Here is a 72,089-nt window from a genome sequence, read left to right as displayed (position 1 = left end):
AACTTAGTGAATGAGTAATGTCACCTGCAGAGATCCTTCGGGAAATCGTGATAAAGTGCAGTTTAAGTAAATATAAAGTTTTAAAGTGAATCACAGAAAGGACAAGTTATAACTAGAAACAAAAATATCCAATTACGTGAGTTTGAGAGGAGAACTGACCAAGGTAAACAGGTTTACCAGACTGAAATATGTGCCTGGAAATGAACAGTGGAAAACTTTTGAAGGGACAATGCAAAATACTCAACAAAAGGACATTCATTTGAAACAATAAAAACCTCAGCAAGAAATTCCCACTGATCCCTCACTGAGGACAAAACGGATCTTACTAGATTATGAGGCTGAGAATATTACCAAAAAGTACTTAAAATCCTGAAGTGAGAGAATGTTTTAGTAGTAAATGTTAATGGATTACAATGGGTCTGCTCGCAGGTGGAGGGCTGTGGGAAGGGGAGCCACGGTCAGGGTTCATTGACACAATAGGAACAGGGAGAGGTGAAGGTGCTGGAGGTGGTGAGAGTGCTTCAGAGAGTGGTCAGGGTGTTACAAAGCCAGTACGCATTGCTGCAGCTGGAGGGGTTTTCAGAGGTAGGAAGGGACATATGTACTTTTATATATTCATTCATGGGATGTGGGTGTCACTGCCTGGAACAACGTTCTTTGACCCCTCTGCTAATGACTGAGAGGGTAGCTCAGAGTCAGCCGTATTGCTGTGGATCTGGAGTCACATGTTTGCCAGACAAGGTTAGAATATTTGATGTCCTTCCCTAAAGGAGGTTAGTGAACTAGATGAGTTTTTCCTACAGATCAACAATGTTTTTATGGTGGCCCCACCAATGTCTTATACAGCCACAACATGACATCCAAAATTTTACTCCTAATGCTCTCCCGAATGCAGTTAACTATCCCAAACGCCTGCTTCACCAGCTGTCCACCTGTGACACCACAGTCAAAGAGCTGTGTACCTGGTTCACTGGATCTCTGACTAAAAACTCTACCCAGCGCCCGAACATTAACTGTACAAGTCCCACCCTGGTTTGTTTCACCAAAATGGAACTCCTCACCTTTATCTCATTAAACTCCATCTGCTATTCTTCAGCCCCCTATCCCAGCAGTACTGTTCATCCTGTTGTATCATCGATAACCTTCTGCACTGTCCACTTTACCACCAACTTCAGTGTCACCCAAAACAATTACTTACCAGGAAAACTATATTTCCATCCAAACCATTTATCCAAATGACAAACAACAGGGGACCCACTGCATCGCTGGTCACATGCCTTCAGTCAGAAAAACAACATGTCTCCCAACACCCTCTGTCTACAACCATCAATCAAATTTTGTATCCAATTCACTAGCTCCTCCTGAATGACATATCCTTTTACACTGACCTAAGCTTATTACCCAGTTTACCAGACAGAACACAGAACGCAGAACAGTTCAGCCCAACACTCTTCGGCCATGATTTCATGCCAACCTTTTATCCAACTGTAAGATCAAAGTATACAACATACCCTTCATTTTACTATTATCCATGTGTCTGTCCAAGAGTCTATTAAATGTCCCTGATGTGTCTAATTTTACTACCGCCATTGGCCGTCCATCCAACCACCTACTATGCTCTATCTTCTTATCCATCCTGCAATCACCTTATAATTATGCCACGTTGTAATAGCCATTTATGCCACAGGAGGAAAAGTCTCTGACTATTCACTCACTCTGTGCCTCTTATCATCGTGTTCACCTCCACAAAGTCGCCCCGCCCCTTCTCCAATGAAAAAAGCCTTAGCTCACTCAACCTTTCTTCGTAAGAACTGCCCTCCATTACAGGCAGCAACTTGGTAAATCTCCTGTGTACGCTCTCTAAAACGTGCACATCCTTCCTGTAAACAGAGGACCAGAACTGAACACAATATTCCAAGTGTGGTCTCACCAGGACGCTATAAAGATGCAGTAAAACATCACGGCTCTTACAGTCTATCCCCTTCTAAGGGGAGCCAACACAACATATGCTTTTTTAACAACCCTACCAACGTGCTTAGCGATTTTGTGGGATCTATGGACATGGACCCCATGATCTCTGTTCCTCCGCACTGCGAAGTATTCTGTCTTTCACCCTGTATTCTGTATTCAAATTCGACCTTCCAGAATTAATCACTTCACACTTTTCCAGATTGGACTCCATCTGCTACTTCCAGCCCAGCTCTGCATCCTGACAATGTCCCATTGCAACCTACAACAGCCCGACACATTCCCCACCACTGCACGAACCATCATGTTATTGGCAAACTTACTAAATCACTCTCGAACATCCACATTCAAGTCATTTACAAAAATCACAAAGAGAAGATTCCCAGAGCCGATTGTTACAGAACACCACTGGTCACTGAACTCCAGGCTCAATACTGTCCACCTTTTGCCAGTCTCTATCTTCTCTAGGCCATCCAATCCTGTATCCAGACAGACAGATTTCCCTGTATCCCAATTTTCCTTCTTTTCTGAATGAGCCATCGACATATTCTGCCATATCCTCAAAGAATTCAATTAGGTTTGTGGGGCATGACCTGACCCCTCAAAAACCCATACTGACTGTGGCTAATTTAACTATGGTTTTCCAAGTAGTCATAAATCCTGTCTTTAGAGTCCTCGCCAATAATCTGCACACCACAGACATTCGACCAAATCTGTAATTCCCAGAATTCTACCTCCGTAACATGGCTCGGACCTTACAAATCTTCCCTCCTCTGCCATGTTCCCCAGAAGGGCACTGGAGGGTGGTGGGGGTTACAAGGATAGAGAGGAATATCAGGACAGGAGGTTTTTGCAGACAGTAGGAGGTTTGCAGTGCTAAAAGGAGGCTTCAGTAATTGTGCGGTTTCATGGTGATGAAAGCATTTGAGGAGGGAGGGAGGATTGTTGGGAAATGAGAGTTTTCACAGTATATGTGTTTTGTTAGGGCTGCAAGTGGTTACTGAGTCGGGGAGGTTTAAGCACTAGTGTATATTACATAAACATGTGGTTTTGGTTGCAATGCAGGAAGAGGAATCAGGAAGCTGGAGAGTATGGGGTCTGAACGAGGTTACACAAATGGGAAGAATTGTCAGGAGTGCAGGTGTTTACAGAGACAGCAATGGCCTGATCTGGAGCAGAGGACCTAGATTGGGTGGGATATGGGAGGGAGGTGGTCTCACTGGGAGGGAGGACCATAGAGCCACAGGAGGTTACAGAAATGTGGAGCGCTGTAGGGCTGACAGGGGGTCATGAAGATGGGAATGTTGGGAGAGATGGAGAAGTTTACAGGGATAACTATGTTTTTTTGTCCAGGTCTGGATCACAGACAGGGACTGTTTGAGGGAGCTGAGCAGATTACAGAGATATAGGTGTTTGTATCGACTGGAAGAACAAACAGAGATATGCAGGGCAGTCTTGACTGAAGATGTTTATAGACATAGGAAGGCTTAGGTTCTGGGGGTTATGGAGGCTGTGGAATCTGGATTTCTTTTCAGAGACTGGGATAACAATTTTAGTCAGAAACAGTTTCACAGATAAGGGAGCAGAGCACAAACAGGAGGAAGTTGTAGGGGAGAGTGACGTTTAACAGATAGTGGTGTAAGAGCTGGACAAGGTTATGGGGATGGGTAGATGGTGGAGGCACAGGAGGAGCTTACATTGATATGGGGGTGATAGTGACAGGAGGGTGTTATATAGATAGTGGGATTTGTAAGGACTGAATTGCGAGAGGCACAGGCATGGAGTGAGTTCGACAGATCAGGATTACTGCAGACACCTGAGAGGATTACACTGATAAGGATGGGCGTCTGGTCTCCACAGACTGTTGGTGTTTAGGGAATGGAAGAGATTTGGTAGATAGGGAGGGATGTAAGAGCTGCAGGAGCTTATGGAGAGTTGAAGAGTTGGAGCAATTTGCAGAGGTAGGTTTCTCAGACCGGAGTAGGTTATAGATAGTGAGGGTTGTGTTGTCTGAGTCAGTCAAAAAGAGGAGAGTTTTCACGTCTGGAAGAGGTTACACTGACAGGGACAGTTGAAGAGACTGAAGCAAAAATGCATGGAGAAGGTTACACAGATAGGGAGGTGAGTAGGGACTGAAGGTGAATACACAGACATGGAGAGTTGTATTGTTAGACGGAGCTGAGAGGGATAGGGACTGGTGTAGGGATTTACACAGATAGGGAAGGTTGTGTTTTTGGAGAAGGTTATACTGATACAGACAGTGTTAGGGAGAGTTTAGTGGACTACAGAGGAGCTCAGAGAGAATGTATTATGGGGAGTGGAGGAGATTACAGACACAGAGATGGATGAAAAGAGGTTCTGTCGGGATGAAAAGAGCTTCTACAGATTCTGGGGGCCGGAAAGCTGATGGGAGATTATAACAGTGAGTGTTGCCAAGACTTAATTACTTCTCTGATATAGAGCATTTCTCAGCACGTAACTGTCAAAGGGAAGTTGAGACAGTCCAGATGAGTTTTCAGAGATACAAATGTTTATGGGAGTTTCAAGAGGGAACAATGATTGGGAGTGGGGTACCAAATGGTAATAGTTATAGGGAGGGTTCTAAAAGCAGCAAGAGGTGACAGACATATCGTTCTTTGTAAGGACTGGAGAAGCTTTCATAGGCATGGAGTTTTTTAGAGTCTGGAGGAAATTACAGTGATAAGGAGAATATTGGGGATAAGGCAAGGTGTAAGAGACGGGGATGGTTGACAGGGCTGGACAATAATCTGAATAGAATCACCATCGTGTGCAACCAGGCCATTGGGCCCAACCAGTCCATTCCAAACCTCTGAATAGCGTCCTACTCACAGCCACCCCTCTACCTATACATTAAACCCTGCATTTCTCGTGGTGAACTTACTTAAACAACACATTTATGATGGCCAATTCACTGATGGTGCAAATTCTGGCCACAAACACACACACACACAGCAATGTAGCGAACGCAAACACACACAGTGAGGGAGATACACGCAGGCACGCAGGGAGAGAAGGACATGCACACACACACAGTGAGGAGGATACACGCAGACACACAGCGAGGGAAGGACATGCACACAAACAGTGAGGGGGATACCCGCAGACTCACAGCGAGGGAAGGACATGGATGCACACACAGTTAGGGGGATACACGCATACACACAGTGAGGGAGAGACACACACTCAAATCGAGGGAGGGACACACACAGCAAGGGGGGGCACGCACTCACACAACGAGGGAGGGAGAAACACACGAAGCAAGGGAGGGACTCGCACAAATGAAGCGAGGGAGGAACACGCACACACACAGCGAGGGAGGGACACGCACACACAGCGAGGGAGGGACACACACACACGCAGCGAGGGAGGGACAAGCACCCTCGCCGTGAGAGAGGGACATGCACGCACGCAGTGAGGGATGGATCCACACACACACAGCGAAGGGGTGGCATGCATCCGCACACACACACACACACACACACAGACACAGCGAGGGAGGGACACGCGCACACACAGAGTGAGGAACACGCACACAAGGGAGAGAGACACACACACAGCAAGGGAGGAACTAGCACACACACAGCGAGGGGGACACGCACACACAGCAAGGAAGGGACACACTCACACAGCAAGGGGGAGGGCACGCAGAGACACGCAAAGGGGAGAGGACATGCACACACACAGCGAGGGGGACACGCACACACAGCCAGGAAGGGACAGCGAGGGAGGAACGCAGACACAGAGCAAGGGGGGAACAAGCACACACACAGCGAGGGGGACACGCACACACAGCAAGGAAGGGACATGCACTCACACAGCAAGGGGGAGGGCACGCAGAGACACGCAGTGAGGAGGGGACATGCACATACACAGCGCGGGAGGGACACGCACACACACAGCGAGGGGGACACGCACACACACAGCGAGTGGGAGGGCACGCTGAGACACGCAGTGAGGGAGGGGACATGCACATACACAGCGTGGGAGGGACACGCACACACACAGCGAGGGGGACACGCACACACACAGCGAGTGGGAGGGCACGCAGAGACACGCAGTGAAGGAGGGGACATGCACATACACAATGTGGGAGGGACTCGCACAAACACAGCGAGGGTGGGAAACGCACACACACAGCGAGGGTGTGACACGCACACACATAGCGAGGGAGGGACACACAGCGAAGGAGGGACAAGCACACACACCGCGAGGGGGAGGGCATGTGCACACAAATTGAGAAGGGGCACACATACGCAAGGCGAGGGAGAGACACGCAAACACACAAACAGTGAGGGGAATACAGAGAGACACACGGCGAGGGAGGGACACACACACTGCGAGGGACGGGGACATGCACATGTAAAGCGAAGGAGGGACACGCACACATACACACACACACACACAAAGACACAGAGCAAGAGAGGGACAAGCACATACTTGTCGGGGTGGAGGGCATGTGCACAGAAATTGAGAGGGGGCACGCACACAAAGCGAGAGGAGACACACAGGCATGGCAAGGGTGGGACACACACACTCAGCAAGCTGGTCACACACTCACACACAAGGGACGGACACACACACACACACGCAAAAGGGAGGGAGGGACTTGCACACATACACACACACAACCACAGAGCAAGGGAGGGACATGCACACATGCACACAATGTTCGAACGCACACACGCAAAGCGAGGGAGGGACACGCACAGATACACACACACAGAGAGCAAGGGAGGGACACGTGCACCCACAGCAAGGTAGGGACACGCACAGCGAGGGAGCGATACGCAAACACACGCAGTGAGCGGGTTACCCGCAGACACAGCGAGGGAGGGACACACACAAACACACACGCACACTGCGAGGGAGGCATACACACACACACACACACACACACACACCGAGGATGGACGTACAAACACATAGCGAGGGACGGACACACATATGCACAGCGAGGGAGGGATATGCGCACTACACACAGTGAGTGGGTTACCCACAGACACACAGCGAGGGAGGGACAAACACACACACACACACACACACACACACACACAGACACACACACACACACACACACAAATACGCACAGCGAGGGAGGGACACATACACATATGCAGCGATCGAGAGACACACACACACACGCACCAAGGGAGGGACACGTAAACGCGTGCGTGCGTGCACACACACACACACACATAGAGCGAGGGAGGGAAGAACATGCGCACACAGTGTGGGAGGGGCACGCAAACACAGCGAGGGAAGGACATGCACACACACAGCGAGGGAGGGACATACACAAAGACACACAGTGAGGGAGGGACACCTTCATGCACAGCAAGGGAGGGACACATACACACAGGGAAGGAGGGACATGCACACACATGGCGAGGGGAAGGGCATGTTTACATAAATTGAGAGGGGATATGCACACACAGCGAGAGAGGACACGCACAGACATGGCGAGGGAGGGACACACACACATAGTGAGGGGGGACATGCACTCACGCAGCGAGGGGAGAAGCGCAGACACCATGAGGGGATATACACAAAGAGCAATGGAGGGACACACACAAACACACACACTCAAGGAACAAACACACACAAAGAGCGAGGGTGGGACACGCACACATACACACAGTGAAGGGGATACAAACAGACACACTGCAAGGGAGGGACACGCACACACACAGCGAGGGAGGGACATCACATGCACTGCAAGAGGGACACACAAACTCACAGCAAGAGGGGGACACACTCACACTGAGGGAGGGACGTACACAAGCACACAAACACAGACACACGCAGCGAGAGAGGAACACTTACATACAGCGAAGGAGGGGCATGCGCACACAGCGAGGGAGGGACACAAATGCACAAACACGCACACACAGAGCAAGAGTGGAACACTCGCAAACACAGCGAGGGGGAGACACACGCACACACACAGCGAGGGTGAGACACATGCGCACACAGCGAGGGAGGGACACACAGTGAAGGGACACACACATACAGACACAGCGAGAGAGGACATTCACACACAGTGAGGGAAGGACATGTACGCGCACATACACAGAGAGTGAGGAACACACACACAGTGAGGGTGGGACACACACAGAGCGAGGGAGGGACACGCTGAGACAAGCAGTGAGGGAGGGAGCATTGACACACACAGCGTGAGAGGGACACGCACACACACAGCAAGCGAGCGACATGCACAAACATAGCGAGGGAGTGACACACAGCGAAGGAGGGACAAGCACACACACCGCGAGGGGGAGGACATGTGCACACAAATTGAGAGGGTGCACACACACGCAAAGCGAGGGAGGGACACGCTCAAACACACACACACACACACACACACACACACACACACACACACACAGCGATGGAGGGACACGCAAATACACACAGTGAGGGGGATACACGCAGACACACGGCGAGGGAGGGACATCGACACACTGCGAGGGACGGGGACACACACACGCAAAACGAAGGAGGGACACACAAACACACACACAGTGAGGGTGATGCACGCAGACACACAGCGAGGGAGGGACACACACAAACATACACAGAGCAAGAGAGGGACACTCGCAAACAGAGCGAGGGGGAGACACATGGACACACAAGAGGGAAGACCACAAACACGCGTGCACATCTAGAGGGACACGCATACACACACACGAATACAGAGCAAGAGAGGGACACACACACACACAGCCAGGGAGGGACATGCACACACAGCGAGGGAGGGTCACACACAAACACACACAGAGAGCAAGAGAGGGACAGACGCACACACAGCGATGGGGGATCTCACACATACAAAGCGAGGGAGGGACATGTACACACACAGCAAGGGAGGGACATGCACACACACACAACAGCAAGGGGGACATGCACACTCACAGCGTGGGAGGGAGACACACTTACACACACACACAGAGCGAGGGAGGGACACGCACACTCACAGCGTGGGAGGGAGACACACGTATACACACACAGAGAGCGAGGGAGGGACACGCACACACACGCACACAGCAAGGGGGTATCTCACACATACGCAGCGAGGGAGGGACATGAACATACACACAACAGCAAGGGGGACTCGCACACTCACAGCACGGGAGGGAGACACACACACACGCAGAGGGAGGGACACGCTAGTACAAACACATACACACACACACACACAGTGAGGGAGGGACACGCACACACACAGCGAGAGAGAGACACACATACAGACAACGCGATGGAGTGGCACACACACAAACAGCGAGTGAGGGACAAGCAGTAAAGGGGGGAAACACAAACACATACCGTGTTGAAGTGAGACGTCCACACACACAGCGAGGAAGGGACACACACAGCGAGGGAGGGACGTGCTGAGACAGACAGCGAGAGAGGGACAGGCACACGCACAGGGAAGGAGGGACAAGCAGACCCACGGTGAACGGGAGGGCATGTGCACAGAAATTGAGAGGGTGCACGCACACACAACGAGAGGGGACACGCACAGGCACAGCGAGGGAGGGACACACGCACACACAGCAAGGGGGGGACATGCACTCACACACCAAGGGGAGATGCGCACACACAGTGAGGGGGATATACACAAAGCAATGGAGGGACACACACACCAGGGACGGAGAGACACAGACAGCAAGGGAGTGACACGCGCACACACATCCAGGGAGGGACATGCACACACAACGAGGGAGGGGCACACACACACACACACACACACACACACACACACACACACACACACACACACACACACAGCGATGGTGGGACACACACAATCACAGCAAGTGAAGGGCGCGCGCGCACACACACACGCATACACACACAGCGAGGGATGGACACGCACACACAGTGAGGGAGGGACACACACACACACACATACACAGCGAGGGTGGAACACACACACACAGGGAAGGAGGGACAAGCACACACACGGCGAGGGGGAGGAAATGTGCACAGAAAGTGAGAGGGGACAAGCACACAGTGAGAGGGGACACGCATTGACACAGCGAGGGAGGGACACACGCACTCACAGCAAGGGGAACATGCACTCACACAGCGAGGGGGATATACACAAAGAGCAAGGGAGGGACACACACACACATACACACACACACACACAGCGAGGGAGTGACACTCACACACAGCAAGAGGGACACACACTCACACACACACACAAAGCGAGGGAAGGACACGCACACATACACACAGTTAAGGGGATAGACGCAGACACACAACGAGGGCGGGACACACACACACGCACACAGGGAGCGAGGGACACACAAACAGCGAGGGAGTGAAACGTACGCACACAGGGAGAGAGTGACACACACACATACACACACACACACGCACACAGTGAGGGAGGCACTCTCACATACACTGCAAGAGGGACACAGCGAGGGAGGGACACGCACATGCGCAAGCACACAAACACAGACACACACAGTGAGAGTGGGACACACACACACATAACCAGGGAGGGACATGGACACACAACGAGGGAGGGACACGCACACATACACGAACACACGCACCCACACAGGGAGTGAAGGACATGCACACACACAGCAAGGGAGGGACACGCACACACAGCGAGGGAAGGACATGCACACACACAGGAGGGAGGGATATACACAAACACAGAGCGAGTTTGGGACACGCACATAAACAACAAGGGAGGGACACGCACACACACAGACATCGAGGGAGAGAAACACGCACAGAGCGAGGGAGTGTCACACATGCACACACACAGAGCGAGGGAGGGATACACACACAGTGAGGGAGCAACATGCGCATGAGGAAGCACACAAACACAGACACTAACAGTGAGAGAGGAACACGCACACAGATAGCCGGGGGAGACATGCACACACACACACACACACACACACAGAGACAAGAGACGGACACGCGCAAACACAGCGAGCGAGCGACACATGCACACACAGCGATGGATGGCCACGCACACACACAAACAGCAAAAGGGACACACACACACAGAGCAAGTGGGGGAAACTCACACATACACAGTGAGGGAGGGACACACACTCACACACACGTACGCACACATACAGCGAGGGGGGTGACAGGTGCATGAGGAAGCACACAAACACAGACAAACACAGCGAGAGAGGGACATGTACACACAAAGCCAGGGAGGGACATGCATGCACAGCGAGGGAGGGACATAGACAAACACACACAGAGAGCAAGAGAAGGACATGTGCACAAACAGCGAGGGGGGAGACACATGCTCACACAACGAGGGAGGGCCAAGCACACACACACACGCCAAAAGGGACACACATACACAGAGCAAGGGGGGAAACACACATACACAGCGAGGGAGGGACACACACATACACAGCAAGGGAGGGACAAACACACACACACACACACACACATCCACACACAGCGATGGAGGGGGACACACATACACACAGTGGGTTGGATACACGCACACACAAGGCGAGGGAGGGACACACATAGTGAGGGACAGGGATACACACACGCAAAGCAAAGGAGGGACACGCACATACACATAGTGAGGGGGATACAGGCAGACACACAGCGAGGGGACACACAAACACACACACTGCGAGGGACGGGGACACACACACGCAAAGCAAAGGAGGGACACACACACACAAACACACATACACACAAACACAGAGGAAGGGAGAGACGCGCACACACAGCGAGGGAGGGACAAATACACGTCGAGGGGGAGGTCATGTGCACAGAAATTGAGAGGGGGCACACACATGCAAAGCGGGGGAGGGACATGCACATGCACACAGTAAGGGGGATACTCGCAGACAGACAGCGAGGGAGGGACACACACACACTGCGAGGGACGGGAACACACACACATAAAGCGAAGGAGGGACACACGCACACACACACACGCGCACACAAACACAGAGCAAGGGAGAGACACGCACACACAGTGAGCGAGGGACAAACACACTCACTTATGGTGAGGGGAATACACGCTGACACACAGCGAGGGAGGGACACGCAAATACACTGCAAGGGAGGGGCACGCACACACCACGAAGGAGGGACACGCACACACACAAACACACACAGAAACACAGAGCAAGGGAGGGACATGCACACACGCACACACACAAGGGATGAACACACCCACACAGAGCGGGGGAGGGACACGCTGAAACACGCAGTGAGGGGGGGAGTATGGACATACAAAGCGTGGGAGGGATACACACGAACACAGTAAGGGAGCAACAGGCACACACATAACGAGGGAAAGACACACAGAGAAGGAGGGACATGCACACACACCGGGAAGGGGGGGAGCACGTGCACAGAAATAGAGAGGGGGCACACACAAGCAAAGCGAGGGAGGGACACGCACAAATACACACACACACACACACTCACGCACACACACACACACACACACACACACACACACAGCGATGGAGGGACACACACAAAAAGACACAGGGATGGGAGGGACACACACACACCGAGGGAGGAACACGCACACAGCGAGGGAGGGACACACTAAAACACAACGTGGGAGGGACACACACACACAGCGAGGGAAGGACACGAACACACACAGCAAGGGAGGGGGACACGAACAGACACAGCGAGGGAGGGACACACACAAACACACAGGGAGGGAGCGACACAGACACACAGGGAGGGAGTGACACATACACACACACTGCGAGGGACGGGGACACATACATAAAGCAAAGCCGGAATACATGCACATACACAAGCACACACAAACAGAGCAAGGGAGAGACGTGCATACACAGCGAGCGAGGGACAAACACACACACTTATGGTGAGGGGAATGCACGCTGACACAGAGCGAGGGAGGAACACGCAAATACACTGCAAGGGAGGGACACGCACACACCACGAAGGAGGGACACGCACACACACAAACACACACAGAAACACGGAGCAATTGAGTGACATGCACACACGCACGCACGCACAAGGGATGGACACACACACACAAAGCAAGGAAGCGACACACACACAGAGCGAGGGAGGGACACGCTGAGACACGCAGTGAGGGAGTGAGCATGGACATACAAAGCGTGGGAGGGACACGCACACTCACAGCAAGGGAGCAACACGCACACACATAACGACGGAGGGACACACAGCGAAGGAAGGACAAGCACACACACCGCGAGGGGGAGAGCATGTCCACATAAATTCAGAGGGGGCACACACACGCAAAGCAAGGGAGGGACGCGCACAAAGAAACACACACAGACACACACACACACACGCACACACGCAGCGATAGAGGGACACGCACATACACACCATGAGGGGGATACATGCAGACACACGGCAAGGGAGGGACACACACAGCGAGGGACAAGGACACTCACACGCAAAGCAAAGGAGGGACACGCAAACACACTCACAGTGAGGGGGATACATGCAGACAAACAGCGAGGGAGAGACACACACTGCGAGGAACGGGGACACACACACAAAAAGCGAAGGAGGAAAACACACACACACACATATATAGCGAGGGAGGCACGCGCACACATATACACAGTTAAGGGGATACACGCAGACACACAGTGAAGGAGGGGCTCACATACTCACACACACACAGAGTGAGGGAGGGACACACACAGACACAGCAAGGTAAGGACACACAAACACAGTGAGGAGGGACACACACAGACACAGCGAGTGGGGAAACGCACACACACAGTGAGGGAGGGACACGCACACACACAGCGCGAGGGTGAGAGATGCACATACACAGCAAGAGAGAGACACATATAAAAATGCGGGGGAGTGACATACACACAAACAGCGAATGAGGGACACCCAGTGAAGGGGGACACACAAACACATACTGTGACGGTGTGACTCGGACACACACACAACGAGGAAGCGACAAGTGTGTGCGCACACACACACACACATAAAACGAGCGAGGGACACACACAGCGAGCAAGGGGCTTGCTGAGACACTCAGCAAGGTAGGGACATGTACACGCAGAGCGAGGGAGGTACATGCTCATACACAGCGAGGGAAGGTCATGTACACACACAGCGAGGCAGCGACATACACAAACACACACAGCGAGAGGGGACACGCACATACACGGCGAGGGAGGGACACACGCACCCACAGCAAGGGGGTCATGCACTCACACAGCAAGGGGAGATGAGCACACACAGTGAGGTGGATGTTCACAAAGAGCAAGCGATGTACACACACACACACAAACACACACGCACAAAGTGAGGGAGGGAAATGCACACATACACACAGTTAAGTGGATACACGCAGACACACAGCGATGGAGGGACACACATACTCACACACCCACACACAGCGAGGGAAGGACATTCACAAACACTGCAAGAGCGACACACATACACTCACAGCAAGAGGGGGTACACGCACACACAGCAAAGGAGGGACACGTGCATGCGCAAGCACAAAATTACAGACACACACAGCGAGAGAGGGACACGACCACACAGCCCGGAGGGGACATACACGCACACAGCGAGGGAGGAACATGCACAGAGCGAGGGTGGGGAACACACACACACACAGAGCGAGAGAGGGACACACACACACACAGCGAGGGAGGGACACACACAAACACAACGAGGGAGGGACACGCACACACAGCGAGGGAGGGACACGAACACACACAGCAAGGGAGGGGGACACACACACATAGCAAGGGAAGGACATACACACTGAGGGAGTGACACAAACATACACACAGCACAGGAGGGACACGCTCACACACAGCGAGGGAGGGACAGACACAAACACACACGGGGGGAGGGACACACACACAGCGAGGGAGGAACACATACACTCACACCGAGGGAGGGACACACTCACACACAGCGAAGGAGTGACATGCTCAAACACAGCGAGGGAGGGACAGACACAAACACGGAGGGAGGGACACACACACACAGCGAGGGAGGGACACACACACTCACAGCGAGGGAGGGAGACACACACACACACACACACAGCGAGGGAGGAACATGCACACACCGAGGGAGGAACACGCACACAGCGAGAGAGGGACACGAACACACACAGCAAGGGAGGGGGACACGAACAGACACAGCGAGGGAGGGACACACACAAACACACACAGGGAGGGAGCAACACAACACACAGGGAGGGAGTGACACATATACACACACACTGCGAGGGATGGGGACACACACATAAAGCGAAGCCGGGGTACATGCACATACACAAGCACACACAAACAGAGCAAGGGAGAGACGTGCACACACAGCGAGCGAGAGACAAACACACACACTTATGGTGAGGGGAATGCACGCTGACACACCGCGAAGGAGGGACACGCACACACACAAACACACACAGAAACATGGAGCAAGGGAGTGACATGCACACACGCACGCACGCACAAGGGATGGACACACACACACAAAGCAAGGAAGCGACACACACACAGAGCGAGGGAGGGACACGCTGAGACACGCAGTGAAGGAGGGAGCATGGACATACAAAGCGTGGGAGGGACACGCACACTCACAGCAAGGGAGCAACACGCACACACATAACGACGGAGGGACACACAGCGAAGGAGGGACAAGCACACACACCGCGAGGGGGAGAGCATGTCCACATAAATTCAGAGGGGGCACACACACGCAAAGCAAGGGAGGGACGCACACAAAGAAACACACACACACACACAGACAGCGATGGAGGGACACGCACATACACACCGTGAGGGGGATACATGCAGACACACGGCAAGGGAGGGACACACACAGCAAGGGACAAGGACACGCACACACAAAGCGAAGGAGTGCCATACACAATGCGAGGGAGGGACACGCACACATACACACATTTAAGGGGATACACGCAGACACACAGCGAAGGAGGTCCACACATACTCACACACAGCGAGGGAGAGGCACATACATACACAGAGTGAAGTAGGGACACACACAGACATAGCTAGGGAAGGACACACACTCAGTGAGGAGGGACACACACAGACACAGCGAGGGGGGACACGCACACACACAGTGAGGAAGGGACACGCACACACACAGAGCGAGTGTGAGAGATGCACATACACTAGCAAGAGAGAGACACATATACACAATGCGAGGATGTGACACACACACAAACAGCGAATGAGGGCCACGCTTTGAAGGGGGACACACAAACACATACTGTGACGGTCTGTCTCGCACACACACACAACGAGGAAGCGACACGCGCGCGTGCACACACACACACACACACACACACACAAAACGAGCGAGGGACACACACAGCGAGCAAGGGGCTTGCTGAGACACTCAGCAAGGTAGGGAAATGTACACGCACAGCGAGGGAGGGACATGCTCAGGCACAGCGAAGGAAGGTCATGCACACACACAGCGAGGGAGCGACATACACAAACACACACAGCGAGAGGGGACACGCACAGACACGGCGAGGGAGGGACACACGCACCCACAGCAAGGGAGTTATGCACTCACATAGCAAGGGGAGATGAGCACACACAGTGAGGGGTATATACACAAAGGGCAAGCGATGTACACACACACAAACACACACACATACACACACACATACACACACGCACAAAGCGAGGGAGGGAAACGCACACATACACACATTTAAGGGGATACATTCAGACACACAGCGAGGGAGGGACACACATACTCACACACCCACACACAGCGAGGGAAGGATATTCACAAACACTGCAAGAGAGACACACATACACTCACACAAGAGGGGGTACACGCACACACAGCAAGGGAGGGACACGCGCATGCACAAGCACAAAATTACAGAAACACACAGCGAGAGAGAGACACGAACACACAGCCAGGAGGGAACATGCACACACAGCGAGGGAGGGACACGCGCAAGCGCAAGCACAAAATTACAGACACACACACGCGCACACACACACACACACACACACACACACACATACACACACATACAGTGAGGGAGGGAGACACACACACCGAGGGAAGGACACGCTTACACCGTGGGAGGGATACGCTCACACACAGCGAGGGAGGGACACACACAAACGCACACAGGGAGGGAGGGACACACACACAGCGAGGGAGGAACACGAACACACACAGCAAGGGAGGGGGACACGAACATACACAGCGAGGGAGGGACACACACAAACACACACAGGGAGGGAGGGACACACTCACACAGGGAGGGAGGGACACATACACACACACTGCGAGGGACGGGGACACACACATAAAGCGAAGCCGGGATACATGCACATACACAAGCACACACAAACTGAGCAAGGGAGAGACGTGCACACACAGCGAGCGAGGGACAAACACACACACTTATGGTGAGGGGAATGCACGCTGACACACAGCGAGGGAGGAACACGCAAATACACTGCAAGGGAGGGACACGCACACACCACGAAGGAGGGACACGCACACACACAAACACACCCAGAAACACGGAGCAAGGGAGTGACATGAACACACGCACGCACACACAAGGGATGGACACACACACACAAAGCAAGGAAGCGACACACACACAGAGCGAGGGAGGGACACGCTGACACACGCAGTGAGGGAGGGAGCATGGACATACAAAGCGTGGGAGGGACACACATACACTCACAGCAAGAGGGGGTGCACGCACACACAGCAAGGGAGAGACACGCGCATGCACAAGCACAAAATTACAGACACACAGCGAGAGAGAGACACGAACACACAGCCAGGAGGGAACATGCACACACAGCGAGGGAGGGACACGCGCAAGCGCAAGCACAAAATTACAGACACACACACGCGCACACACACACACACACACACACAAACACACACACACACACACAGTGAGGGAGCGACACACATACACCGAGGGAGGGACACGCTCACACCGAGGGAGGGACACGCTCACACCGTGGGAGGGACACGCTCACACACAGCGAGGGAGGGACACACACAAACACACACAGGGAGGGAGGGACACACACACAGCGAGGGAGGAACACGCACAGAGCGAGGGTGGGACACGCACACACACACAGAGCAAGGGAGGGACACACACACAGCGCAGGAGGGACACGCTCACACACAGCGAGGGAGGGACAGACACAAACACACACAGGGATGGAGGGACACACACACAGTGAGGGAGGGACACACACTCACAGCGAGGGAGGGACACACTCACTCACGGCGAGGGAGGGACACACTCACTCACAGCGAGGGAGGGACACACTCACACACAGCGAAGGAGGGACACGCTCAAACACAGCGAGGGAGGGACAGACACAAACACACACAGGGAGGGAGGGACATACACTCACAGCGAGGGAGGGAGCCACACACCCACACACACACACACACAACGAGGGAGGGACATGCACACACACAGCGAAGGAGCAACACACTCACACTGCGAGGGAGGGAAACACACAAAGAGACACAGGGAGGGAGGGACACACGCACACACAGCGAGGGAGGGACACACACATAGCGAGGGAGGGACACACACAGCGAGGGAGGGACACGAACACACACAGCAAGGGAGGGGGACATGAACACACTCAGCAAGGGAGGGGGACACGAACACACACAGCAAGGGGGGGACACACACACATAGTGAGGGAGGGACACTCACACATAGAGGGAGGGACACACACACACACAGCAAAGGAGGGACATGCTCACACACAGCGAGGGAGGGACACACACAAACACACACAGGGAGGGAGGGACACACTCACACACAGGGAGGGAGGGATACATACAGACACAGCAAAGGAGGGACACGCTCACACACAGCGAGGGAGGGACACACACAGGGAGGGAGAGACATATACACACAGGGAGGTAGGGACACACTCACACACAGGGAGGGAGGGACGCACACAGCGAGGGAGGGACACACACACAGCGAGGGAGGGACACGAACACTCACAGCAAGGGAGTGGACCCCTATTTGAATCCAGCCTTGGTTGACTGTCTGTGTGGAGTTTACACATTCTCACCGCGTGTGTGTGGGTTTCCTCTGGGTGCTCCGGTGTCCTCCCACAGGCCAAAGATATGCAGGTCAAGTGAATTGGCCGCATTAAACTGCCCATAGCGGTAAGTGCATTAATCAGAGGGAAATCGGTCTGGGTGGGTAACACTTTGGAGGGTTGATGTGGACTTGCTGGTCCGAAGGGCCTGTTTCCATACTGTAGGGAATCGAATATCAAATAAAAAAGTTGAGGTCATTGTTTCCAAAAGGTAATTTACAGCAAAGGTTTCAATTAGCTCTTCTTATATCCAACACCAATTCCTTAATAACCTGATGTCAACCTCGATAATCGAAATAATGTTAATGCAAGCTATCTCACGTATGAGCATGAAATCCATTTTCCCAGCGTTAGCATTCAGTTGTGTTAACACAGCTTAGATATTATTTAAACATTACATTATTACTGTAGTACCCACAAACGTGCATATCCCAATTCCTGCCAAAGTTTGTATTGCAGCTTTCACTTTGATATATAAATCCCATCAATGTTTGCTTCGCATTGCTCTTTCTAAGCTCTGCCTTACATGATTCTGTGGTATCTCACTGAAGTTGGTTCTGAGGAGATTAATAGTAGAAATCACCTCGCCACATCACTTACGCTCTTCTCAAGCTATATTGAGAGATTTTCTTCAGACCTCCCGTTATGCTGGTGGAGTAGAGAAGGACAAAGATCTTCCAACTATGCTGTGTATTCCTCCATACAGCGGAGACTGCGCTAACCAGGGTGGGAATCTTACAGCAGGCTGGTGAAGCTTTGCTGCTGCTGTACAGGATCTTAATGAGATCATATCTGGAGTAGTGTGCACAGATTTAATCTCCTCACTGAAGAAAGAATATTGTTTCATTGGAAGCAGTTCTGAGATGGTTTCATCAACTGATTCATGGAATGAGGCGGTTAGTTTATAATGAAAGAATGGTCAGGTTGATCTGACACACATTGGACTTTACAAGAATGAAAGATGGTCTTATTTCAGCATAGGTGACCAGAAGGAGTCATCAACAGAAACCAATTACACACATAATGGAGAAATCCATGCCATTCTCCAGCCTGTTACACATCAGTAGGATATTCAGGCCTTGTTACACCAGAACAGGACGAGGCAATTTAACCCCTGGAGCCTGATGTGCAGTTACAGGAAGAGACCAATCAGCCCCTTGAGCCTACAATACTGAACCCAGATAGACGATAACGGACCAGTATCCTATTACACATCAACGAGATCAGTCCATCCAGCCTACTCAAATCTGTTACACAGGAACTGGAAGAGACCACACATTGACTGGAGGTTGTTACACTGGGATAACAGGAGGCCATTCAAACCCACTGAGCCTTTGCAAATGAATTGGATAAGGATACAAACTGAGATAATTTTTATGAGAAAGGAGGAGGCAATTCAGACACGTGTCTGTTGTAAGTGAACAGCAGGAGACCAATTCGAGGAGACTGAGGAGACTGTTCAGTTTCTTCAGCCTGCTAAGGAGGAATATGAGGAGACCCATCTTCCACTTGAGCTGTGACACAGCAACAGGAAGATTCCATAATCGCCCAACCCTCTAACACATCAACAGGAGGAGGTCATTCTGGCCTTGGAAACGACAACATGGGAACAACAGAAAGACGTCAGCCCATCGAGTTTGTACACCAGCAGGATGATGAGTCCATTCAGCCACACAAGGCTCTTATACAGCAATTGGAGCAGATCTCTTAAAGCCTTGTGCGTGTTAAACAGGCATTCAAAGAAAACATAAAGGTTTTCGAAAGGAAAGAACTTTTAAGAATGGTATACATTAGAGAGTAAAGTTTAACGATAAACTATAGCAATTTAAGGCAGCGTCAACATGGCTTTATGAAGACTAAATCGTATTTGAATGGTTTGCTAGAGTTATTTAAAGGTGTCACAAACAGGGTGGATAGCGGAAATCCTGGAGATGGACTATATCTGGTCTTCCAGAAGGGATTCAATATATCCCTTCTCCAAGGAATACGCAGTAAGATCAGAAAGCATGGGTTTAGGAGTAATTTATTAGCTTGCATGGATGATTAGTGAACCAACAAAATGCAGTCAGATAGTATAAATGTGTCATTTTCCTTTGACAAATGTACCTTGTGGGGTGCCACAGATTTCAGTACTCATGCCTTAACTATTCGTCATCAACATTATTACTCGGTTGACAGGATAGAAAATACTATAATCAATGTTTCAGATGACACTAACGTCGGTGGGAAATTACTTCAGAATGAAGATGTAAGAGGTTTAATAGTGAATCTGGATAGATTGGGTGAATGGGCTAACATTTGGCAATGAAAATTAAAGTAGATAACTATGAGATTATTCAGTTTTGCCAGCGAAATAGAAAGGCAAGTTATCTAAATGGAGAGAAACTTCAAAGTGCTCAGGTGCAGAGCGGTCAAAGTGTTCACGTGCATTTCACAGAGAACCTGCATGCAGGTACAGCAAGTAACGGTAAAGGCAAGCGTAAGTTCAGATTTTATTTTAAAAGGATGGATTAGTAAGGTGGGTGTGTTGCTGTAGCTGTGCAAGACATTATTGATGCTGCAACTGAAGTAAAGTCTGGGTGCCCTGACTTGCAGAAGGATGCATTTGCATTGTAGGTAATTCAGAAGAGGTTCATTAGATTGACTCCAGAGATGAGGGGTTTGTCTTATGAAGAGAGTTTGAGAAGTTCAGGTCTATCGTCTCATATTTATACTACTGATATGAGATCTCATTGAGGTCTAAAAAATGTAAAAGCAATTGACAGTGTAGATGTGGAGTGGATATTTTTTCATGTGCAGCAACAACAGACCATAGATCGGCAGGAAAGTGGGACAGAGGCCGCGATGACATCAGCCATGATTGTATTTAGTGATGGAGCAGACTGGAGCGGATGAATTACTAATGTTCCTTGTTCTTATTTAGCCCTCTGAATGTGTTAAACAGGAATGGGGGAGGACTGGTTATCAGACAGGAAGCAAGCACTCCGGATAAATCAGTCTGAATCAGTTTGACAGAACGTCACCAGTGGAATTACACAATGACCAGTGCTTGGTCCTCAACTATTTGTAATCTGTATCAATGATCAGGAGTATAGAACAGATGTAATATAATTACATTTGGTGATGACTCTGTGATAAGCAAGACATTAAATTATCAAGAAAGGCAGTTGGAATATAACATGATATCATCTGACATTACATTTAAAGGAAGAATGTAAGGGAGTATGTGACTGAAATGGAGAAATATTACAGACCTTAGTAATACAGTGTATTGGGGAGTTCACTCAGACAGTTCAGACATTCGAGGTTTTGCTCCATCTCCCTGTTGGTCTGCTCCATGACATTCCCAGTGGCCCAATTGCTCTCAGTACATGCCGGATATTTTGATGTTGTTGTTTGGCAGTGCGGACAGTGTTTTGAAACGTGTAGCAAGTGGACGGCCTTTAAGATACAACCATTTCTTTCAACATGAAGACCGATGATGAAGAGATGGTCTGACTGCTTCTAAATGAAGAGGCTGAGGTTGCTGCAAGGACAGCGGGTATTCACCAACATTATGTACTGTGCATGGGTGCACTGTAACATTAATGGAGTGAGATGTCCTTCAGATCCCTTCCATCTCCTCAATGACATGGGGACCCGCAGAGCGATGTACATCATTGGGAATCCCACTTTACTGGGAAAACAAGGATACACTCGGCAGTTCCCTGCTGACGGAGAAAACAATGTATTCAGCTCATCCACCATATATATCCTCCGATTCTGAATGCTGACATTGATGTCGACATACTAGGAAATGATGGGTATGCCACCCAGTCCTGCCTGGAAAGTTCCAGATCATAGACGTTGACTGAAACAAAGACCCTCAGAGCCACTGGCAGCACCGTCCTCCCCTGGTGTGAAGCTGTAGGTCATGGTTTAGGAGGTGACACTGCTCTGTGACCAGCTCCTTGTTCAATCAGCATCCTCACACACTCTGCTCAAGGGTTAATTGTAGCTTGCGAAGCTGGTCTTGGAAAACCCGGAGTGGAAAGAACAGATCCCTTTCCCCACATACACTCACTTCATGGTTTCAGATCATCCCCTCTCTGCAGCCTCTGCTCCATTTAGTGTTCATGTTGCAGACCCAGATGTTGTAACTACAGTCCCCATCCTCCATATAGAGTCAGATCTCCAAATCCTCAGGTGTCCCTGAATGTGTGAGGCAGCTCTCAGCACAACCTCCAGCAAATCATCCCCACCCCCTCCACTAACGTTTCAATAATGGGAGAGAGTCAAAAGCCCCTGAGCTACGCCAATTATGCATCAGAAGAGACCCCCGTAAAAATATTTTAAGAAAGTTACCCAAACCTTTCCTTATTTTAACCGTAGATATGAAGTGTGAAGCAAAATATAACCTATTCAAACGCCTTAGTTAAAATACAATCAAAGAAAAGAAAATAACAATTTGCGATAGTTTAAATGTTGGAACACTTATACAAACAATAAATGCCGTACCTTCCTGGTACACATCGTTTGGCACAAACATAAACTCAAATACAGATTCTGACATGCAATTTTCGAATCCAGAAAGATACAATATTAGAAGAGATCTCCGAGAGACTAGGAGCTCGGGGTCATGTATTGAAGCTTCCAGCCCTTCTGGGACATAGAACAGCTTCTGAATGCTGCAGCTAAAAACAAAACGAGCAAACCTGGTCTGTTCGAGCAGGCCGCTGCCCTTCCATTGTTCCCACCGTTTTAATAAAACCTAAAGGTCTCCTCACTTATTTACTTCAGCCGGTTTTCATTGAGCAGTTCGGAACCTCTGCCTTTAAGACCTCTCTTCAAAAACAACCCAGGAGAAAATAACCTTTCTGAAGTTATAGTATCGTCACAACTCCCCGTTTGAAAAAAAAGAGCAATCAATATGGAAAGGTGACTTCATTTTAATGTCCTTATTCTTACTGTTGCAGTAGACTAGAAGACACATATCTTGTATTGACATTAAGAGTGCAAAAATTCCCAACTCCATTTTATTTCAGTCAGTTTACTCCGGTCACCGAACATCTCGGTCTTTCTTCATCCAAGTCTCGACAACTTGGCAGCAAGCACGGTTTTTCTTCCTTTATAACTTCCAAATTGAATTGCAACAACAATAACCTCTATCGGAATAGCCCGAAAGTTTTCTCCCTAAATTTCTCCAAAAGCGTTTCGGAGTTATGATCGTATGTAGATTTGTCTCAGGCACGTTATTTACAAGTTAAATGCTGAAATGTTGTAACGCTAACACCAAACTCAAGGTCCAGTTGTGAAATATTTCTGTTGATGGTTTCACCGGACACTCCATCACACATTACATAATGGAGCAAATCTCATCTCTCCAATAGTCCTTCGCAATGACATGTCTCAGCTTACAAGATTTACATGCTTCTCTACCTTCGAGGAGAAAGTGAGGACTGCAGATGCTGGAGATCAGAGCTGAAAATGTGTTGCTGGAAAAGCGCAGCAGGTCAGGCAGCATCCAAGTAGCAGGAGAATCGATGTTTCGGGCATGAGCCAGTTTCCTGAAGAAGGGCTCATGCCCAAAACGTCAATTCTTCTGCTCCTTGGACGCTGCCTGACCTGCTGAGCTTTTCCAGCAACACATTTTCATGCTTCTGTATCTCTCAATGCTGAAACGTCTGTACCTGCTACTCCTGGCCTAGGCCAATAATCCTTACACTCATAGGTATATATTTTAAGATCTCGCACATTCTTCTCCATCCCTCAGAGAATCCAAACTTTGATTTATGGACCAATTGCGAATCATTAGCCATTTCAGCTTCTAATCACGCCATTTTAACTCTCTGCTCTTGCACACGAGTTCTCACGACTGCACGAAGTGAATGTTCGAACTCCTCCAAAGTAAGAATCTCTCTAAGATTGACATAGGTTGCTTTATTTTTAATACCCTTATGCACCTTTCAAAATTACTTTGTTTGGTTCTTTCAAACTCAATGTACATTTTACCAGGCATGCTTTTTCAGATTCCTGAAACACTGTCTGTAGGCTTCTAGCACAAGCACATATGCACTTCAAATGGCTTTCTTCACCCCCTCATACTGGCCAGATACCTCTTCCAATAGGGATACAAATACCTGACTCCTTATACCTACCAGCTTTGTTTGGCTCAACCAAAGCCACTTGATCAGTGGCCACTGCATCCGTTTAGCCACTTTCTTCAATCAAATTAAAAAGGCTTCTGCATCCTTCTCATCAAATTCAGACAATGCCTGGATGTATTTAAACAGATCCCCATCAGACCTTTGGCTACCATAGAGTTACTCATCCTCACGATCGACCTCATTCAGCCTATCGCCTAACTTAATCTCCACTCTGCTAAGTCGACTTTCCTAATTGCTGACTTTTGAAGTTGAAACAATCTTTCTTCCTGCTTTTCTTCTTTCTTTTTCTGTATTTCTTCTTCCTCTCCTTTTCTTTTAATTTTACTTAAAATCAAATTTCAAATTGTTTTAATTCCTTTTTGTGTTCAAACGGCCTCATCTGCAATTGAACTCCAGCCATTTCCAAAGATTCTGATGATGTTCCACCAAAAGTCAAATGCCAAGTTATAGCTGCAATTATCTCCTTTTCTCACAGACAAACACAAACCCAACTCCAGCTTGTCTGCCAATTCTAAAAACATTGTCTTGCTCACCTTTTGTAAAATCTCCAACTTCACGTTTTCCATACCCAGAGAACTCTTAGAGACAGAAAGAACCATTACTACACAAAGCACTGTACAAACCAACCGAAATCAACACTCGAACCAAAAGCACAAACAACGACCAAACGCCACCTTCAAGCCCAACAATCTGTCTGTTCACATGCTCGCCCTCCCCACGTGGGTTTCCTCTGTGTGCTCAGTTTTCCTCCCACAGCCTAAGAATGTGCAGGTTAGGTGAATTGGACATGTTAAATTGTCCATACTGTTCATGGATGTGTAGGTTAGGTGCATTAGTCATGGGTAAGTATGGAAGAATAGGATAGGGGAATGGGTGTTGGTGGGTTACTCTTCGGTGGATTGGTGTGGACTTGTTGGGAAAAACGACCTGATTAAACACTGCAGGAGTTCTGAACCTGAACCCAATTTGGAATTATCGATTTCGAAAAGGACAAGAATCCCCACTTTGCTATGGTCCAGACCAGACTGCCTTACAATGTTTTAAGATGGCAGCCTGGACGTCAACTTTGTCTTATAGAAAGGTGGATGTGAAATGGGTGTTCCAGATGTGATGCAGCTGGTCAAACCACTCAACTTCAAGCAAAGTACAATTTATTTAAACACTAATAGATATACATACAAAAAGAAGAGGTACGTAGAATAACTTAACTACTGGAAATCTTAACAGAATAACAGACATAGTCCCTTCCCTAATTAACTGTTCCAATGTACGATCATCCCATAAGCTCTTCACTTGGCAAAAGACACATCCAAGGCCAATCAGTCATGCATGCAGTTCTCCAATCCAGGAGGAAACAGCATCAAGACAGATTTCAGAGAGAATAGCAGTTCGGGGTCATTTACTGAAGCATCCAACACTTCTCCCACCCTAGGCACCTGGTGATTCTTACAGCTCAGAAAACCTGGGAAGTCTGTTCTGTGCGAACTGACCATTGTTATCACTATTTATAAAACAAACGAAAAGCCTTCTAAGTTATTTATTTCAGCCGTTTGGTTTACGTAGTTCGGCCTTTAAGGAAAGGAGCAAATTTGCTCCTTTTAAAGGAAAGGAGCAAATAACCTTTTTAAAAGTGACAGCATTGTAAGATATGTTAGCTAACTATTCCTTTACAATAATACTCAAGGGGCTTCCTCATCTTACTGACCACACGGTCAGCTCAAAGGGACAAACACAGAAGTCAGACGTTCAGTGGCCAGGCACAGATCAAGTTTAAAAGATGTGAGTCAAAGCTGCTCAAACTCCTATCCAATATGGAGCAGCACATTGCACACACCGGGAAGTGAACAACAGCTCGACAACCACACCACCCAACATGGAGCACCACATAGGACACACCGGGAAGGGAACAAAATCCCAACACACCCACCACTCCCGAACATGGAGCACCATATAGGACACACCGGGAATTGAACAACAGCCCGATACACACTCCCCTCAACATGGAACATCACATGGATCACACCGGGAAGTGAACAACAGCCCGACAAACACCACGCTCCCTCGTCCATGGAGCACAACATGGGACACACTGGGAAGTGAACAGATACGTGACACACACAATTTCACTGTATCTGAGCTTCACAATGCCAGCACTCAATACACGAGGAAGCCAAAAAGCAAGGCCAGGGAAAGATGCAGAGGGACAGAGAGATCCACATTAAAGACAGAAGCAGACAGTTAATTAACTGAGAATATGTTGTGAAAATATGTAGAAAAAGACTGGGTAGTGGGACAATCTGTAGGATTGAAACCTTAGAGAACAAATTTACAAGAATATGAACATTAAATAAAGGTATTTTCAGATCAGCTGAAATACTTTCTTTCATCGAATTCTGAATCGGCTTCACAGAACACTTCAAGCAGCGTAGGTTGGGACAAGATGATAGCCCAACATGGGGAGCTTTGCAGACTATGCTAGTGTATTGCTCAGTAAACTAGATTATCTGCCCAGCATGAGGAGTATTGCTAAGTTTTACTATCATATGGGAATGATACACATATCAAATAGACACATCAGGTGGAAGGTTTCTATCTCCATTTGTCCAGTATAAGGTGTATGTGTGTGTGTGTGTGTGTGTGTGATGAATCAGGCGTGCATTTGGGTGGTTGAATGTGAAAATCATTGCTTAAGAGAAAATGCACTTGTAGGAAACCAGGTTAAATATAAACAACTGGCAGGGATTTGGATAATGGAAACAGAGAAATTGCGGGAAGTCCTGTGTACATATGAGTTAAAGTGCTCAAGGATATTAAAATAAAGGCATTGCCAGCGACAACAGCGATACTGATCAGCGTGCACAGGAATGTCAGACGGATGGGATTTTGGTCTGAGTTCGAATCAGATTTGTTTCTGCAGGTTTCAACCCAAGAGTGTCAGTAGCAGATTGTTGTCATCATTAAGTCTGTATTTCACAGCTCAAGGTTCAAACAGCAGATGGGTTAAGCCAGTGAAGTACATTGTGGAGCAGCGAGTCGTTAAAGTTAATAATGGTCAGGGCATGGTGTCAGGAATCAGCTCATGGCCAAAGGGATCACCGAAATTGTAATTCGTCTGTTTCAACCAACACCTGCATGTTTCACCTTCCACCGCACCCCACCCCCGCCCAAGCCAATCACCACCCTGATTTGGAAATATACTGCTGTTCCCTCACATTCATTGGCTCAACATCCTGTAATTCCCTCCCTATTGGCATTGTGGGTCAATCAACAGCAATTGTTCAAGAAGGCAGCTCACTCTCACCTTCTCAAGGGCAAATAGAGATGGCTATCAATGCTGGCCAGCTAGCAACACCCAAGTCCCACAAATGAATGAAAATAAAATTTATTTGCCAGGGATAGGAAGAAATCCCTGGAAGGAAATGGAGTTGGTAAACGTAATAGATGACAATGACCTCCACGCCCAGAATAGTTAAATCACAAGGGTAGAGAGACAATGGTTCACCTCTGCAACTGAGTAGGTCGACGTAGGGACCCACGAGTAATACTGCTAGAAGAAAGGAGGGAGACAGGAATTGAACTGGATTCAATGTATGAACAGGAACACTATTGATGGCAAGAAGTGTAAACTATATGAAAGAACAGAAATGCGGTCATAACTGGTTTACAGAATGAAAATATCTGTACAGTGAGACTTACCAGGGACACCAACGATAGGCAGGGGAGGGTAATAAATATATTGAATTATGTGAAGAGCATAATAGATCTGCCATGATAATGACAACCATTCATAAAATATCGAAAGCTACCAAACAGAATTGGATAAACTCCTGTCCAGTGTTGGAACATTCCAGTCTAATGTTCTCAGATTCTAATCTCTCTTCCCCCTCTCTCTGGAGCCACTAATCCCTGTTAGTGCTGTCGGAGATGCTCTCGTTCATATTGTGGAATAACACATTCACAGAGCCCATTTATCAGTAAAAGATGGAAAGCCTCCACTGGAATAATTACAATCCATGGAGACAAACACTAACCACAGTCTCTGAACAAACAGGTTCATTTAACCCCTTCCTTAAATCACATTTCATATGATAATAAAAGGGAATATTTACTCAGTCTGGGTGGAATGGATGAGGATTACAGCTGGACCGACTGTAAATATTTCAATCTTTATTTTTACCATTTCCTTTTATCTGGGAGATTTGTCAGAGCTGTGCAGGGCTGTCTATGTCCCACTCTGTTTATAAAAGGAGACAGATAAAACAACAGACTAGCTGCATAAAATTTCTGCTGAGGAAATTTCTGGATATGCTAACTCAAGGGAGAATGTGAGGATTGCAGATGCTGGAGGTCAGAGTCGAGAATGTGGTGCAGCAAACAAAGAGAATGATGATCAACTGGGCAGGAAATAAAATGTGAGATTCACCACATTTATTTTTCGCCATTCCCATTTTCCTGAATAACATGGCCATGTAAATACAGGTATCCGCTGCTTTTCAAAAGTTTGCCTTTCGCCACTTCCGTTTCCGAATGACTTACATCAGAGCCTTGTTTTGCTAACCAAAAGAAATCCGAAGAGGATTTTCACTTTTACGAAGAAAGGCTAAATTTTTCACATATAAATTAGTGCTAATGCAATTTACCTCATATCAGCTTGCGAACGGTTTCGTTTGAACATTCAACTTACAGATAGCGAGGGAAACCTGTATTTTTCTAAGGGCGTGTTTTAAACGATTTGATTCCCCTGTCTGTCTTCGCTGAGTGTGGTCATCTTCTTATATTTGTTAAAGGGGTATGGGTATCTCTGACTGGTCTAGCATTCGTATATTTTCACAGTTGCCCTTGAGAAGATCCTGAGCCACTACACTCCACGTGATTGATCTGATTTGATTGGATTTATTTTAGTCAAATGCACAATGGAAAGGTTTGTTTTGCGAGGGTTGCAGGCACATGATAGTAAACAAGTAAACAGTGATCGTTGGCTACTTACACAGAGTGAGGCATACATGGTTACAGCTTCACAGGAGGTGGGCAAAGCAAAATCGACATCAGCAAGATTAATATTATTTGCAAAGTTAGAGATGTCAATTCGTCTGTCTAATAATGATAGGGAAGGAAGTGTTCCTGAGCATGCTGGTGCATGTTTTCAAGCCTTTGTGTCTCCTCCCTGTTGGAAGAGGTTGTAGGAGATCATTACCGGTTTGGCAGAGATCTTTGATGTTGCCAGCCTTTCTGTGACAATTACAAGTACAAATGGATGGAAGGCTGTCTTCCGTGATGGGCAGGGCTGTGCACACAAAGATCTGTAGTTTCTTATGGTCCTTGTCAGACAATTAAGTACGTGAATAAAATGCTTTCAATTGCCAGTATACAGAGCACTGGGAGACGGGCGGTTCCAAAAGTTAGATGTAACAATTGGCTGTTAAATGGATACCCACGTTCTTTTTGCAGATTTGACAACATTTGAAATTTAACCGATAAATTTACGTTATGTCCACGATAACAAAAGCTAATTGCATTGCCAGCGTCGAACCAATGAGCTGCTTCACCTGCTTCAAACGAATAGAGAAGCCATCACCATCACAACGAGGGAGAAAGAGTCAGACACGAAGGGAAGGAGAGAGAGAAAGGAAACAAAACAAGGAAACCAACAGTCACGTGGGCAGGGAGAAGGGAAGATAATCGGTTCAGGGAAAGAAACAGAAGACAGTGAAAAGGAAAACACAGGGAAACAGACAGTGTGAAAGAGTGACACACAAAGACCACTGGGAGCTGAGGATGGAGTCACGGGTAATTGGAGGAGCTGAGGTTGAGGACTAGAGAGACCTGGGCGTGAGCATTGGAGGGAGCTGAGAGGAGGGAGGTGAGGATTTTTTTTTAACCTGTACCAAGATGTCCAGGCAGGTCATAGTAAGCAAGGATGTACAGAACGATGGTTGTAAAACATGTCTGAGAGGCATATGGGTTACGCTGCACAGGGCGTGCCTTAGGCGAGTTCAACATGAACAAGATCAGCATTATTTGAGATTAGAGAGTCCATTCATTAGTCTAATAACAGCCAGGAAGAAGCTGTTTCTGAACTTGCTGCTCTGTGTTTTCAAGCTTCTGTATATTTTAGCCTGATGGAAGAGGTTATGGGAGATCTTTACAGGCATGTGATGTGTCTTTGGTAATGTTAGAACAAAGAACATTCCTGTACAGGAACAGGCCATTCGGCGGTCCAAGCCTGCGCCAATCCAAGTCCTGTATCTCAATCTGTTTCCTATTTTCTAAAGGTCTGTATCCCTATTCTCCCTGCCCATTTATGTATCTTTCCGGACTCATCTTACATAGAGCACCACTGGTCACAGTTCTCCATTTTCAGAAACTCTTTTCCCCTACTACACTCTGTCCCCTGTTGCCCAGCCAGTTCCTTATCCACGTAGCTAGCACACCCTGGATGGCATGTGACTTCACCTTCTCCATAATCCGACCATAGGAAAACTTATCAAACGCCTTCCTGAAGTCCATGTACATGACATCTATAACCCCTCCCTCATCAATCAACTATGTCCCTTCCTCAAAGAGTTCTATTAATTTGGTAAGACATGACCTTCCCTGCAAAAAGCAATGTTGCCTATCACTGATAAGACAATTTCATCCAAATGAGAATAGATGTTATCTCTCAGTATCTTCTCTAGCAGCTTCCCTACCACTGATGACAGGATTACTGGTTTATAATTAACTGGACTATTCATGCTACCCTTCCTAAACAAGGGCACTAGCAATTTTCCAGTCCTCCAGGGCCTCAGTTGTGTTCAAGGATACGACAAAGCTAGGTATTAAGGCCCCAGCTATTTCCTCCCTCCCTTCCCTCACGAGTCTGGGATAGATTTTGGCAGCCTTTCTGCGGCAATGCGCTGTGTAAATAGAGTCAATGGTTGGAAGATTGGAGTTTCCATCATAGCCTGGGCTGTGAACACAATCTTCTGTAGTTTCTAATAGTCCTGGGTGGAGCAGTTGCCGTACTACTTCTACAGATACACCCAGACAGTACGCTCACAATGTTGCATCTGTTGAAGACGTACATGCTGAATTTCCTGAGTCACCTGACGAAGGAGAGGCATTGTTGAGCCTTCTTGACTGTCACACCGATGTGAATCGTCCAGGGTAGGTTGGCAGTTATCGTCACTCCGAGGAACCTGATGCTCTGTACTCCCTCAACAGTTGATGTAGATAAGGGTGTGTTCCCCTCCTTTCCTTCTGAAGTTAATGATCAGTTCCTTACTATTGCCGAATTTGAGAGTTATTATCATTACACCATGCCACCAAGTCCTCGATCTCCTTTCCGTATTCTGACTCATCATTGTTTGATATCCCTCCTGGTTTGGTGATGTCATGAGCGAACTTGTAGCTGGCGTTGTTTGGAATTTTGCAACACAGCCGGGGGTGTACAGGGAGTACAGTATGGGGTTGAGGACACAACAGTGGGTGTACATGGAGAAGCGTAGGGGGCTGAGGGCACAGCCGTGAGTGTCCAGGGAGTACAGTAGGGGGCTGAGGATACAGCCGTGAGTGTACAGGGAGCACAGTAGGGAGCTGAGGACACAACCGTGGATGTACAGGGAGTACAGTAGAGGGCTGAGGACACAGCAGTGTGTGTACAGTGAGTATAGCATGGAGCGGAGAACACAGCGATGGGAGTGCAGGGAGTACAGTGGGGAGGGGGGGTGGACACAGCCGTGTGTGTGCAGGAAGTACAGCAGGGGGCTGAGGACACAGACATGGATGTACATGGAGTACAGTAGGGGCCTGCATGCACAGCCTTTGGTATACAGGGAATACTGTAAGGGGCTGAGGGCACAACCATCGATGTACAACGAGTACAGTAAGGGGCTGAGGGCACAGCCATGGGTTTACAGGGAATACAATAGGGGTCTGAGGTCATCGCTGAGGTGCACGGAGAGTACAATACGGGGCCGAGAACACTGGAGTTCCAGTATTGAGTTTTAATGTGGAGAAGGTTCCGATACCTATCTTCACAGATTGTGGTTGTTTGTCAGAAACTGGGGAATCCAGTTGCAGAGGGTGGAGCCGTGATCAATGGCACGGAGTACTGAGATAAGTCTGGAGGGGATAATGATGTTGAAGGTGAAGCTGTAGTCAATGAGCAGAGTCTGTTGTCCAGATATTCCAGGGATGAGGGCAGGGCTCAGTATGTGGAATCTATTGTGGACCCGTTATATCAGTCGGCACACTATAGGCAGCAGGTCAGACTGGGACACTGATGGTAGTGTGGGCCATAACCAGTGTCTCAAAGCACTTCATGCTTATTGAGGTCAGAGCCACTGGGCGGTAGTCACTAAGGAAGGTTACATGTTCATTCTCACTTACAAGGATGATGGTGGTCTTCTTGAAGCAGGTTGGGACCTTGGCTGATGGAGGGAGAGTCTGAAGATGTTTGTAAATACCTCTGCCAGTTGGTCCTCATAGGATCTGAGTGCTCAGCCGGGAATAGTCTCCAGGCCCGTCGCTTTCCTTGACCTGACTTGCATGAAGACTGATCATGCCTGCAGCGGTGACAGCGGGCACAGGCACATCCGAGGCTGTCGGGGCAGGTTTCACGCTTGCAGTCATACAGTCATTCATCGTAGATATTCTCTCGCCATCTCTCTCCGTTATCATCAACACACAGTGACATTGTATGGTGTGAGCACCACACAGTTAGTGTTGAGACAGAGTGACATCATTAGATTGGGACTGTGTGCCATCAAGTTCTGTGTCACCATAACAATTTAAATTCACAACAGGGGTAGGGTGTGCTCCTATTTGGTATCAGTGGTGCAGGGAGTGAAGATTTTACAGATATGATTCTAGTCAAGCCACTGCTTTAATCCGAATGGAGTCAAGCACTTTGGGTGTTGTGCCTTTTCAATAGTGGACATTCCTTAGGGAGTCAGGAAATGCCGTTTACATGGACCACCTGAACAAAGGACCTGAGGGTAGTTTTGCTAAGTTTGGAAATGATACATTGATGGTTAGATGGGCAGGTGATATTCATGAAGTGGGGAGACTGCAGGAAAGCTTGGACAGTTTCAGACTGTGGGCAAACACGTGGCTGATGGAACACAATATAGGATCAAATGAGGTTACGCACTTTGATAGGCAGACTACAGGCAGACACTATGTTCTAATAGGGTCCATTGAATCTGAAGCAAAAAAGGATTTTGAAGGACTCGTCCTCTCTTATGGTTAATGTGCAGGTTCAGTTGGTGGTTACGAAAGCAAATGCAGTGTTAGCATACATTTCAAGGGAGCTAGAATACAAGAGATGAGACATACTGCTGAGATTATAATGGGCTATGTTCAGACGGCATTTTTAATATTGGGAGTTGTTTTGGTCACTATCTCTGGGGAAAGCTCTGCTGGTGCTGGAGGTGATTCATCCTGGAGATGGTGGCTTGTCATATGAACGGCAGTGTGCGTACTCAATAGAATTGAGAAGAATAGGAGGCGAGGTATCTGATAGAAACTGATTGATTAATGCAAAGGTTGATACAGTCAGTGTGTAGAAGACATTTCCACTAGTCATAGAGACAATGACAAAATGGCAGTTTCAGAGTGAAGAAATGGGCTGAGTGGCCTAAATATATTGCTATATCTCATGCCCTTTAGGTAATAGGGTCTATTATTCATTGCAGAAATGCAAGTCGCTGACCTGCTTTTGTAACCCTTGTATTTGTATGTTGATTTTACTTCACGTTCTGTTCGTTAGTAACCCCAGTGATATGGACGGTGGGAGGATTCAGTGTCGGCCAGTAGTCCATTAATCGTTGAATATGAACATCTATCTGTGAATCTCATCTGGCGGGAGTACACTGTCTCTCCGATGATTGTCATTTTCTGTTTGGTATTTTCGAAGGATCTATCCTGTTACGCCAGTGTTGTTGAATTTAACAAAACAGGTGCAATTTATCACAGCACACAGCAACAATAAGTTATCGAATACTGATCACTCTTCCAATAACAGAAACGTCTACAATATTCTGTATAAGAAACACTGCTTTCATGTTCATGTTCAAATGAGATAACCTGTGCCACTGAGATGCTCAACTTGGAAATATTTTTAAAAAGTCTTTATTTTGATGCGGCATCGCTGGATGGTCCCACCATTTCTTGTCCGTCCCTCTTTGAACCCTTGAGAAAGTGGTCTGAGCTGCCTTCTTGAACCGCTGCATTCCACCTGCTGTGTGTTGACCCGCAATGCTATTAAGGATGGAATTCCAGGATTCTTTCCCCAGCAAAAGTGAAGGAACGCCGATATATTTACACATCAGAATGTTGACTGGTTTGGAAGGGAATTTGTAGGTGGTGGCATTCCCATAAGTCTGCTGCCCTTGCCATTCTCGACGTAAGTGTTTGTGAGATTGGAAGGTGCTGTCTGAGGATCTTTGGGGAATTTCTGCAGTGTGTTTAGTAGATAGTACACACTTCTACTAATCAGAGACGGTGGTGGAGGGAGTGAATGCTTGTGGATGTGATGCCAATCAAATGGACTATTTTTCCAGGATGGTGTCAAGCGTCTTGGTGTTGTTGGGGCGGCACTCATTCAGGCAATTGGGAGAATTCCATCTCATTCCTGACTTGTGCCTTGTAGATGATTGGGAAGTCAAGAGGTGAGTTACTCGCACAGTATACCTAGACTCTGATCTGCTCCTATATTTATGTGGCCAGTCCAGTTGAGTTTCTGTTCAATGATAACCCCCAGAATATTGGTCGTGGGGAATTTAGTGATTATAATGCTGCTCAATACCAAATAGTTATATTGTCTCTTCTTGGTGATGGTCATTGTCTGGCATCTGTGTGGTGTGAAAGTTCCTTGCCACTTGTCAGCCCAAGCCTGGAGAGGGTCCAGATCTTGTTGCATTTGGGCATGGACTACTTCCATATCTGAGCATTTGCGAATGGTGCTGAACACTGTGCAATCATTGCCGAATATCCCACGTCTGACGTTATGATGGAGGGAAGTTCATTGATGAAGCAGCTGAAGATGCTTGGATCTAGTCTTTATCTGAGGAGTCACTGAAGATCTTACCTAGTATGGTGATGAAACGACTGATAATGAACTCTGTAGCTCAGCGATCAAACCGACATCCACATTATCCTGAAGGATTACTGCAGAACTGTTCTGGAGCTGAGATGACTGAGCTCCAACAACAATGACCATCTTCCTATCTGTCAGGTATGACACCAATAATGGAGTATTTGCCCGCAATACCCTTTTTGCTCGGGTTCCCTGATGCCACATTCGAAAGAATGTAGCATGACGGTAAGGGCTGGAATTCAGCTCCTTTTTCTATGTTTGAACCAAGGCTGTGATGATTTCAGGAGCTGAGTGTCCCTGGTGGAACCCAAGCCGAGTGTCACTGAGCAGGTTATTACTGAGCAGTTGCTGATTGATAGCACTGTTGATGTCGCTTTCCATCACTTTACCGATAATGTGGAGTCGACTGATGAGTTGGTACTTGGCCGGTTTGACTTTGTCCTGCTTTTTATGTACAGAACACACTTGAGCAGTTTCTCCCCATTGTTGGTTTATAATCATACTGCAACAACTTGGCTAGGGGAGCGGGAAGTTCTGAAGCACAAGTCTTCAGGACTGTTGTCAGCATGTTATCAGGGCCCATAGGTATTGTAGTATCCAGTGCCTTCAACCGTTTCTTGATACCAGTTAATCGAATTTGCTGAAGACCGCTATCTGTAATGATGGGGACCACTGGAGGAGAGCGAAGTGGATCATCCACTCAAAACTTCTGACTGAAGAATTCTATGAAGGCTTTGGCCTTATCTTTTACACTGATGTGCTGGGCTCTTCCATCATTGAGTTTGGGGATATTTGTGGAGCCTCTTACTCCGGTGAGTTGTTTAATCGTCTACCACCATCCACGATCGGATTGGCAGGACTGCAGAGCTTAAATCTGATGGGTTGGTTCTGGGATCGCTTAGTTCTGTCTGTCCCTTGCTTTTTATGCTTTTTGGCATGCAAGTAGTTCTGTTTCGAAGCTTCAGCAAATTAACATTTTATGTTTATGTATGCCTGGTTGTGCTCTCGGCTTGCCATCCTGCACTCTCTATTGAACCAGGGTTAATCCTCTTACTTGATGTTAATGTTTAAGAGGAGAATATGCTGGGTATATGAAGTTACAGGTTACAGGGGCTCCCAGAGCATTCACCGCCCGATTCTGTCGCACTAAGCTGCCTCACGTCCCCACAGGACATATCCAGGGATGGTGATGGTGCTGTCTGGGTTAATCTGTAAGGTAAAATTCCATGAGTATGCCTATGTCTGGTTGTTGCTTGACTAGTCTGTAAAAGAGTTGTCCCAATTGTGACACGACCCCTCATTTGTTAGTAAGGAGGACTTTGCAGGTTCGACAATGATGTTTCTGACGTTCACTTCTCCGGTGCCCAGGTCAAAAGATCCGGTTTCATTTCTTTGAGATTTTGTATTACATCTGACTGACTCGCTAAACCATTTCAGAGGGCGATTGACAGTCAATCACATTGCTTTGGGTCTGGAGTCAACGGTCGGCCAGACCAGGTGAGGAATTGGAGATTCCTTCATTGAAGGAAATCACTGAACCAGATGGACGTTTCTGACTATCGGCAACGATTTCATTCTTATCAGTAGATTCGTAATCCCAGGGATATTTTTAAATTAATGAATTGAATTTCCACCATTTGCAGTGGCGGTATTCGAACCTCTGTTCACAGAACAGGAGCTGATTTTCTGGATTGATAATCTCGCAGTGATACCATAAGCCATACTTGGAACCACATGTTGTGATAGACTGCTATTCATTGTGTTGCCCTGTTTTGCTATCATTGTTATGTTATTGTGGAACTTCATCCTTCAGTAAATCCTGATTGAAATACACGGTGGTGAAAGTCATCCCGACTGCTCAAATTTCATTTTGTCTGTTTTGTTTGAACAGACATTTCAAGGCAGCTGCACATCAGAGAACAGGAAGAGATAATGGGTGATTGTGCACTGTACCTGTCACCGGACCAGCGTGTCTGTCCAGGCACCTAAATTATTTATTGGGGGTCAGTGAACCGCCGAATTATTATAGCAAAAATGGAGGTCAGTCAGCCCATCGTGGGGTCACAAGCTCTCCAACTGCACAACTGGAGGTAGAGATAATGTGTGGAGATAGATTGTATGAGAGAGAAATAAACAGAGAGAAAGAAAGTGAAGAGAGAAAAACTGAGAGAGAACAGAATGGGGAGTGACTAACTGAGTGGGAGATGAAGAGTTGCTAGATGAGGTTGAAGTTTGATAGAACAGAAGACAGCATGAGGGTGGATAGATGGACAGACAGACGTTAGAAGCTTTAATTAGAAATGCCTCTGGACTGAAAGCCCTTTGTCTTGGTATAATACACTGTAAGCAGTGTGCTGATACTGGCTGTCATCCCAGATCACATATTTCCAATATTATCACAGCGCTAGGTTACTGACAGCTAAACAAAACCCATTAGACCAATAGATTAGTACCATGGAGAAGATGGATTTTAAAAAAAAATAGACTATGCCAAGAACAGCAGGAAATGGTGACACCACCCCCACCACCCATGTGAGAGACTGGTCCAGATAATCTCAGTCAGACGAATCACTGACTCCCGTGGAAATAAAACTGACTGGACTCAGACGCTAGTAAGAGAAAGGAAAAGCTTTATTCTTACCCACTGCAGGGGGCCAATACACTTGGCAAAAACACTTTGTGTAAGGGCCCGATACATAATTAATGTTTTCCTTTCATACTCTTCTTATCACACGCTCAAGGACAACGGCTGGGAAACGTTCGCGTTCTTACTTTCTCATTCCCTTGCCGTGGACATAACTGTATTTATGCTTTGCGTAGCTTTTCTGCTGAATTCGCCTGCCCCCCAGGCTAGGTTGAATGTTCAAACAGTTCAGCAAAGACAAGCTCTCTCCTAAACTGCAGAATTAAGCAAATTGTTTGCAAAGTTCAGAAAAGTTTTAAAATTAGCATCGCATTTTCTTTCAGGTTGCACAGAAAATGTTAATTTTGTAAATTTTCCATTACACTGTCAGAGGGGAAATCAGGATCTCAGCTGTGGATCAAATAATGATTGATAACTATTGCACACCACTTCCATAGTTTTGTAATCCACATTTCAATATATATAGCTCCATATCAGGAGGGCATTTTAATAACCTTAACTCTTTGTTGTTTGCATATTTCAGATTGTACAGAAAATCACTTTTCCATGTATTTCATATTGCATAAGTGCATTTCATTAGAGTCATAGAGATGTACAGCATGGAAACAGACCCTTCGGTCCAACCCATCCATGCCGACCAGATATCCCAAACCAATCTAGTCCCGCCTACCAGCACCTGGCCGATATCCCTCCAAACCCTTCCTATTCATATACCCACCCAAATGCCTCTTAAATGTTGCAATCGTACCAGCTTCCACCACTTCCTCTGGCAGCTCATTCTATACACGTACCACCCTCTGCGTGAAAAATTTGCCCCTAAGGTCTCTTTTATATCTTTCCCCTCCTACCCTAAACCTATGTCCTCTAGTTTTGGACTCCCCGACTCCAGGGAAAAAGACTTTGCCTATTTACCCTATCCATGCCCCTAATAATTTTGTAAACCTCTATAAGGTCACCCCTCAACCTTCGATGCTCCAGGGATAACAGGCCCAGCTTGTTCAGCTTCTCCCTACAGCTCAAATCCTCCAACCCTAGCAACATCTTTGTAAATCTTTTCTGAACCCTTTCAAGTTTCACAACATCTTTCCAATAGGAAGAAGACCAGAATTGCACACAATATTCCAACAGTGGCCTAACCAATGTCCTGTACAGCCAGAACATGACCTCCCAACCCATGTACTCAATACTTTGACCAATAAAGGAAAGCATACTAAACGCCTTCTTCATATCCTATCTAATTGCTTCTCCACTTTCAAGGAGCTATGAACCTGCACTCCAAGGACTCTTTGTTCAGCAATACTCCTTAGGATCTTACCATTAAGTGTATAAATCCTGCGAAGATTTGCTTTCCCAAATTGCAGCACCTCGCATTTATCTGAATTAAACACCCTCTGCCACTTCTCAGCCCATTGGCCCATCTGGTCCATATCCTGTTGTAATCTGAGGTAACCCTCTTCGCTGTCCACTACACCTCCAATGCTTGGGAGCCTCCTGTGAAGCGCTTCTGTGCTATTTTCTCCGGTATTTATAGTGGCCTGTCTCTGCCGCTTCCGGTTGTCAGTTCGAGCTGTCCGCTATAGTGGCCGGTATATTGGGTCCAGGTCAATATATTTGTTGATAGAGTCTGTGGATGTGTGCCATGCCTCTAGGAATTCCCTAGCTGTGGCACTCATCCACAGACTCTAATAACAAATACATCGACCTGGACCCAATATACCGGCCACTACAGCGGACAGCTCGAACTGACACCCGGAAGCGGCAGAGACAGGCCACTATAAATACCGGAGAAAACAGCACAGAAGCGCTTCACAGGAGGCTCCCAAGCACTGAGGATGTCACCTAGACAGGGGACGAAACGTTTGCAAGACGAATCCCAGCTCGGCGAACAGAACCACAACGAGCACCAGAGCTACAAATCTTCTACCAAACTTTGAACTACACCTCCAATTTTGGTGTCATCTGTAAACTTACTAACTGTACCTCTTCTGCTCACATCCAAATCGTTTATGTAAAAGACGAAAAGTAGAGGGCCCAGCAATGTTGTGTCTGCTAATTCCTCATTGTAGATGTATCCTTGAATTTGTTCGTCACATGAGCTATAATGAGTAACGTTCCAGATGCTCGTGATTGGGGAGCATCACTGTCCCTCCGCCCAGACTGAACAGCCGTGTCCCGGAGTCCTCTCCATCTTCTCTCTTTTCCCCAATGTCATAATCACAATGTAAATGAAGTACAGTACATGATACTTCCTCACAGTTCCTTAGCATCGATAACATCAACAACATGATCCACACCTGCCCTTTCTGAATCTGGATTAACAATCTGAATTGTGTTTATCATGTACAATTCTCCGTTAACATACCCATGCCGTTTGCTTGTTATAAAACCAAATTGTCTTCGGCACATTTTGCCAGCAGAGCATGGAAGAAAGATGTTCTCTGAATGTTTTACTGATATTGCAATGACTGATTTTTAGTTACAGGATTTGTTTCTCCATGTTTGAGCAGAGAAGCATGTTTATGGTATGTTAAACCTCTGGCATTATTTCCATATCCAAGCCAGACTGAATGATTACAAACAATCAATCTTCCATCTTCAACATCCCTTCCTTCAGTCACACTCACATATCACATCCAGAATGCATGAATGTTCAAAGTTATTTTGAATTTTAATGAAAAGTATTGAATTAAAAGGTATTAACTGAGCTATCTGCTCCGGAATCGAGATTATGTCAGTCTCCATGGAACCTATGCGTCCCTAGATAGTTTCTTTCTTCTATGAGTAAGGGAATGCTTTCAGTGTTTTATCCCATTGTATGAGCGTGAGCATCACTGACACCAGTAACATGATCCGCAGCTTCAGAGAGAGGGTAAGGAGAGATCAGAAACTGATAGAATTAGACTGGAATGCTCCATCAATAGATCAGTATCTGTGAACATAAGACTGGAATGTTCCAAAAATGGACAGAAGTTTATCCAATGGTCTGTTCTGGCTTTCTCAGCCTTGGATATCATTAGCATCGCGGATTGAAGATGTACTGCTGGTTGTTCAAGCTGGTTACTATCCTACCCTTGCTGCTATCCTATCCTTGCTATAGTTGGTGTTCCTGGTAAGTCACTCGAGCTGTCTAGTGAAACGGTCTGAACTGAATTGATGCTCATGTTATGTAAATTTTGGAAACGTGCCAAGTCAACGTTTTCATTTTCAATCAAAGATTCCGTTCCTGAGAAATTATGACTCGCAAATTACTCAATACAAATTGCTCACCAATATCCGAGGAAGAAACAGACTGTTCTCCACCTCCTTGATTCATTTTCTCCTGCACAGTTTACATCTCCATATCCTCCGCACTCACCAATCGTGTCTGATACCACCATTATGATGTCCAGTCTCCTCCTCAGCCTCAGTGCAACCCCTGAATAAACCATCGTTTGTGCCTTTGTTAATTCCGGATACATCTGATTCAAGTCCCTTCTTACCATGTGTCCATTATCAAACAATTGCGCTTGAGATGTTTAACTTGTTCTCTGCACAGAATCTGAAAGATGGGAAGACAGTGTACGGTGGTCAGATCATTGGCTCATAATCTATAGCCACAGAATAATAATCTGTGGATATCAGCTTGCTTCATGCTCTTTAGAGAAAGCAGTGGATCATCCTTACCTGGTCAGGTCACTGTGTGACTGCAAACCCACAGATATATCCCAAACCCAAGCATCAGGTAGGCCACACAATCTTCAGGACTCTCAATCCCAGTCGCAGAGAACAGTAGCTATGTCTCTAACGATACTATCCCTAATTATCAATCATTGGGCGGCACGGTGACACAGTATTGCTGCTCCAAAGTGCTAGGGTCTCGGTTTCACTTCGAACCTCTGGAACTGTCTATGTGGACTTTGTAAATTCTTCCGGTGTCTGCATTGGGAACATTAACTCTTTTGTCTCTCCATAGTATGTCTCTGTGTTTGCTTCGGATTTCTACCATCTGCAGTATTTTTGCTTTTGTTCGATGGAGAAATGCAGCAAATGTGACTGGTTTTTGTAAAAGCAGCCGTGGTTTGCGGGTTCCCCTGGGTGTTTAGGAATCTTGCCTGGTCACTTGCGTTTGTGCACTATCCTGGATACATATTCCATCTATCTCAGTTCCCTCAGTCCATCGTCACTACATGCAGTCTTACCTTGTGCCACCCCTGGGACTCCCCATACCCCATTGCCTGGCACTGGATACTCCCTTTTCAGGACTGTGCACACAACGACACTGGGCACTTTCTGACGCATTGGTGATGCTGGGTAAAGATCCTGCCATTGAAAAGAACAGAATAACTAAAATCCAATTGAATAGCAAAGCTGAGTAAACAAGCTCAATGACATTCGTCTGCTGTGCCATTTTCTAGTCTTCTGTTAATCCTCGTCAATCTGCAGATATTTGGTCCATATGGATACCTTGTCAAACAGGTTTAGTGGCAGTGATAGATATCAGATGCTCTGGTCATTGGACTGATTCAGTGGACTCCACTTTCCTGAGGTCACACTTAATTTTTTTTTTATTAACAAGTTTATCCAGTTTAAAGAAAAGGCCTTGCTGGAGTTGTACTGCAAGGATATTTGAATTTTGGAGGCACTAGAATATGTCACGTGCGAGTCAGATTAGAAATAGGAAGGTAGCATAGTTAAATAAACGGACAAAGAGCTGGTAGGTTAGCTGGCAACACTTCTGACGTGTGGATCATTGGGATTCCCGGGTCGGTAGCATCTACTCAATAAGGATGGGATGGACTGAACTGGCAGCAATCTCCGATAGGTGGATCATTGGGATTACAGGGTCAGCGGGAACTACACAAGATGGACAGTACAGTCCTGAACTGGCTGCATTCTCCTGGCAGGCAGGTTTGCTATTGTCCCGTAGGATGTTTTAAACCAGTGTGTGGCGGCAGTGGATGTGGGGCAGCGGGAGGTGTGTGGGAAACCACAGCAATATGTCCACAGGTACAGTGACTGACGAGGAGTTGGTGATTAATCCCAGTATAGTTAAGACCAACAGCAAGCAGGAAGAAGGTACTGAAAACAATGGACCGGGCAGTCTGAAGTGTACTGACTTTAAAGTGAGGAGTCTGTTTGTTTGAACAGATATTTCGATGCTGCTGCATGTCAGAAAACTGGAAGAGATAATGGTTAATCGTCCACTGTGTCCTTCACTGGACCAGCCTTTCTCTCCAGGCACCTAAAGTATTTATTGTGGGTCAGAGATATTCAGAATTAATACAGTACAGAAGGAGACCATTCAGCCCACCATGCATCCACGAGCTCTCCAACGTGACAACTCAAAAATAAAGAGAATGATCGGAGATAGACTGACAGTGATAGAGAGGAATAAACAGTGAGAAAGCAAGTGAAGTGAAATAAAACGAGTGGCGAGAAAACAGAGCGACAGAATGAGTGAGAGCAAGGGATGCCAGATGAGTGTGAAGTTAGATTAGGAAACAGCATGAGGAGAAAAACACTGAAACGTTAGTTAGAAACTACCAGAGACCGTAAGCCCTTTTTCTGGTGCCATATCCTGTGAGAACCATGCTGATGCTGGCTGTCATCCCAGATCAATTATTGCCAATGACATCCCAGAGCTGAGATGCTGACAGCTAACCACAATCCAACAGGCCAGTAGATTGGTTCCAGTGAGAAAGTGGATTAATTTAAATATTCTGGGCCATCATCAACTTGTAGCTGTCGAGATACTGTGTGGGAGACAGGGCGGGAGAATATCAGTGAGGGGGATTACTGACAGAGGGGAAATCAGGATCTCAGCTGTGGGTCAAATATTGATTGCTAAAGTTTGAAAACCATTTTCATGGTTTAGTAATACACATTTCAATTTATATAGCTCAACAAAGTAAGTGTATTTTCACAATCTTGTCTCTTTTAAGTTTTCATATTTTGGTATACAGAACAGCTTTTTTGGCCCTGTATTTTGTGTTGAAAAAGCACGGTTTATTACGGAGGAAGAAAGAACCTGTTCCGATGGGACAGTCTTCATCTAAACCGTGCTGGGACCAGAGTCCGAGTAAATCCTAACTAGGGTTGTAGATAGAGCTTGAAACTGATTAGGAGTGTGTGTGCGTGCGGGGTGGGGGTGCAGGTATAGGGTTTAAGTAGACAAGCCGAATTAAAAGAGGAGGTAAGAGTACAGAATTCGGGAGAGGTTATGAAAATCTCCAGCACAGACACAAATAGGGCAGAGCATCTAGAAATGCTTAACAATCAAACTTCAAGCATACTGGCCAAACGAACGACAACGAGAAGAGGGATGATTAACACAGGACTGAAGGGGTTATAACTGAATGCATGCAGCATAAGGAATAGGGTAAGTGAGCTTGTGGCGCAGATTGAAATTAGCAGGTATGAGGTGATGGGCACTGCAGAGAAGTGGCTGCAAGGGGATCAGGATATTTAAGAGCATATATCCTATCAAAAAGATAGATAGGTGGGCAGATGTAGTGGATTTGCATTATTAGTACGAAATGACATTAAATCAATGGTAAGAAAGGACGTAGGGTCAGATGGTGTAGAACCAGCGTGGGTACAATTGAGAAACCACACAAGTAAGACAACCACAGTTGGAGTCTAGTACAGGGCTCCAAAGAGAAGTCAGGAGTTGGGGGACAAGATACACCAGGAGATGGAAAAGATAGATAGGAACAGCAAAGTACAGTGACCATGGGGAGTTTCAATATGCAGGTAGAATGGGAAAATCAGTTTGACAGTGGTTCGCAAGAAAAGGAATTTGCGGAATGTCTACGAGATGGCTTTTTGGAACAGCTTGAGGTGGAGCCCACTTGATTTAATGAGACAGGTTAGATAAGGGATCATCAGGTGAAGGAAAACTTCTGAAACAGTGATCAGAATATAGTTGAATTTATTCTGCAATTTGAGAGAGAGAGAAGATAGAATTAGAGGTAACTGTATCTCAGATGAATAAAGGCAACTGCTGAAGCATAAGGGAGAAGTTGGGTAGGATTGACCGGGAGAGGGGTCTATCAGAAAAGACAGGGGAACAGCAATGGCAGGAGATTCCAAGATTAATTCAGTAGACACTGCAGAGATTCATGCTGAGGAACAGAGGCATGGTACAGGGAGGATGAGGCAACGAGGGCTGAAGAGAGAAGTCAAGGATTGCATACAAGCGAAAGAGTAAGCATATAATGTGGTGAAGGGCAGTGGGAAACTAGAGAATTCGAAAACTTACAAAGACCAACACAGGGCAAAAAAAAAGGGTGGAGAAGATTAAATATAGAGGTAAGTGAACCAGTAGTATAAAGACTGTGAGAGGTTGTTTAGATATTATAAAGTGCAAAAGCGTAGTAAAAGTAATATGGGACACTGGAAAATGATGCTGGAGAGACAGTAGTGGGAAACAAAGAGAAGAACGAGAGACCTTTCATCAGTCATGGTGGAAAAGATGAGTAACTTTCCAAAATTAAAGATAGTGAGGGCAGAGCTAAGGATGGTGGCCATCATCAAGAAGAATATGCTAGAAAACTGAACAGCCTGAATGTGGATAAATCACCTGGACCAGGTGGACTACCCTTCAGCCTTGTTAGGGAGATAGCTGAAGAGTTAGTGCAAGCATAAGAGGTAATCTTTCAGGAATGACTAAAATCAGGAAAAGGGCCAAGAGACTGGAAAATTGTTAACAAGACACCCTGTTCAATAAAGGAGTTAGGAAGAAGATGGAAAATTACGGACTGATTAGCCTAACCTTAGTTGTGAGTGACAACCATCGTGAAGGAATGGGAGTTCTGAATACTTGGAGGTCTTTGGTAAAATAGGACAGTGTCAGCATAGTTTCATCGAGGGGAGGTCAGGCTTGACAAACCTGCTAGAATACATTGAGTCAGTAACAAGCAGATTAGACCAAAAAGAACAATAGATGTTATCGACTTGCTTCTCAACAAACATTTGACAAGGTGCCACACAGGAGGCTATTGATAAAGATAAGGGCCCATGGTGTCAGAGGCAAGATGCTAGCATGGATAGTAGCATGGCTGTCTGACAGAAAGCAGAGAGTTGGGATAGTAGAGAACTTCTCAAGATGTCATCCAGTGACAAATGGTGTTCCACAAGACTCAATGTTGGGACCACAACATTTCACTTTGTGAATTAATGATCTACATGAAGGAACTGAGGGCATTCTGGCTAAGCTTTCAGACAATGCAAAGATATATAGAGGGACAGGTAGCATTGAAGAGGTAGTTCAGCTGTCGGAGGGTGCTCTAGCGCATCTCCTCTACTTCCTGCAACTCAGTCCTTGAACCCCACCCTTCCAATTGCAAAGATAGAACGCATCTGGTGCTCGCCTCCCATTCCACCAACTTCAGGATACAACGCTTCATCCTCAGACATTTCCGCCACCAAACGTCAGACTCCACCACCTGAGATTTACTTCCCTCCCGACCCTTATCAGCATTCTGTAGAGACCATTCCCTTCACAACCCCTCATTAGGTCTACGCCCGCCTCTCAAAACCCCACCAAGCCACCTTTCACTCCTGACACCTTCTTTGCCAATACAAGAAACATGTGTCAACACCACCCTCCTCACGTCCATCCAAGGCCCCAATGGATCCTTCTACATCAGGCAAAGAACATCCTGTGAATCCAAACACTTTATCTACTCTGTCTATTGCTCCTGGTCTCCTCTATGTTGGGGTGACAGGACATCAACTTAAAGAGAACATTAACATTCAGAGAACACTCTCGGACACACACACTCAACAACCCCACTTCCCTGTGCTTGCATACTTCAACTTCCTCTCCCACTCCGCCAAGGACATGTAAGTTTTTGGCCTCCTCCACTGCCAAATTCTAGCCAGCAGTCGTCTGGAGGAAGAACGCATCACCTTCCGCCTCAGGACCCTCCAACCACGCTGTATGAAGGGCAATTTCACCAGTTTCCTCATCTCCCCTTCCTCCACATTATCCCAGATCTAACCCTCCAACTCAGCACCACCCTCTTGAACTGTCCTACCTGTCCATCTTCCTTCTTATCTATCCACTACGCTATCCACTTCAACCAATCACTATCACCACCCACCTTGATCCAGCTATCGCCTTCCAAGCTACCTTCCTCCCAGCCCAGCTCCTCCTATTTTTCCCACAGCCCCATTACACCCACCCCCCTCATTCCTGATGAAAACGTTATGCCTGAAACGTTGAATCTCCTGCCCCTCGGATGCTGCCTGATGGGCTGTGCATTTCTCGCCCCACACTTTTTGACTCTGATCTCCAGCATCTGCGGTCCTCACTTTCTCCTGTTGAAGGATTAGCACAGGTTAGGAGAGTGAGCAAAGAAATGGCAGATGGAGTATAACGTGGGCATGTGTGACGTGATGGACTTTGTCAGGACGAATACAGACATGGACTATGTTGTAAACAGCGAGCAAGTTCAGAAGTCTGAAGTGCCCAAAACGAGAGAGTTCTCGTCCAGGAGTTTCGAAAGGTAAACTTGCATGTTGTCAGTAGTTATGAAGAGAAATATAGTTATGGCATTTATTTCAAGAGGGCTTGAATATAAAAGCTGGGATGTACTTCTGAAGCTCTATAAGTCTTTGGTCAGGGCACTTTTGGGTTATTGTGCAGTTTTGGATCCCATATCTCAGGAAGAATGTCCTGGCCCTGGAACGTTTTCCAAGGAGATTCATGAGAATGGTCCCAGTAATGGAAAGCTTAACATACGACGAACATCTAAGGGCACTGGGTCTATATTTGATAGAGTTCAGAAGGATATTTGGAGTTCTAATTGAAGCTTACAGAATACTGAATGACCTGGATATGGGAAATATATTTTCAATGGTAGGAGAGACGAGGACCTGTGGGTACAGACTAAAGAGGAGACCTTTAGAACAGAGATAAGGAGAAACTTCTTCAGCCAGAGAGTGGTGAATCTACGGAATTCACTGCTACAGAAGGCTGCCGAGGCAAGGTCATTGAGTATATTTAAGAGTGAGACAGATAGGTTGTTTATTGTAATGAGGATCAACGATTACATGTAGAAACCGGGAGAATGGAGTTGAAAAACTTAACATACATCATTGAATGGTGGAGCAGGCTCAGTGCGCTGAATCGCCAGATTTCTACTCCAATGTCTTCTGGTTGCTTGGTTAATATTGGCTCTCCTCATTCCTCATTGGAGATGTATACCGGAATTTGATCTCAATATGATTTATAAAGAGTAACATTCCAATACTGATGATTTGGAAATATCATGTTCCCTCCCTCCAGTCTTACCAGCCATATTCCCGATATCATAATCACACTGCAATTTAAATCCAGTGAATCGTACTTAGTCACAGTTGATTGACGTCGATAACATTAACATCATGACCCTCACCTGCACTCTCTGATCCTCGAATAACCATCGGAATTGTGTTTCACACCACATTCTCTGTTAACATATTCGTGCCGATTTGTCTGCCATAACTCATGCTGTCGAAGGCACATTTTCCTTTCTGATTATGGACGAGAAAAGTTCTCTCCATGTTTTACTGACATTACAGTCACTGATCAGTAGTTACATACTTTATGTTTCCATTTATAAGCAGAGAAACTTGTTTAAGTTCTGACAATCCTTTGACATTACTCCCATATCCATCACACAACCATCTCCAATATTCCTTCCCAGAAGTCACCCCCACATATCCCATGCCAAATGTGTAAGTGTTAAACTTTCTTTTGAATTTTAATAAAATCAGTACTGAATTTAAAGGGGTTATCTGGAGATATTTGTTCAGTGACTGTGATTAATGTCAATCTCCGTGGATTCTAATTATCCCAGTGGAGAGTTTTCATCATTGAATGATAAATGGGCTCTGTCCATGTGTTATCCCATAGTATGAGTAGGAGCATCACTGACAGCACTAACAGGGATCATCATCTCGGGAGAGACGGGGAGGAGAGATCAGAATCTGAGAACATTAGACTGGAATGTTACAATAACGTTTCAGAACGTGAGAACCTTGGATTGGAATGTTCCAACATTGGATCAGAATCTGAGAACACTAGACTGGAATGTTCTAACAATGGACAGGAGTTCATCTGCGCGACTTTACTGGCTTTCTCGGCCTCGGATGTCATTAGCATCACGGATTAAGGATATCCTTTGGATTATTCAAGGTGGTTACTATCCCATCCTCGCTGTAGTTGGTGTTCCTGGTAAGTCATTATATTTGTCTACGAAACCAGGTTGAACTGAATTTCTGCTCATGAAAATAATTTTGGAAAATGCAAGTCAATGTCTTCAGTGCCAAACAAAACTTCCTTTCCTTATGAATTATAACTATCAAACGACTAATTATAAATTACTCTCTGATGTGCGAGAAAGAACTAGACAGTTCTCAAACTCCATAATCCAGTTTGTCCTTCACAGATTTACATCTCCATGTCGTCCACACTCACAAATCCTGTCCAATACCATCACTATGATATCCCAGTCTCATCCGCAGTCTCAGTGCAACTTCTGAATAAACCATGGTTTGTGCCTTTGTTCAATCCGGATGCAACAGTTTCAAAATCCTTCTCACCATATGTCCATCAGTAAATAATTGCTCTTGAGGATGTTTAACTCGTTCTCTGCACATACGGGAAGACAGTTTATGATGGTCAAGCTATTGACTCATAATCTAGAGTCACAGAATAATAGTGTTGATATCGCATAAAGGAAATTGGTGGAATTTAAAAGCATCCATTATCATTTGTTATAAAAGCCCATCTGCTTGCCTCAAGTCCTTTAGGGAATTCAATGTGTCATACTTCCCTAGTCAGGTTTCCATGTGACTTCTGTGATGAACATGTGTGTGTACTGTCCATTTAAGATAATTAAAAGCCAGTAATAAATACCCGACAGTGTTCAGAAAAATAGATATAATGTAACATTTGGTCGGACAACTCAATTAGCTCATTGGCTCGAGCCAAAACAAATTCAGCCAAACAGTTTAAATTATATCCCAAAATACCCACCTCCAATCAAGTTTGAATTTAATATACTGACAATCTTAAAAGCCAATGACACAATCCAATGGTTTGGGGGTACAAGACCATGGAAATTCAACAGTTGAGAGGAGAACTGCCAAGCTACCAGCATGCAAAGACTGCCTGAAAAATAGCTGTCTTAAAGGTACCTTTATTGATTAGTAATTGGTGACGCAGAATCCCCCAAGAAGAAAAGAAGACAGGAATATGGAGAATAGCAGAAAGCTTCCTGGGTTTGAGATAAGAAGCTTTGTTTTGTAAATCTTAATTAGGAGTCTCATTGGACTAGTATTGTGATGAGGGTGGGGAGGTAAACGATAGGTTAGAGGAATAAGTTGTAAATAGTCGTTCGTTTATTATTCTCTGTTATACTTTAAGAAATAAAGTTTTTTTTTATTTTAACTAGTTTTGGACTCTAGAATTGTCAGAGATTACTGCATGAGCTAAATATTTTCTCTGTTGCTGGTTTTAATTAAGCAGGAGAATTTATCCTGTGTTGTAATACTACAAATCCCTAGCAATGTGTTTTACTTTTTACTGTCCTGTGGAGCAGCTGAACCTGCCACTAAGTTTAAGATAGGCATAACATGCTGCCCTGAACAGGGCTGCATACAGCCTGTGAGAGAAGAACAAAAGTAAAGATAGCGCCCTTCCTCTGGCTGTTTCCTGTATTCCTCCAGCTCATATCTATTCAGGTAGGTGATCATCCCCTATTTTAGGTACATTCACTCTCATTGAAATTCTCCCAGAGAATGATGCACCATAGGCATCTCTGGTGCTGCCTTTATTGATGCTGACGTACAGATGTAACGGACTTACAAATTCCATATCAGTCGTAGTGGATAGAGATGTAATGGTGTTTTATGACACAGGAAAGAAATGGCGATGTCTAAGTGAGAGAAAAGGATGACTGCGATCATGCCTGAGAGTGTTGTTGAGGTAGTATTTGGCTACTGTGGATAGGCTTTCTCACAAGTCTCACCAGACTAATCTCTGGGATGATGGCAACATGAACAGTGAATGAAGCTCGGTGAGTGAATAAGAGGTTATTGCATTGAACATTAAGGGGGGTGGACAATTAGTCATGATGTTCCAAACAGACACTGTTACGGTGATAAATTCCATGGCTTTTTTTTCATTCGGGTTACATGATTCTCGATATTTTAATAGCATCTGAGAGCGTTCCACCCAATCACGCACACTCCCTACTTCGATTGAGACAGTGAGAGAAAGAGAGAGAGAGAGAGTTTCAGGCGTTTGAATGAACTCTTCCAACATTAATACAGTTGAATTGATGCGTGATCCTGCAATGAACCTCATGCTATCCATAAACCCGACAGCAGCCACAAAACATTCATTATAAAAGTGTAAACTCTTCCCCGCAGCTTCTGCCCTACATGGAGAATATGGGTGTGTCTTCTCGGAGATGGAAGATGCCTCCGTGAGACTTGACAGGAAATATTTCGTTTCCCTCTTCACGGCCAGCAAACTATGTTAAAGTAGCACACGTTCTACGAACACTGGAGCCATGATTAAAATCGTGGAGTCCTCTATCAGTGCAGTCTCTGTTTCATTGGTTTGTCATGTTGGAGTATCAGTGACACCCTCCTGTGCCAGTATAACGATCTCGTGGGGCTGAATAGCTTCCTCCTGGTCTCATGGAACAGGGCTAAGGGTCTGATTGGGCTCTGTTCCTGTTTAACAGCTCGATGTACTGACCAGACCCCTTCTCTTCCTGTGGAACAGGCAGGAGGATTGAATGGACTGTCCGTCTTCTTGTTCAGTAGTTTCCAGCTGCTGAATAGCTTCCAAATATCAGATGGGGAAACAACTTGAGGTGATCAATGAGCTCCTCTTTCAACTGTGGAAATGTGCAGTTTCTGAGCCGTGCTGTTAAATGAATTCTACCAACACTTTAACAGCACAAACCTGGAATTCTGTCGGGTCTTGTTGCACATGGACACAGAATGTTTCAGGAGCTGATGGGGACAAATATTCTCAACATTGTGCGATCTTCAGTCAACATCCCCACTTCAAATCTTATGATGGGGAAAGACAATGATGGAGCAGCTGATGATGTTTGTGCTGAGGAAGCTAACCTGAGGATCTCCTGCAGAGATATCCGGGGACTGAGACGATTGTTGGCTCTGAAAGACCCCAATCAGTGCGAGGTTACACCTGATTCCTATTCAGCTCAATTAAGTAGGTGGTCCAAATGCCATTCTCAGACAAATGCTGCCTTGATATCAAAGCCATTCACTCTTTCCTGAGCTCCTGTGCTCACCTCTTATTCGAATTAATAGGTGATGTGTCTGTGCATGGTGTCTCACAGAGGGTAATCACTGTCAGGTATTATCTGGGTTAGAGAGTTATGGGATTTAATCACTGAATGTATTTAAGGAGAAGGTAGATGCATTTTTAACCTGTCAGAGAGCTAAGGGGTAAAGAATTCGGCAGTGAAGAGGTGTTCATGTCGACAGTTGATTAGCCATGGTGGTATACAATGGCTCGATCATCCGAATGATCTGATTCTCTTCCTTATGTCCTCATATTCTATAATTACGAAGTTAATGATTGTAATTTTCCTGAACGTTCTGTTATTGAACATTGCAATCAGAGAGAGCAAAGCATTTTGTGAGTCATCTCTGGGTGAGGTATGGGGGCTCTATTCACAGGGAATCTGGGTCAACACTATGACAAAGAAATGAAGCACAAGTTGCAGAGTGGACACACTCTGTAAAGAGACCAGAGGTGTCTTTCGAAACCAGCCTCAATTTCCCAAAAACATTTTCCAACCCACATCAAACCTTGTGTGACAGTCTAGAGGGAATGAATTATATTCTGTGTTACTGTGGACCAGGTATTTGGAGAAAGTGACCTCCATCTGCTCCTTTCAGGAGATGTGAGGTGCTGAATAGAACATAGGAACATAAGACCAAGCAACACGATTGGGACACTAGACACTTTGTCACCGTTCTACCATGCACGAAGATCATGGGTGATGTGTTTGTGGTCTCAGCAGCACTTTTCTGTCTGTATACCATTTCCCTACATTCACTTGTCTGTCAAATGTTACCAAAAACAACTTTGAACAACTGCAAACATTCATGCACCACAAACATCTGTGGAATGGAATTTCCACTTCAGCAGTCCTTTGAGAATTTCTCATTTGTGTTACAACCGATGTTGGAGGGTCACTTTTTCATTTCCCAGTCCCACTCCTCCACTGCTTACACCAATCTTAAATAGGTTAGTGATGCGGCCAATTATATAGGTCGCAGAGTAGGTCATTTTCTAGAAAGATGTGAGACATAGAAAGTTGAACTCATAACAAATGGTAAAATGATAGAGTGTCCCAAACGCTATTATACTTTTGAAGTGATTCTGATCACACAAGATACTGGTAGTGGGACTTCTTTCTGGGATAATTGCATTTGGCTGAATTCCCTTTGTTTCAGTCAGTGGAGAGATTCCAATGAATCCTCACCAGGAATCCTTCACAAGTGGTAAAGGTAACTCAGGATTTTATGGACTGACACTTTGCTATCGGACTGAACAAAGCAAGAGAGAGAGATCAATAGGTTGCTGCTTCTCAGGCAGGGAACATTTTTCTCCCTCTCTGTATTGAAACATGCAATGATATCAACTGAGCACCAAACTGGACCATGTGTGCTCTCCTGGTGCATTCTCTGGAAAACTTGATTACGGATTATACGCAAGTGCGTCATTCCTTTCAATCGCAAAAGAAGTCTCCACTTTATAATTTGATGACATGCTTACATGTGTCTGTGTAAGTTGTAAATATTGGGCGGTGTCTTCACAGTATGTGTGTTAAATTCATGACATCTTTTTCTTAAAATTTATTCTCTAGTTTTAGCCTCCCTGACAAGCGATAATATGCATCCAGCTGATACACTTTTCAGAAAGTCATGGATGGTTCAATAAATTTTCTCAGCCCAGATGGAAACTGATAATCCCCCATAACAAAAGGCCGGCACTTCAGGAATGAGTAAAGGGAAAACTCTTTAAAAATCTTCGAAACGAAATATTATTTTATTTTAGTGTTGGGGATCAAAACTGCATGCAGTGCCTCAGAGGTGGTCTCAGCAATGTCCTGTACAGTTGCAGTAAAACATTCCTGCGGTTAAACCCAGTACCCTTTGTCAGAAACAACATCATTCCACTTACCGTCCAAATCACTTGCTGCATCCGCAGACTGACTTCATATGATTCATGTCCCAACAACATGGAAACCACCTGAATCATAGAGTTCTGCAAGCTCTCTCCATTTAAATTGTTCACTATTGTTTCATCTTTCATGCCAAAATAGACAACCTACATTATGTCACTTCTACTGAAGGTTTCCTCACTAACCTTTCCTGTCTGAATCACATTGCACACTCACTACCTGCATTGCATGACACATTGAATGACTATCTTGGTGTAGGAGCCAATTCAGCTCCAAGCCATTCCCTCCCTCTCCTCCAGATCTTTGATACAGATTATTGATCTTTGATGACCGCGCAGTGATCTCTGAGGCATTCCATCAGTTACAGCTTTGCTGCCTGAAAGTATACATTTGCCTCTACTCTCTATTTCTGGTTAGTGACAGCTTCCCTGTTGCTGTGTAGCCGTTCAGGAAGGTTGAATGGCCTCCTCCTGGGCTGTGTAATGTACTGAACGAGCTGAATTACTTCATTCTATAACCCTGTATAATTCCTTAGATGGGTAGAATTATCTCCTCCAGTTTCAGTGGAATGATTCTGTCTGACTAAATGGGTGGTCCCCTACCACGTAACTGCCTCGAGGGCTGGATTGAGACAGCAACACATGGGGTAAAGGCAGCAGTATATCTCTGTAACAGAATCGAGGGTTGGGATGAGGAACAACACATGGCGGACGGACAGCAGTTGGACATTCGACTGCACCATTCAGAATGTTCATGGCTGATCCGAGTTTGCCTGACAATCCGTCTCCTGTCTGTTCCCAATAAACATTGACTCTCCTGTCCAGCAAAGAAGAGTCGCGCTCAGCCTTGAATATTTTCATAAACCGAATCTTCACTGCTCCCTGAGGATGAGGACAACACAGGTAGCACAAAACTAAAGAGGAAGGGACGTCCTCATTTCATTGTGAGACCTGTTATTTTAAAATTTTGTTCACTGAACATCAAATCACCACATCCGTTCAGTCTAGTTGTTTCGCACATATCAGTGAGTAAATTATAAATAGTCGTTTGATGTTATAATTCATAAGGAAAGGAATTTTTGTTTGGAACTGAAGATATTGAATTGCATTTTCCAAAATTATTTTTCATGATCAGAAATTCAGTTCAATCTGGTTTCATAGACAAATATAATGACTTACCAGGAACACCAACTACAGCGAGGATGGGATAGTAACCACCTTGAATAATCCAAAGGATAACCTTAATCCGTGATGCTAATGACATCCGAGGCCGAGAAAGCTAGTAAAGTCCCGCGGATAAAATCCTGTCCATTGTTAGAACATTCCAGTCTAGTGTTCTCAGATTCTGATCCAATGTTGGAACATTCCAATCCAAGGTTCTCACGTTCTGAAACATTATTGTAACATTCCTGTCTAATGTTCTCAGATTCTGATCTCTCCTCCCCGTCTCGCCCGAGCTGATGATCCCTGTTAGTGCTGTCGGTGATGCTCCTACTCATACTATGGGATAACACATTTACAGAGCCCATTTATTACTTCTGCAATCATAATTGCTTATGCAAAGTTAAAGAATTCACACCAGTGAATAATTATTTCAATCAAGAGCTGATTCACCAAGAATGAAAACTATGTGAAGGAAATATATAATTGTTTTTGTATTCGCTAAAATGTGCATACAAGAATGAAACGTGCCTGCAAACAATGGTTGATGTTACAGACTAATAGGTTCGGTGCTGTGAGGATGTAGATTACGCCTAAAATGTATGTACAAGCAGTAGTTATATGCATCTGTTTCCCACTTCTGCAAAAAACAAAAACAAACCGCAATTAAAAGGCCATAAGGATCATTATGGTTGGGGAAAGGGAGGAAAAGTCACAAGTTGGGGAAATAGATAGTAGTGAAGAAGGATATACCTCGCAATGGACCACAGCAGGATTTGGTGAAATGGCCAAGTAAGATTTGCACTTTGTTATGAACAAGGCCGGATAAGGCAAGAGGTAAACAATAGTGATGGGCACCGGGTTTGGAGTAGTGAATCCTATATAAGATATGCACTTGCTAAACTCTGCATGTCTATTTCAAGGTCCACGCTTGCAAGTGCATAATAAAAATACTGATTGCTTCAAATCATGTCTCGGACTGAAATTATTGAAGTGAGTGAGCTTTGTTTCTCACCCCCTTCTCTTTTTCCTGATTTCAGACTCAATGAGAAAAGTACTTTTATGTCCCTTACACTCACCCCCTCCCCACAGTCGGGGTAAAACCCGGGAGAGACCAGGAAAAGGTGGATCGCCGGCATTAACTGTACATTATTCAGAAGCACAAAGACAGACTCTTCCCAATGTCCCTTCCCCAGTCAGTGGGACAGAGCAGAGCAGAGGAAAGAAACTACAAGAGAGAAAGAGAGATGAACAGACAGACAGTGAAAGGGAGGGAGAGAACAAGAGAAGGACAGGCAGACAGAGGGAGGGAGAGCAAGTGAGAACTGAAAGAGAGCAGGAAAGACACAGGGAGAGAAAGGGGAGGGGGGGGAGAGAGAGAGAGTAAAACCCCAGGAAGAGAAATACAATGTCAGACTGATACATATTGAAAAAGGGGAGGCTCAGACAGTGAGAGAAGGTCAGATAGACAACAAGAGAGAAATCCCAGGGAGAGATAAAAGTGAGCAGGGAGATAGATCTGAGAGAGTTGGGTGGTGGTGGGTTGGGGGGGGTCTGCTGCAATGCAGCTAGAATGATGCACAGATAAGAATAGCAAGATCCCACGGACCTGAGAGAAAGATGCTGAGATAGATGAGCAAGGAGTTGTTTTCTGAAATATTTCAGTATCCCTGAAAAACATGATAGGGTGACAAACGGGCAGAGTGTTGCAGGAAGGGAATCTACAGGGAAATGTCAATAGGACAGAGATGTGAAGGATGTTGACAGATAGGAATTGAAAGAAAGATGTGGCAGAGTCAGCTGGGAACACAGAAATAGACATGAGAGCTCTCATGGGATTAGGAAGCAGTGAGATCGGTGGGATCAGACTGTGAAGCTTCCCCCTCTCTAGCATTTTGCGCCTTTGTCCCTCCTCAGTGTAGAGCTCGCACCTTGTGGTAAAATTCCCAAAAACAGCCTGAATTCCCGTGTGTGTGTGTGTGTGGGTGTGTGTTCACTCTCTCTGGTTCCAGCCCCTGTCTGATGATTCGTCATGACAGAATAACTTGATTCTCTCTGTGTTTGTCCTGGTCGCAGCTCCCAAATCAAATGCGAAATCCTCCATGATCCTATTGGATACCAGAGCAGGCTCAAAGGGCTGGATGGTCTCCTCCTATTCCTTTTTCGGATGATATTATGTTCTTAATTCTATCTCCCAGCTCTTGGCCCACCCACTGGAGGTTCTGACTACACAAGGGCCTGATCTGTAGAGTGCTGCACTCTTCCGTGAGCCTCGGAGGGAACCAGCCTGATATGGATCGGATTTGCAGCCTCTCACCATCAGGCCAGTCTCGGGGAACCAAAGAGCAGGCCAGGTGTGCTCTGTCCTCCAGCTCCATTTCAGGACGCCACATGTGAGAGGCTTGTTTCCTTCATCAGCTTCCCGTGCTCTCCCTTCTGGGTTAGGGTGGGGGCCGAATGGCCTTGCTCCTGGCTACTATTGAGGTGCAGGCTGGCTATGATTGGGTTATACAGGGCCTGCACCTGGAGTGAGGTCTGTTAGCTCAGTTGGCTGGGCAGTTAGCTTCCCACACCAGTTAGAGTTACTGTGAAGGACTCTCCTTCCCACCCTTTCCCCTCAGCTGGGGCCATGCTGACCCTCTGATTAAGACACCACCAGGCACTGCTCTCTAATGAGGAGCTGTCCCATGCTCTGGTCAGACTATGGTGACATTACGTTGGTTTCTACCTGGAGCACTGTGTGCAGGACTAGTCACTGCATTGCCAGAGGGATGTTAGTGTGTGGGGAAGGTTTACTGGAAGAATCCCCACTGGAATCAACAGCACTCTCTTTACCCCAGTTAAGTCACTCTTGCAGCTTTTGTGTCTTTGGAGACACAAGGACCAATTCACCTGAAACAGCAGCTGGGCACACAATAAGACTGGCTAGTTTACACACACACACACAGACACACACACACACACACACACACACACGCAGACAGACAGACAGACACACACACACAGGCTCTCTTATACACACACCGACACACTCTCCCCCCACACACAGACACAACCACTCTCTCTCACACACAGACACTCTCTCACACACACACACTCACACATGCAGACTCTCTCGCACACAGACACTCTCTCACACACAGACACTCTCTTTCTCACATACAGACACACTTTCACTCAAACACAAATACACTATCTCGCTCATATACATAGCCACACTCTCTCACACACTCGCTCTCACACATGCACACTCTTTCGCACACATACACAGATCCACTCTCACTTTCACACACAGAGAGGCACACTCTCTCACACAAGCACTCTCTCTCACACACACAGTAACACTCTCTCTCAAACACACAGTAACACTCTCTCTCTCACACACGGACATGCTCTCTCACATAGACTCACTCTCTCTCTCACGCACACAGAGACTCTTTCCCTCACACAGACAGAAACACTCTCTCTCACACACAGACACTCTCACACACAGAGAGACTCTCTCTCACACACGCACACTCTCTTACTCTCCATCTCACATTTCAGAGACACACTGTCTCTCTCCCGCACACAGAGACACACTCTCTCCCTCACACAGACAGAAATACTTTCTCACACACACATAGCCACTCTCTCTCACACACAGACACTCTCTCTCTCTTACAAACGCACTCTCTCTTACTCTCACTCTCACAGGCACACTGTCTCTCTCTCAAACACAGACATACTCTCTCTCATGCACATATACACACAAACACATACACACTCTCTCACACACACACCCTCTCACACACACAGACACTGTCTCTCACACAGACACTCTCTCTCACACACAGATGCACTCTCTCTTACACACAGACACTCTCCTTCACACTCAGAGACACACTTTCTCTCACACACACACACTCTCTCAGACACACACAATCTCTCTCACACACAAACGCACTCACTCAAAGACACACAGACACACACTCTCTCTCACACAGAAACACTGTCTCTCCCACACAAATACACACTCTCTCCCACACACACAAACACACTCTCACACACACAAACACACTCTCTCCCTCACACAGACAGACACACTCCCTCTCTCTCTCATACACACAGATACACTCTCTCTCACACACACAAACACACTCACTCAAACACACACAGACACACTCTCCCTCAGACACAGACACATACTCTCTCTCAAACACACACAGACACACTCTCTCTTACACACAGATGCAATCTCTCTCACGCACACAGAAACGCTCTATATCAAACACAGAGACACACTCTATCTCACACACACAGACACACTCACTCCCTCACACAGACAGACACACTCTCTTTCACACACACAGACACACACTCTCTCTCACATGCACAGACACATACACAGACATTCTCTCTCTTAAGCTTGCGAAGATACACTCTCTCACAGACACAGACACACGCTTTCACACACTCAGACACTCTCTCTCACACAGAGACACTCTCACAGAAATAGAGACACCCTCTCACACACAGAGACACTCTCTCACACACACACTCAGGCATGCTCTCTATCACACACACAAACACACACAGACACACTCTCTCTCACACACAGACAAACTCTCTCTCTCACACACACAGAAACACTCGCTCTCTCACACACAGACGTACTCTCTCTCACACACACAGACACACTCTCTCTCTCACACAGACAGACACACTCTCTCTCACACACACACACAGACACACTCTCTCTCTCACACGCACAGATACTCAGACACAGACATACTCTCTCTCAAGCTTACGCAGAGACTCTCTCACACAGACACACTCTTTCACACACAGACACTGTCTCTCTCACACACAGATTCAAACACACTCTCTCTCTCACACACGGACTCTCTGTTTCACACACTCAGACACACTCTCTCACACATACACACTCTCTCACAAACACATACACGCAGACATACTCACTCACACGCATACACACAGACACAATCACTTTCTCACACATCCATACACACTCACACACACAGATACACTCTCACACACATACACACTAACACACACATAGACACACTGACACACTGTCTCTAACACACACATACACACAGACAATCTCTCTCACACACATACACACTCTCACACGCACCTTCACTCTCACATACAGACACACACTCTCACACAAACACACACATTCTTTCTCACGGGCACACATGCAGACAACAGAGATACACGCGCATGCACTCTGTCTCCCTCTCTCACACACACAGATCCTGTAAAAACATAGGGGAAGTTTCGACGGAGAGATGATTTCTCCCAGGACTGAATCCTGATCTCGGATGATGACTGCTTCGGGGGACACCAGCTCATCCATCTACAGCATTTTTTTGTTTGGGTGCAACACTTCCTCAGTACTGACCGTCTGACGATGCAGCACTCCCGCAGTACTGAGTGTCTGACTCTGCAGCACTCTCTCTGTACTGGCATTTCTACAGTGCAGCACTCCGTCAGCACTAACCCTCTGACAGTGCAGTACTCCCTCAGTACTGACCCTCTGACAGTACAGCACTCCCTCAGCAATGATCCTTTTACAGTCCAGCACTCCCTCAGAAGTGAGCTCTGACTCCACAGCATTCCCGCAGTACTGACACTCTGACTCTGCAGCACTCTCTTTGTATCGATATTTCTACAATGCAGCACTCCCTCAGTACTGACTCTCTGTCAGTGCAGCACTCCCTCAGTACTGACCTTCTGACAGTGCAGCACTCCCTCAGAACTGACCCTCTCACAGTGTAGCACTCCCTGAGTACTGACCCTCTCATAGTGCAGCGCTCCCTCAGTACTGACCCTTTGACAGTGCAGTGCTACCTCAGTACTCACCCTCTGACAGTGCGGTGATCCCTCAGGACTGACCTTCTGACAGTGCAGCGCTCTCGCAATACTGACGCTCTGACAGTTTTGCATTCCCTGAGGACTGACCCTCTGACAGTGCGACACACCCTCAGTACTGACCTCTAACAGTGCTGATCTCCAGTAGTGCAGCTTTCCCTCAGCACTGATCAACCCAACTCAGTACTGACCCTCTGACAGTGCAGCTCTCCCTAGGTACTGTCCCTCTGACAGTGCAACGCTCCCTCAGTACTGACCCTCTGACAGTGAGGCACTTCCTCAGTACTGACCCTCTGACAGTGCAGCACTCCATCAGTGTTGACCCACCGACAGTGCAGCACTCTCTCAGTTCTTGCCCTCTTTTTTCTTAGAATCTTGTGGAAATTTGGAGACAAATGGTTTGCAGATTCGGAGGAAGCATGAGAGAAACACACAAACCAAGCAGTGTCTGAAACTCTCTGCAATAGACTATTCAGAGGCACAGAGTCACAGAAATGCACAGCTTCGAAACAGACCCTCCTGTCCAACTCGTCCATACCAACCAGATATTCTCATCTCATTTCATTCCATTTGCTAGCACTTGGCTGATATCCCTCTAAACCCTTCCTATTCACATACTCATCCTGATGCCTTTTAAATGTCGCAATTGTACTCGCCCCCATCACTTCCTCTGGCAGCTACCTGCATGCCCTTGAATAAGTGCTCAAACATTCATACTGTCGATACAAACTCTAATAAACACCAGCCTATGGAAGGCTATCATTGTCATTTAGAACCCACCCTTTGCTTCTTCATTACGCTCATTTCAACACAGGTAAAGAAACAGAGTTAGTGACCATCCACCGTGACACTGTTCTCAAACTTACTTTCAGATTTGGCTTGCATGTGATTACCACACCCTTTAATAGCTGCTAGGAAGATGGTGGTGAGGTGTACTCTCCTGCTGAAGTCCTTGGGTGTCCCATAATGATGTTAGGGAGGGAGCTCCAGGATTTTGACCTGAACCATGTAAAGAGATCTCTTAATGCAGTGTCTTTTTAAACGTGGGAAGTTAGTATAGACCAGGAGGACCCGAGAGCTGCTGTCTTGTCAGAGAGAGAGGCTGGTGGGTCACACACCTCAGGTGAGAGGCGAGGTTGAGAAGCTGGGGCCTTCATGGTAATGTCAGACATGATAGAGATTGAACCAACAATGTTTGCATCATGAACCTGTTAGCTGTGCTAACTGACCCCGCTTTGAAGCAGAGGGATTCAATCCCTTTAATAGAGCAAGCTGGAGAACTCAACACTAACATCAATCTGTACGGACGCGCTGGAGACTTGAAACATCAATACAGAGATTGCTGAAGAAACTCAGCATGTCCGGCAGCATCTCTGAAGGGAGAGGGAGAAAGAGACCGACAGAGTTCACCTTTCAATCCAGTGATTTCTGCGGGAAAGTTCCTTCAGAACAGACCGTTTTGAGGAAGGGTCACTTGAAATGCGAATTGTTCCTCTGTCTCTTCACCGTTGCTGCCTGATCTGCTGAATTTCCCCAGCCATCTGTTTGCTTGAGAATTTGATCTGACCTGATCCAAGCGTCACTGAGTAATTCAGTCTGTGTTCGTTGCCCTGAGGCTGCTTCTGCTGAAAGTTGACAAACAAGTTTAAGGCTGGGTAAGGTATTGTATTCGGAGGGCGGGGTACGCGGGAGAACAGATACAGAACACAGGCACTTCACAAAGATCCTTATCAATTTAACTTTGTGACGTTAATTCAGAAGGAACATCTCAGACCTAACATTTCAGTTAATCAACCAAGGGTAGTATATATGTCATGACAAAGACTTGTTGTAAAGACTGTACAGAACCGAACTTTAGTGACTATGTTTGTACGTAAAATTTTTTTGTGAATAAAGTCTCTTTTTGAGATTGATATAAATATTTTTTCGCGTGGAATCAAGCATCTTGAGCTTGTGGCGGCATTGCCCTTTTCCCTAATCTTTCTTAAATAAACTCTACACAAGTTAGATACTCCCCGAGAAAAAACATTAAACGGTCATCAACGGGGAGGGGATGGTGGGATTGTCACGGGGGCTCAGTGTTGCCGCATCCCACCCGGGTTCAATTCCAGCCTCGGGCGACTGTTTGTGTGGAGTTGGCACATTCTCCCTGTGTCTGCCTCCGGGTGCTCCATTTCCCACACACTGTCCAAAGATGTGCAGGCTAGGTGGGTTAGCCAGAGGAAATGAAGGGATGCAGGTACAGAGAAGGTGGGTGGGATGCTCTGCCGAGGGCCAGTGTGAACCTGATAGGCCGAATGGCCTGCTTCCCCATCTTAGGGAATCTATGATCAATCCAGAGACTCAAATAATGTTCTGGGCCCTGGGCTCCAATCTTGGGGGTGGCAATGGGTCATCACAGCGAGAACAGGTTTGGGGATGAACACGGTCCAAGGGGGCAACAGGTTTGTTTTCTCAGGTGTTGAGGGCATGAATGTTCTGTCGAGGTGCTTTGGAGATAAACATGCTGAGGGGATGGTTTCGAAGGTACTGAGGGAGCACTATCTGTCAGTACAGGGTGCAGATGGTCAAAAGGTACAGATACATTTCATAGAACATAGAACATAGGACAAAGAACACTACAGCACAGAACAGGCCCTTCAGCCCACGATGTTGTGCCGACCATTGATCCTCATGTGAGGTAAACCTAATGTATGTACCCTCAAATGTCTGTGACCATATGCAGGTCCAGCAGTCTCTTAAATATCCCCAATGACCTTGCTTCCACAACTGCTGCTTGCAACGCATTGCATGCTCTTGCAACTCTCTGCGTAAAGAACCCGCCTCTGACATTCCCTCTATACTTTCTGCCAAACAGCTTAAAACTATGACCCTCGTGTTAACAACTGCTGCCCTGGGAAAAAAGTCTCTGGCTCTCATTATCTTGTACACCTTAATTAGGTCCCCTGTCTTCCTTCCTTTTTCCACTAAAAGAAGTCAGAGCTCAATCCATCTCTCTTTGTTAGATAAGCTCTACATTCCAGGCAGAATCATGGTAAACCTCCTCTGAACCCTCTCCAAAGCATCCACATCTTTCCTACAATAGGGCGACCAGAACTGGACACAGTATTCCAAGTGCGGTCTAACCAAAGTTTTATAGAGCTGCTGAAAATGTGTTGCTGGAAAAGCGCAGCAGGTCAGGCAGAATCCAAGGAACAGGAGAATCGATGTTTTGAGCATAGGGCCTTCTTCAGGAATGAGGAAAGTGTGTCCAGCAGGCTAAGGTAAAAGGGAGGGAGGAGGGACTTGGGGGAGGGGCGTTGGAAACGCGATGGGTGGAGGGAGGTCAAGATGAGGGTGATAGGCCGGAGTGGGGTGGAGGCGGAGAGGTCAAGAAGAAGATTGCAGGTTAGGAAGGCAGTGCTGAGTTCGAGGGATTTGACTGAGACAAGGTGGGGGGAGGGGAAATGAGGAAACTGGAGAAATCTGAGTTCATCCCTTGTGGTTGGAGGGTTCCCAGGCGGAAGATGAGGCGCTCTTCCTCCAACCGTCGTGTTGCCATGGTCTGGCGATGGAGGAGTCCAAGGACCTGCATGTCCTTGGTGGAGTGGGAGGGGGAGTTGAAGTATTGGGACACAGGGTGGTTGGGTTGGTTGGTCCGAGTATCTGAGAGGTGTTCTCTGAAACGTTCTGCAAGTAGACAGCCTGTCTGCCCAATATAGAGGAGGCCACATCGGGTGCAGTGGATGCAATAGATGATGTGTGTGGAGGTGCACGTGAACTTGTGGCAGATATGGAAGTGTCCCTTGGGGCCTTGGAGGGAAGTAAGGGGGGAGGCGTGGGTGCAAGTTTTGCATTTCTTGCAGTTGCAGGGGAAGGTGCCAGAGTGGAGGTTGGGTTGGTGGGGGGTGAGGACCTGTCGAGGGAGTCACGGAGGGAGTGGTCTTTTCGGTACGCTGATAGCGGAGGGGAGGGAAATATATCCCTGGTGGTGGGGTCCGTTTGGAGGTGGCGGAAATGACGCCGGATGATACGCTGTACATGGAGGTTGGTGGGGTGGTAGGTGAGGACCAGTGGGGTTCTGTCCTGGTGGCGGTTGGAGGGGCAGGGCTCAGGTGCGCAGGAGCGGGAAGTAGAAGAGATGCGGTGGAGGGCATCGTCGACCACGTCTGGGGGGATATTGCGGTCCTTGAAGAAGGAGGCCAACTGGGTTGTACGGTTTTTTTTTGGTCCTCCTGGGAGCAGATGCGGTGAAGACGAAGGAATTGGGAATATGGGATGGCGTTTTTACAGGGGGCAGGGTGGGAGGAGCTGTAGTCTAGGTAGCTGTGAGAGTCGGTCGGTTTATAGAAAATTCCCGTGTTGATTCGGTCGCCCGAGACAGAAATGGAAAGGTCTAGGAAGGGGAGGGAGGAGTCTGAGACGGTTCGGGGTGGAAGGTGTTGGTAAAGTGGATGAACTGTTCAACCTCCTCGTGGGAGCACGAGGCAGTGCCAATACAGTCATCGATGTAGCGGAGGAAATGTTGGGGGGTGGTGCCAGTGTTGCTGCGGAAGATGGACTGTTCCCCATATCCTACGAAGAGGCAGGCATAGCTGGGGCCCATGCGGGTGCCCATGGTTACTCCTTTGGTTTGGAGGAAGTGGGAGGATTGGAAAGAGAAGTTGTTCAGGGTGAGGACCAGTTCAGTCAGTCGAAGGAGGGTGTCAGTGGAAGGGTACTGGTTGGTACGGCGGGAAAGGAAGAAGCGGAGGGCTTTGACTCCTTCGTGATGGAGGATGGAGGTGTACTGGGACTGGATGTCCATGGTGAAGATAAGGCGTTGGGGAACGGGGAAGCGAAAATCATGGAGGAGCTGGACGGAGTGGGAAGTGTTCCGAATGTAGGTGCGGAGTTCTTGGACTCAGGGGGACCGGACCGTGTCGAGGTATGCAGAGAAGAGTTCGGTGAGGCACAAGCAGGCTGAGACAATGGGTCGGCCGGGGCAGTCAGGCTTGTGGATTTTGGGCAGGATGTAGAAACGGGCGGTGCGGGGTTGTGGGACTATGAGGTTGGAGGCAGTGGGTGGGAGATCCCTTGACTATGAGGTTACATGAAGATCTCACGACTCTTAAACTCAATCCTCCTGTTAATGAAAGCCAAAACACCATTTGCTTTCTGAACAACCCTGTCCACTTGGTTTGCCATTTTAAAGGATCTATGGACCTGCGCACCAAGTTCCCTCTGTTCCTCCACACGGCTAAGAATCCTGTCTTTAATCCTGTACTCAGCTTTCTAATTTGACCTTAAAAAAGGCATCACCGCGCATTTATCCAGATTGAATTCCATCTGCCACCTCTCAGCCCATCTCTGCATCCTGTCAATGTCCCGCTGCAGCCTACAACAGCCCTCTATACTGTCAAGGACACCTCCAACCTTTGTGTTGTCTGCAAACTTGCTGACATATCCTTCAATCCCCTCATCCAAGTCATTAATAAAAATTACAAACAGTAGAGGCCCAAGGACGGAGCCCTGTGGAACACCACTCACCACAGACTTCCAGGCAGAATATTTTCCTTCTACTACCACTAGCTGTCTTCTGTTGGCCAGCCAATTCGGCATCCAGACAGCTAAGTTTTCCTGTATCCCATTCCTCCTGACCTTCTGAAGGAGCCTACCATGCGGATCCTTATCAAATGCCTGACTGAAGTCCACATACACAACATCCACAGCTCGATCCACATCATTTTGCCGAGTAGCATCCTCAAAGAACTAAGTAAGGTTTGTGAGGCATGACGTGCCCCTCACAAAGCCGTGTTGATTGCATTTAATCAAGCCATGCTCTTCCAGATGGTCATAAATCCTGTCCCTCAGAATCCTTTCTAACTCCTTACAGATGACAGACGTGAGAGTGTCTGCTCTGTAATTGCCGGGGATTTCCCTATTTCCTTTCTTGAAGAGACGAATTAGATTTGCCTCCCTCCAGACCTCAGGTACGACTCCAATGGAGAGCGAGGATGTAAGGATCTTCGCAAGCAGCGAAACAATCACATTTCTCACTTCCCAAAGCTGCCGAGGACAAATCTGGTCTGGCCCTGGCGACTTGTCAATCTTAATGTTTGTCAAAATGTTCAGCACATCAGCTTCCTCAGTCCCTATCCGTTCCAGCATGCTTACCTGCTGCTCAATGGTTTCATTCACTACAAGGCCCTTTTCTTCAGTAAGGACAGAAGCAAAAAACTCATTTAGGGCTTCCCCTACCTCCTCAGACTCTACACACAAGTTACCTAGGCTATTCCTGATCGGCCCTACTCTTTCTTTGATCATTGTCTTACTCCTCACATACTTGTAAAATGCCTTCGGATTCTCCCTAATCCTTCCTGTCAAGCCTTTTTCGTGCCCCCTCCTGGCTCTCCTCAGACCATTTCTGAGTTCCTTCCTCGCCTGCCTGTAATTCTCTAGAGCTGAGCAAGATCCTTGCTTCCTCCCTTTTACGTAAGCTGCCTTCTCTCTTTTGACGAGAAGCTCCTCCGCTCTCGTCATCCTATGTTCCATTATCTTACCCCTTCTTGCCTGTCTCAGAGGAACACATTTATGGATCACTCGCAACAACTATTCCTTAAACTGTCTCCACATGTCTATAGAGCCCTTTCCATGGAACAATTGCTCCCAGTCCATGGTTCCCAACTCACGTCTGATAGTATCATAGTTTCCTTTTCCCCAATTAAATATCCTCCCATTGTGCCTGCTTCTCTCCTTCTCCATAGCGATGTAGAATGTGAGGCAGTTGTGGTCACTATCACCAAAATGCTCCCCCACCGCAAGATCTGACACCTGCCCCATCTCATTGCCGAGCACCAAAATCAAAATGGCCTCTCCCCTCGTCGGCCTGTCAATATGCTGAGTTAGGAAACACTAATGAACACACCTGACAAAAATAGCTCTTTCCAAACCATCTGCTCGAAGGAGGTTCCAATCAATATTGGGAAAGTTAAAGTCACCCATTACAACAACCCGATTACATTCACACTTTACCAAAATCTGCCAACCTATGCTTTCTTCAATCTCCGTGCTGCTATTGGTGGGCCTGTAGTAAACTCCTAATGAGGTAACTGCTACCTTACTGTTCCTAATTTCCACCCATACTGACTCAGTAGGCAGACCTTGCTCGACAATGGTAACTGCTGTAGCTGTGGTAACCTCTCTGATTTCCTTTCTGAATTCATTGCATGTGGTGTCCCTCAAGAGTTGGCCAGCTCGGTGGCTCAATGGTGAGCACTGCTGCCTGATAGCATCAGGGACCCAGGTTCGATTCCAGACTCGGGCGATTGTCTGTGTGGAGTTTGCACTTTCTCCCAGTCTCTGCGTGGATTTGCTCAGGTTTCTTCCCACAGTCCAAAGATGTGCAGGTTAGGTGAAATGGCCATGCTAAATTGCCTGTTGTGTTAGGTGCATTAATCAGTGGTAAACGTAGGGGGATGGGTTCCTCTTCGCAGGGTCGGTTTGGACTTGTTGGGCCGAAGGGACTATTTCCACACTGTAGGGAACCTAAGGATCTATCCTTCCCTCCTTTTTCTCACCTACACACTGCCAGTAGTTGACATTGTCCAAAGGCACCGTGTTAGGTTTCACATGTACCCTGACGCTACCCAACTCTCCCTCCCCATCATCCCTCTTCATTATTCCACTGTTACTCAGTTATCAAACTGCTTACCACGCTTCCATTACCTGATTAGCTGCAATTTACTCCAATGAAACATTGTAATGGTTAAAACCATTGCCTTCAGTTGCTATTACAAATTACTTTCCCTGACTGCTGAGCCCCTCCCTCCCACTGGGAAATATCTGAGGTAGAACTACATTCTTTACAATATTGCTGTTATATCTAACCCCAAGTTGACCTTCTGATCATACATCCACAGAATCACAAACACCAGGAATTCCATTCTCTAAAATGTTGCTTGTCTCCCCCTCACCCCAGCTTCTTTCTTACTGAAACCCCTTACCCGTGTCGGTGTTGCCTTAAACTTGATGAATCTGAAGCAGAACCCTTGCTGCGTGACTGGTCCAGAATCTGCTAGCCTTCTGTGCTTCCTACACAATTACCCCCGGTCCCTGTGTGGTGCAGCTTTCTACAGTTTCCACCATGTAAATAGCACTCTGTTCGTTTATTATCTCCTCCAAAATGACCAACTTCCCATTTTCCCAAATTATACTCCATCTGGCAACTTGTTGCCCCCTTCTCCTGTGCATCTCTCTCTCTTCACAATCCTCTTAGAACTTCACAGTTATGCCTTTCTGACAGATGACCCCCCCACACCCCCAAATTCTTCTAAACGTTTACTGGGATCCTGGGCAGTGGGAAGCGTGCACTGTTGCTCTGTTTTTCGTGAGACTCTATGGGATGACTGGGAGGAGCTTGCTGCCCATTGGTCAGAATGGAGACAACTTGCCCGTCGAGCTGCATGAGCCTTTCACCCCCCATGTCTTATTGATGAGGCACAGTGGCAACATGGAAGGAAAGAAAAGGAAGGAAATCCTACTCTCCATATCTCACTGACTCTTGGATCATTCTGTCCCATCTATGAAAGATCTACCCTGTTCAGTCACATGAAGTCCCAAGGTGGAAACTCATAGAAACCCACATAGATTTCCCCCTGAACTAACTGTTGAGCTCCACAAGCGGTAATGTGTACAGTCATCCTGGCCCGGGGGAGAGGATGGTGTGAGTTTCTAACCTGACGTGACAGTGACAGATTTTATAACCTGTATTAGAGGATACTACAGATGGACATTCAGATGGTAATCTCAGTAACTGTAATGCCAAACTCTGACAGCATTACTCAATTCATCAGGACTTGGATATTCACATTGTGCGTGAGTATTGTGTTCCAGCTCAATCCCATTTACTGCATAAAAGTTCTCCTTTAAATCATCACATTCTCTCAATAGTTCTCCCCACACCTTCAATGTGTCCTGAAACCCTTGTATAATGAGCTGATGGGTGTAAGGTTTATTATTATGACGTGTAACCTTTCTAAACCCCTCTGTCACAGCTCCCCAAATTTCCTTTGCTGCAAGGAGAACAATCTCAGTTTCCCAAACCCCTGATTCCCCAATGTCTGTTTGTTGTCTATAAGGTCACAACAGGTTTGTGTTGGAACATTCTCCACTTGCCTGCATCAGTGCAGCCCCCAACAATATTAAAGAAAGTGAACATTATCCAGGACAAAACACTATGCCTGAGTGCTGTCCCATCCACCACCTTCAGCATTCCCTCTCTCCACCCCCGATGCACAGTGGCATCACTGTCTAAAAGGTTAAGTCAGCATTCTCCTACCATACCATAGGGTTGTTCTCTTATTAGGCAGAGATGACTGGTCGTGGATTAACCTGCAGATTACTCCAGCCCAGGCAAGAGGAGAGGTTGAGAAGGAGAGCCTATCTAATGTAGATCTATATTATCTACCCAGTGTATTAGCAACAACTATATCATACCAATTAATAATGTAAAAGAATATCCAAAACATGCTACTACAATCCGCCATTCCTTCAACCATCCTGGTAAATCTCATTTGCCCATTCTCAGGGGCCCTTCCATCCTTCCCAATGTGTGGGCAGTCTCTGGTTTGCACAGACCCAGCTGCTCTGTGTTCCTGTGGGTGATGTCATCATCGAGCAACAGTTGCACTAAACCTCACTGTCTGGAAGGGTGGGAGACACAGAATTCCCAATAGCATTTAAGACATATTTAGGTGCACACTTGTGATACCAAGACAGATGGTGCGAATGACTGTGTATTGGAAAATGGATCAGGATAGTTCAGTGGTAGTTTTCTTTAATGGCACATACTCAATGGCCCACTGAGCCTTTTTCTGTGTTGTAAACCTCAAGA

The sequence above is a fragment of the Chiloscyllium punctatum genome, chromosome 19 (genome assembly GCF_047496795.1).
Source record: "Chiloscyllium punctatum isolate Juve2018m chromosome 19, sChiPun1.3, whole genome shotgun sequence".
NCBI classification, from domain to species: domain Eukaryota; kingdom Metazoa; phylum Chordata; class Chondrichthyes; order Orectolobiformes; family Hemiscylliidae; genus Chiloscyllium; species Chiloscyllium punctatum.
The sequence above is the reverse complement of the archived record's forward strand: the minus strand, read 5'-3'. Positions refer to the sequence as shown.